The sequence below is a fragment of the Ambystoma mexicanum genome, chromosome 12, assembly GCF_040938575.1.
Source record: "Ambystoma mexicanum isolate Mex_15411 chromosome 12, UKY_AmexF1_1, whole genome shotgun sequence".
NCBI classification, from domain to species: Eukaryota; Metazoa; Chordata; class Amphibia; order Caudata; family Ambystomatidae; genus Ambystoma; species Ambystoma mexicanum.
This window is the reverse complement of record NC_090936.1, coordinates 523,513,448-523,585,536: the sequence shown is the minus strand read 5'-3', so window position 1 is coordinate 523,585,536 and position 72,089 is coordinate 523,513,448. Positions and strand designations below refer to the sequence as shown.

The 72,089-nt window shown below is 46.0% G+C and overlaps 1 protein-coding gene across 1 annotated transcript; it reads right to left on the bottom strand.

Moving 5' to 3' along the window:
- Window positions 1–25,497: 25,497 nt before the first annotated feature.
- LOC138513742 (cathepsin S-like) lies at window positions 25,498–58,378 on the bottom strand. The gene is made up of 8 exons (XM_069628824.1): window positions 58,258–58,378; window positions 55,815–55,918; window positions 52,201–52,343; window positions 49,359–49,541; window positions 45,813–45,995; window positions 39,362–39,524; window positions 30,164–30,263; window positions 25,498–26,396 (listed from the first exon to the last, which is right to left on the bottom strand). The coding sequence occupies exons 2-8, from the start codon at window positions 55,915–55,917 to the stop codon at window positions 26,273–26,275; spliced, it is 999 nt and encodes a 332-aa protein (XP_069484925.1). The 5' UTR covers window position 55,918; window positions 58,258–58,378; the 3' UTR covers window positions 25,498–26,272.
- Between the last annotated feature and the right edge of the window lie 13,711 nt (window positions 58,379–72,089).

Sequence of the window (72,089 nt, the reverse complement as noted above, 5' to 3'; positions counted from 1 at the left end):
AAGAATGTATGAGTGAAAAAAGGTTCCACTCATTCAGGATTAAAGAAAAAGATCCAGAAGTCCAGCAAAAAGTGCTGGCGGGTTTCACTAGGAGAGGTGATGAAGCATAAACATGATAAATCTCCCTAACAACAAGACTACCTAATTCTACGGTAATTAGGTCAAAAGACCTTTTTCTAAAAATCTATTAGAAAAAAGATTGATTTAGAAAGACCGCTCTGTGACCGCAAAGAGCGGTCTTTCTAAATTGATCTGTCACGCCCAAGCCACACACAAGTGCGTGCAGGTGCTGAAAGGCTCTGTGAGCTCCAGCTGAGTCATCGCAGGAGTGAGAGGTGAGTTTTTGTCTGTATTTGTGTGTGCGTGTATGTGTTTGTGTGCGTAGGTTTGGGGAGGATGCGTGTGCTGAGGCGGCAAGGGGGTGATGGGTGGGAAAATTGGAGTTTTCGGGCGGGGGTTAAACCCTTCGATTAATGAGAGAATCAGCAGTAGAGGGTGGATTGGGGAGGGAGGGCCGTAGTATGTAATATTTCTGCATTTTAGAGCCAACACAAAAACATCAAAATGTAATCAGTCTTGTTTGTGTTCTGGCTTTAAATTGTGGAAATATTACGTAGAACCAAGCAATCTAGATTCCACACATGCCATAGATGATGTTGAAAGTAAGGACTTCATAGATCTGATTACCCCTGTGCCACTTTCAAGAGCATGGACATCTAAATTGAATGTATACACTGAGATTTGAACCCTGCATTAAAGAATACACCAGAGTATGTTCTTTAAACACAATTCACCTACCACAAACAGACATAAGAAAGAACCTAAATAAGGAGCAGCGGTAAATAGCACCATCAAGAAATACAACTAATTGAAATAACGTGGGGGAAGAAACAATGAAAACTAAAAACATGCGCAAAACAGCAACAAATTCAACATTTTTACAAACTAGTTCCCCTGCTCTAATATATGACATTGGGATAAACTGTTAAGTAACAATGTGTTTACTCCTGTAAATAAACCTTCAATCATAACAATGACAAAGAGAACCAAGCGTTCAACTTAGCTATGAGTACATTTTTAAATAGTCTTAATAGCAACCCCAGGAAAGCCCTATACCTCTACTTCTGGGCTTCGGGCCATTGATAATCAATTACAGCAGCATGTTTTGACAAACATAGAACACCAAGATCATTATAAGCTGTTAGTGGCCATTTTTAAAACATTGCAACTCCATTCAAGGAATATACATGACCTACTATTAATAATTTACACATACTTTAAACAATATTCACTCTGTAAATACATAGGAGCACATCAACAATGAAAGCACAGTTGTAATCCATATAGATGTAATCCCTTTTTTTGAACTAATCTCAAATGCCTTATGTGATTAGATGTGTGTACAATGTAGTATACCAATTAAACAAAGTATTAATATACCTAATCATGGACATTACTTAGACAGGTTGCACTCTTGCATAGTTGGATGGGGTTAGGGGTAGGATGTGGTGCTACCCACTCTACATACGCTAGAAGTGGGTTAATATGGGTAGCTGCCTCTGTGATCTTCTGGCTACTACAGGTTCATATTGATCGGGAAGGTAGGTTGGTACTTAACATGGATACGTAAAACCTAAGGAAGTGTGTATCATTAATACTAATGCAGCCAACCACGATGCTTCTAGTTTCTTACAGTTTGTGTGTGATCTGCTGGATCCATTCAGGGATGTTATGGGGATATGAGTCCCAGGAGCATAGCTCAGCGGCAACGTGCTCGCCTTGGAAGCAAGACGACACGAAGCAACACAGGTTTGATCTCCAGGTCCGTGCTTAGAAACCTCTGGATATTTAAGCGCATTACAAATACGCAACAAAAAAACAAACAAATTCCTGTAACAGCGCCTCGATGCTTGCGGGCTATGTGAGCGCTTTAAAAATGCAAAAAAATAAAATAAATATGGGGAAGGGACTTTAATTGTACATTGTACCCTCTCCTGGATAGGTCGGAGGAAAAACACACATGCCGGTCTCCACCAACCCAGATTCTAGGTAAGCTATCAGTAGATTTGGACCTGGTGGATGTCTGGAGGTTGGAAAATGCAAGGAGTAGGGTTCACTCGTTCTACTCAGTCCCGCTTGCTGTGTACACATGCATAGACTATTTGTTCACTGGGATGAAATGCGCGCGCGCAAGTTCTTTAATGCAAACTATATGGGTAGATCACTATCGGATCATGCTCTGTTTTTTATTACCTGGCGGATGCCTACCCTTCTGCCCCCCCATCCCAACATGGAGATTGACGGTGGAAGCATTGACAGATGTGGTATTTCGTGACCACCTTTCAGATAAAATGTGTGACTTTGAAAAAATAAATGAGATTAGTGTGGAAGGTAACAATGCTCTATGGGAATCCTTTAAAGCGTGATGAGGGGAGACGTTATAGCTACGGCTGGGGTGGTTAGGTAGTATTTGCTAATGGAATTATCCAATATTGAGGCTGAGATAGGTCAACTTGAGAACTTGAAGAAGATTGATGGGGAAATATGGCAGCAACTGGTGGCACTTAGACAGCTAAGCCTTGGCACTTGGGAAAGGTTGGGCAAGTATGACTTTGATGGATACGCAGAGAAGCTCCATGACCAAGGGGATAATGCGGGTAGGCGGATTGCTTGGCTGTGCCAAATGGAGATTCCACGTTCTAGGATTTGCTCGATAGCGTTTGAATGTGAAGAGGTTTTGTAATCCCAAACACAGGTTAACCAGATCTTTCCAGGATATTATGAAACCGTGTATGCGGAGAGAAGGGTAGATGATAACACATAGATAGAATTAACATTATCCCGATTAGGTTACCCCATATGTCAGAGGAACATGTTGATCCTCTGGAAGCTCTCATGACTAAAGGAGAAGTAAGGGCTGTGATCTTAACTTTGCAGTCTGGTAGACCTCTGGAAGGGGATGGGCTTTTGGAAGGTTTTGTAAGGAGTATAGTGAGCAGGTTGCCCGAGGCTCTCAGAGGTGTACACATCTACAAATTGGCTTTGGAGAGCGGGGTGCTCCCCCTGGGAATTAGAGAATCCGTGATTGTTACGCTCACCTGGTATCCACAGGGACGCCACCCAGCTAGTTGGTCGTTGGTGCCCTTCCCAATGATTCCCTGGTGTGGTCTCGGTGTCGATGGGATTCCGCCTGGAAATGAAGACTATGGGCCTCATTACACGGAAGGCGGTGAGCCATGGCGCTATTAGTGCCATGGCTCATGCCGGTAAAATACCGGCACCGCCTTGGCGGAAAGGGGATTTACCGCCCCATTCCAAGGTTGGTGGGGCGGTAAATCCCCCTTCCGCCATTGCCTTTCCCCATTCCCATTTCTGCCCCATAGGGCTCTATGGGAATGGGGAAGGCGCTAATTACGGCACCGCAATTTTGCGGTGCCGTAATTAGCTCCGAGGTCCCTTAGCGGGTTGGTTTTTAACGCCTGCAAAAAGCAGGCGTTAAAGCATCTACCCGCTAAGGGACCTCATAGTAAGGCGGTAATGGTTAACGGTCACCATTACCATTAACGGTGGCCGTTAACCATTACCGCCTTCCGTGTAATGAGGCCCTATATTAGGACTGGGTGACCAAGGTAAGTTTTCTCCTACCTCCCTTGTGTTTCCAGCCCCTCCAGGTTCTCTTCTCACCTGGTTGTCAGAATCGGTGGGCTCTCCGTCCTGCTCTCTGGGCAGGGGCGCGTTGTCTTTTGTGGGCGCGGGCGGTCCAGTTACTTCACTGACTGCTGCCCTTGTAGTGTCTTTCGGGTAGGTCTTATTGCGATTGATGGCGTCATAATTCTTGCATGCCTTTTCTCTGTTTTAAATGTCTCTTTTTTTATCTCCCTAGGAGCGCAGAGTGTCCGCTTGGAGAACTGGATATGCTGGTTCTCACCGGGAGATGATGGCGCGCTATAGCGCTATGATGTGGTAAGGAGGCGCTTTGCGTAGCGCAGCGATGTCTTGTCCTCACTGACCTGTGTTTTTCTCTTTTCGTAGGTCGCAGTGAGTTCCCAGCGCAGATGGAGTTCCGGAGCTATGCCGGCCGAAAAGCAACCAACCAGGTAAGTCTTTAAGTGCTTTGTGGTTGTAATGTCTCGACTACCTCCTTTAATGATTTCTTTCTCTTTTTCTCAGGTCCTTCGATCCGGGCGGTGAACTTTACCAACAGAGCTGCCCAGGAGCTGCGAGCGGTGAAGGATGATGAATGCAGGTAAGATTCTGCTGCTAATGATGTTCTTGGTTTTTCTGCAGGTCCGAAATTCACCAGGCTCGTGAGAAAGCTGGACACGGTGAGCGTCACGTTGCTAGAAGCAAAGTAACGCGAAGCATGTTGTCTTGTTCGGGTGTGGTTTAACTAGCCACTGTAAAGTAGTCCAGGTAAAGTAGTCCCTAGGCCACCACACACAAAACACTAGACCGCATAGCTTGGTTCTAAGAACCAAGCTATGTGGATGCCTCCATGTTGGCTGAAAGCCTAAATAAAGTAGTTCCTCAAGCAGATGTCTTTCCGTACTGATGAGCCTGGCGCCACAGGTGCCAGGACTGGCCCCAAGAGGGCCTGAGAAGTGGATGCCAGGCCTTATTAGTGATCCGAGCCCTGATTCCACCTGGCCAATGGGCTTGCCAGTGGGGATCAGGGCTGAGGGTCGTGACAGTGATAGTGCCCATCCTCAAGCCTGGGAAGCCCACAGGCTCGCTGTGAGTCATACAGACCGCTTACCTTGTTGAACCAGGACAGCAAAATTCTTATCGCTATACTGATAGGTAGATGGAGGCAGGGGATCTCAAAACTCATAAACCCAATCAGTTTGGTTTCTTGCTGGGCAGGAGTACTTCTTTAAATCTGAGATGGCTACACCATGCCATCAACAGGACAAGAACACTGGATGAGCATTGTGTGCTTGTATCCTTGGATGATATTAAAGCATTTGACACAGTACGATGGGAGTGGATGTATGTGGCACTGAGGCATTTCGGTGTAGGGGAGGGTTTCCTAAGTTGGGTTTGGCTGATTTATACCTTTCTTAAGGCTAGAGTGAGAATGGGAAAAGACATTTCAGAAGCCTGGAACCTAAAGAGGGACACTAGAGAGGTCAAACGCTTCCCCAAGCAGAGAGTGGGTGGTAGATCTCTCTCTTTGGCTGGAGCCTCCCTCTGGAATGGCCTTCCTGCCCCTCTCAGTCCTGAGCAAGATCTCCTTAAATTCCGTAAGCTTCTCAAGACCTTCCTCTTCTCCTCCTTCTCCCTACCCCTTCCTTGCCAGTTCCTCCTGCCTCTATGTCTGGTTGCCTGTCTCCCTCATGAGCCTTATGGGGCCGAGGCGCTCCTTCGACCAGTCCCCCCTCTCCCCTCACCAGCACTTGCCCTCCAGCACCTTTCCCTGACTAGCCTACCGAGGCTGGTTTACCCCTCCTTCGCACTAGCTGACCCCTTTCCAGCTTTTTCATTGAGCACTTGCCCTCTGGGCCTCCCTTGCACTTGCCCATTGCACTTGTCCCCTCTCTCCTGTACTTCTCCCTCTTCCCCTCGCCTTGCACTTCCTGATATTGCACTTGCACGATCCATTGTCACAAGGCCTAGTAGGACCGTTAATTGTTATTTTTCCCTCTGTCAATCCTCCTCCCCCTTTTTGTCTTGTGACACCTGGAAACACTTTCTGATGTATTAGCGCCATACACATGTTCAATTAATAATATAAAATAAATGGCTGATACTATGACATTAAAGGTATAGCAATTCTTCCAGGAAGTGCAGATACTGCACAATTATGAAGATAGAGGGGTCCTGCTGCTGGAAAACTGCTATAAGAGCCCTTCTAAGAGGTGCTGATATTGTCTCATTTAAATGATAGAAGATTGGCTGAAAAGTGATCTTGCCTCCATGATAAATGCATTGCGTCTCTTTAGAAGATTATGGTACACTTTTATGTCTCTGAAGTGGTATTCAAAACTATACAAGTGCAATAAACTGGCAGACCAGCTGAGAACAATGGTTACCATAACCGATTGGTAAGGGGAAAACTAAAACAAGTCATTTGGGTTTTGGACACGTGATATGCAGGTTAAACATCTGCAAGAAGAAAACGTTCTCTCCAGCAGAGACAGTCAGTGACTAAGCTGTGATTTCTAACAGGCAGATACTTCTAACTGGCTGAGCTCAGGCCTTACCAGCATCATTATGGACCACATCGTATGGAAACCAGCAGATTTAGAAAATGGTAGTGCCTTGTGCTATTTATTTGGTGTTTTGTAAAGTGCTGTTACTGTCTGACACTGCTGTACTATGGTTTTATCAATCATTTCAAAACCATTCTAAAAGGGCCTTACCAGTGACCTATAAACCCAGGATGGAGGTCGCTAAAGGAGGTGAAGTGAAATAAATGGGTATAGTTGGATTCTAGTCGCTATTGCAATTCCTATTAGATAGGCATTGCAATCATCATTGCCAGTGGAAAGCACATCAATTAGGGAAATTTGAGTTCTATTCAAATAGTGAGTGTGTGTGATTAAGTTGAGAAAACAAACTCGATATCCCAATTCTTGTGTTATAAATGTATCAATCGTTTGGCAGGGTTTTAAGAAGGAAATATCACAAAAGGTACAGCATGACTGATTCACTGGTACTTTGTTGACTTAAAAGCTGTTAAGCAGAGATATCAGAGAAAAGAAAAACTGTGGTGGAAAACTAGGAATGTTTATCATTTTAGTGAAGCATGTGCAGCTCTTGCCACATATGATAAAGTGATTACGCAAGCCGAAACGATCCACCTACGTGATCCGGAAAATAAAACCATTAATAAACCTGCCAAGCTTTTTTCCATTCTCTATACATGTATCAATCCCCAATTCTTCCTTCAAAAGCAGAATCCTTCGGCTTTACATGTTAATGAATTAAATAAATTATTCTTTGACAAGATACATAGGATCTACTTAAATCTTAAATCCACCAAATCTATGAATTCTTCTTTAGAACCCCTACCTTTTTTCCACTCACAGTCTCCTTTACATTTAAAAAATATCCTATAGGAAACAGTTCTCTTTGTAATGAGCAAGCTTAAACCTACTTGCTCTAGTGTAGACATGCTCCCAGCTTTAGTCGCTCAAGTCTATGCTGCAGCTACCTCCAGTTATATTATGTATTTTGTTAATCTTTCCCTCAATGACGGGATCATTCCTCACAGCTTGAAAACCATCATCATTGCCATGCACCCGATTAAGAAACTCTCTCTCGATCCTATTCAGTTGGTATTACCGACCTACAGCCGGTTTGCATTGGCTGGCCAAGATCCTTGAAAAAGTGGTATTTTTCTAAATTATGAATTATGTGGAGACTAACCATATGCTGGGCCAATTTCAATCAGGCTTTCAATCCAGGAATGGCACAGAAACAGCTCTGGTTTCAGTCTGGGAGGATCTACTACATTATTCTGACCAAGGTTATCTTTCACTGCTGATCATGTTAGATCTGTCCTGTGCATTTGACAAGCTGAACCACACATCCTTTTCTGCTGGCTTCCAGAAATCACTAGAGATTCCGATCCTGCTTTAGAATGGTTCCAGAGCTTCCTTTCTGGAAAAACATACACAATTAAAATGGATCCCTTTACCTCTACATGCTGCCCTGTCACTTGTGGAGTGGCACAGGGATCCTCTTCCTCCCCCCTTCCTTTTAACACCTACATCTTGCTTCTCATATCCCTTATGTGGGAATGTAACATCCATTCATTATCACGCTGATGATACCCAACTGTTTCTTAAGCTATACACCTCTGACCAACTCCAGCTCTGCCTCAAGGAGGTGAAACTTTGACTGACCAACAGCAATTGTCAACTCAATCCTTCAAAAACAGAGGTCATGCTTCTGGGCCCTAAACACTTAAGTGACCTTACGCAGCATCAGTCTCCCCCTCAGCTGTTTGGTCTTCCAGCAACCGTCTAAACCTGGGAACCATCTGGGACCCAGAACTAAAATTAACCAAACAAATCAATGAGGTACTAAAATTGTCATACATTTGCCTTTGATTTCTGAGGCGCACCCTTCCATTCCTTCCTCAGTTAGATCATGCCACATTGGTGTGAACACTGGTAAATTCCCCCCTGGGTCATGCCAGTGCATAATATGCAGATCTGCAACATAAGCTTATGCACTGTCTTCAAATCATGAAAAATGCAGCTGTCTTATTTTTCATTTTCCCCTACCTCTGTTTTAATTAACTGTGGGAGTGGGCGCAGCCTACAGTGAGTTCTTATGGCAATTCAAGATGAACACACATGCCCTTAGCACCTAAGGGGTTCAGAAGGCCTCTTCATTGGCTACTCATTTCCCAGCGCATATCTTTCAACATACTTTGTTTAGTTTATAAATGTGTCCATGGTTCGACACCACAATATTGTGCATATAAAATAGTTATATTAACCTCCATGCTCCCTTGACTCGGCGCAGCTCCATCTTCCAACCATTCCCCCTTCGCGGTGCATTACGAGAACATAGGAGCGAGTTTCAGTGGTCGGACCTCTTCTTTGGAACAGTCCAACTTCGATCTTCAATCATTTGAAAACCATGTTCTTTTCTTAAATCATACATGCTCTGCTTCATGATTCTACCCCTCAATAGAGTTACATCTGCGCCCAGATACAGTTAATTCTGCTCAGTACACTCGCCCAGTGTTTTGTTCTATACACATTTAAGAAATCACATCAAATCAAGAGCTATGACCCAAATTCACCTCACTCTGCTTTTCATATTTGCATCTTACCTGCCCAGGAAGGTAACTAGGAAATTCAGACACCATGACCCTTCAGTCCTTGGGTTCTCTGCTGCGACTGCCAAAGGGTGCGAATGCTGGTATCAACGCGTTGAAGCTCTTCTGAGTAGCGTGGATGCTGTCAAGTTAATAAAGTGTGACATTGCTGCTAGGAAGTGTGAGTGCTGTCCAATTTAAGGTATAGAAACCTTTGTGAGAAGTACTTCTACTGTGCAATGGAAAGTGGAGATGTACAGGTAAGATATGATATGGCACTGGTCTAATTAATGTATGGCAGTTATGTCGTTGAATCCTTGCACTGTGCCATTCTATTCATTGATGTTGAAATAAGCAGGCTGATTAGAATGTTGTTTCATTGGCAGCCAATCCAGATACGGCAAACCATCCATCATCTGCTAGGACAAGCCAGCCTTTCTTGACTCCCATCGCTGCCGCTCATCACTGCACCATTTTGTAACCCCGGTGCCTTTCACCTCTTCTCTACCTCCCGCAATTGCTCGAGATGGAATGTCCACTCCACCGTCCCCACCTCTCTCTCAGTCCTAGAGTGTCCACTTCCCCATCACGGACTTGTTGAATCTCCTCTGTTCTGCCAGCCCCGTCTCGTTGTCATGTGATCCTCAGGCATGCGCCAAGTAACCACTTCCTTGTATTCTTTTAGGGGGTAATTAATGGAATTAATGTGCACCGAAAACAGGTGCGCAAGTGTGAAAATCGCAGCGCACGCATGCAAAAGCCGCGCATGCGCCCGTTTGGCGATTCATGGAAGTTGCTGCGCGTGGCTTACCTGTGACCTGTGCCAAATCCGCGTGTGGCGCACACGTCAATGCGACATCCCGAAGTGCGCGAGACGCCCAGTGAAGGGACACACCGGCCAGTGCACACACCTAAAAACGGTGTGGATCACACGGAATGGGGAAAAACACGTGAAAATGTGGGCATTACAGGGGAAGTACAGCAGCAAAATCCTCGCAACGCCCACACGTATTCATGGAATCGACCAGGGGAAAACCGCACGCCACAAAAGACGCGCTAAACCAGAAACACGTACGCCAGTCGAAAGCAGGCATAAGCGCCCCGCGCAGCATAAAAGTGTGCGCAAACAACAAACAAGCTCATACTACTACGATGAATGTACCGTTCCTCGCAGAAATGGTTGTGGGACACTGCAGGAGGAGAAGGGTAGCCAGGACCCGCATTTCTTTACCCAGGACTAGCCTTTTTGGGATGCCTGATGACCAGGTCTATGGCAGGTACAGGTGTCCATCCCATATCATCCTAGACCTGGTCACTGAGTGGGAGGATGACCTCACATCACCCACCCTGTGCTCCCAAGCACTGAGCCCCTTGGAAAAGGTGCTGAATGTACTGCATTTCTTGGCCACTGGGTGATTTCATCGGACAACTGCCATAGTTGGGGGCGTCTCACAGCCCACGCAGTCACGCTGCCTACACCAGAACACCCGCAGAAAGGAAGGCCGTGGTCCAGGACTTTTACGGGGTGGCACACTTCACCAATGTGCTTGGTGCCATTGATTGCACGCATGTGGCTCTACGTCCACCTGGGGCCACTGAGCACATCTATCGCAACCGCAAGCACTGGCCTTCCATCAATATGCAGGTGGTATGCGATGCCAAGGGAATAATCACCTCTGTCTACGCAAACTATCCAGGGTCCACCCATGATAGTTTCATATTCAGAATGTCACCCCTAAACCGGGACCTGGAAGCTGGGAGGCATGGCGACACATGGCTCATTGGTGAGTACAAATGCTTGTGCACATGCATGCATGTCACACACAGAGAAATGGAGAAACCCAACTAATCACAACCGTTATGACCTCCCCAGGGGACAGTGCCTACCCTCTGAGCACCAACATGATGACGCCAATACGGAACCCCACCACACCACCCGAGGTAAGATACAACGCAGCCCATATTGCAACCCAGAGCATAGTGGAGCGCACATTCGGAGTGCTGAAGTCACATTTCCGCTCCCTTGACTGCTCTGGTGGGCAGCTACTATATGCGCCCCCAGTAGTGTGCAGGATCATTGTGGCATCATGTGTCCTGCACAACGTTGCAACCCGGTGGGGCGTACCGGTGGACATGGTGGTGCCCCCACATCCCCAACCACACGCAAGGCCCCAGCGCATGGGAGGGGAAAGGGCACATGGCGAGGAAGCCCGTATCCAGCTTGTGGCTACATTTTTCACCTAAAATCCCACCCCTGCAGAGTGCACACAGGCCTGGCACATACCAGGTGACAATCGATGATGAGAAAGGGACAGTGAACTGTCACAACTTTACCAACCTGAGAATGTGTCCCTGAAAGTGTTACAATGTGTGCATCCCTAGCTATTTAAAGAAACCCAATGCTGTGTGACCAAAAGGCACACATTCATGCTGCATAATCCACTACCCCCTTGCAAATCAGAACAGCCGAATACTGTCACCTAACCCCTCCCAAAGCCCATGTCACCTGCCCAACATGCCATGGCATGCTATGTGAAAGCAACCAAATAAATGCACAACACATGACACAACTGTCACAAAGTGCACTGTCAGAAAAAGAAACAGGTCACAGACAATTCCCTCTCACATTTCAAAATGAAACTGTACACATGAACATATATTTACCTGCATAACAAATCATGAATACAGGACCCAACAGTGGCAATGTCAGACAGTGACCAATCACAATAGCCCAAGTGTCACAATCTGAGAAAGCCACTACATGGACCTCTCCCATCTTCAGTGTGTTGCTGGTAGGCAAATGTGGCAGGGTACTGCATACAGCATGAACTGCATGTGCAATAGAGAGAGGCAAGTTAACGCATGAATAAGCAACATGTAAATATGCACAATGAGCAATATTAGAAGCAATATACATATCAACCATGCAGTGGAGAAACCATCATGAATCCCCACTAGGGGTGTATACACAGTTTGGACTACAGACTGGCCACACAACTGATGGAAGCCCAATGCCTCTGTGTAAGTTACTGTCTCACGGTGCCATCCTTGCAAGCCCATGGAAAGCAGAAGCAGGAGTGACATATGTGTCTGGACCCCAAGCCTCAAACACAAACACAAACACAAGACAAGCCTGTATGGGCCCAGCTGGAACACACAGTGGATGCCTTTGAATGCCACACAAAGCAACACACTGTCACATAAATGCACAATAGACAGAAAAAGTGAAACAAAAAAATTGGCCATGGTTGACGGGGGGCGGGAGCGGTGGGAACCACCCAGGAAGGAGGAGATGCAGGGTGCACCTCAACACCCACATCCGTGGATGTTGAGAAAAAAAGAAACCCTCCATGGGCTCATGGCCTGCACAGCTAGCCGATCGTGGGAGAACTGCCGTCGCTGTCGTCACCCTCTGGTGGAATATGAGAAGGTGTGCATGGTCGGGAGACAGACCACGCAAAGCCCTGGCATGCTCCTCCATGGCAACAAGCATGCGGGTATGAAAGGCTTGGTTCTGCAGGATGATGGTCCGGAGGTCCCCATGCAGCACTTCACGTGTAGCACAGAGTTCTGCCTGCAAGGCCTCAAGTGATGCACGGACCTCCTCACGGGTTGCCTGGAGCTCAGCTGATATGTTGCATGCTAGCTGCTCCAGCTGATGTTCTGACCATCTACTCATCTCAAGTGCACCCAGAGTAGCTCTGAGGGAGATGTTATCTTCCCTCAGGGTATCCCTGTGGACCTGTGCCTCTGAAGATTTGGCTGTGCGCAGAGCCCCCAATTCAGCCCGTCGGTCCCTGTTGGTGGCTAACATGTCCTGCCTGTGTGAGCGGCACGTGGACCGCGTTGCCTGCTGCCGGAGCTCCACCTGCCTTTCGGGGGGAGAATGGAAGTGGCCACCCTTTCCACAGCCTGAGCCATCATCTCACATGATGCCCCCTGTTGTTGTGCAATTGCATAAATGGAGTTCTCCCACACAGTGTTGCCGGTGGCGCACGGCCACCGCGTTGCCGGACATGACACCTGTCGGGCCCAAAGAGACGTGCACCTTGCTGTGCTAGCGCTGCCTGTGGCTGCAGGGCTGCATTCCTCCTTTGATCTGCTGCCCCAGGAACAGGAGCAAATAGTGTGGAGTGTGACTCTGCATCCGTAACCACCACAGGCGGAGAGACCAATAATGAATGGCCGATTGAGGGGTCTACCCCCAGTGCAGGTGCGTTGGACAGAACAGCATCCCTGCCATAAACACTCACCTGCGACGGGACATGTGTGTCAATGTCTGATTCAGCACCTGAGACATGGAGATCAGCAGAGGTGTAGCCAGAGACACCCGTGGACAGGACAGTCTGTAGGAGCAATGGATTCTCGTGCGGCACCACCCCACGTCCTCCACTGGTGGTGGGTTGGGGCTCTGAGTACTCCTGCGCCATCTCCTCCTCCTCCACAGCTTCCAGTGCCTCATCACCTGCAGAGAATGAAAAAGAAGTAATGAACACACGTGAACAGCATATCCCACACACATAGGCATCACAATGTTGACATCCAATAAATTAATCAGACATGTCACACATGACACAAACTCAGCCATGCATGCAGTGGCAATGAAGTGGAAGGGGACCTGAAATCAGACACTGATTACTCTAAAATGGATAAGCAACACATGTGCTACATGTTTCATAGCACCTGCAACACACATAAGCCTGTGAGTGGCATGGGCCATGCACAAACATGACATATGCCAGCACACAGATGGCACATAGCATAGCCATGGCAGAACTGACAAGGACACCCAGATGGGAGTGAAACACTACTGTCCCCATCCATGTAAAAGGTATTTCATCAAACAGAACATGCAAAAGAGTGGGAGAAAACACACAAGTGTCACATACTGCAACAACGCCAGTGTGTTCAAGAACAGTGATGGGAGGCACATGGATACATCAATGGTAGGTCACTTTGACATGACACAAGTCAATTGGCATGTTGAAAGTTGAAACAGGGTTCAGAAGTGAGCGGGTGCAGTACATGTGTAGGTCGTCAGCAGTCAATAAAGATTAAAAAACCGTAGTTACAATGTTGTGTCATGATGGCAGTTTAAGGGCAAGTGCAGTCATCACGTGCAAAGTGTTTGCTGTGGTAAGTAGGGATACAGTGAACCCCAAAACCAAGCGCGGGGGATGGCTTCGAGGCACTACATGGGCCACTTATGGCAGTGATGACTACATAGCTTGACCTGGCACTCGATCACAGCACATCACCCAAGCAACATACACATGGCCTGGACACACATGCCTGGACACTTACCAGACATTGTCTCAAGATCTGGGAGGTCTTGCAGGCCTTGGATCTTATCCTCTGTGATGAACTCTCCAGCAATTGCCTCATGTTCTGTGAGTTCATCCTCCTCTGGTGGTGACCCACTGCCAGTCAGCAAAGTAGAGGCGTAATTAGAAGCCAGCTTGTTTTTAGCTCATTCCAACACTTCAAGCAATCATCAGCTGTGCGCTTCACAAATCCCAAGGAACTAATGTGGTCTGCGATGCACTACTAGTGGGCCCTAGGCTGAGCAGGCGTAGTTTTGCACCCTGCCGCCACCAGCATGTCGTGGCCGTGTTCCGACACATAGCCCACAAGTGCGTTCAGTTCCACATTATTGAAACTCCGCTTCCTTGACATGCCGGAGGGCCGAGCCATGTCTGGGGTTCAAGCCTGTTCCACAAGAGCACTCTTCTTCCTCTTGAGAGGTGGTACGGACCCTGAGTGGCTTACGCTGCTCCGGTCTGTAGGGGCTGAAGCGCAGGTGGACTAGCCACGGGAAGCAGGCACTGGCAAGATGACCACAGGTCTCACTGCAGGCATTGGCTGCTGGGTGCTGTTGCCAGGACCAAGCGCCACAACTGTCTTGCTGTGAGTGGCAGGGACCAACACTGTCCCGGCTGGGTGACTCACCGCTGGGGTGATGTCAGCTGCAGCTGCCCCTGCAGCCTCCACAACCTGGCTGCTTGGGGCAGCAGATGACATTGCTGCCCCAAATCCACGTGGCCTGATAACAACAACTTTCACTGCCACACGTGGCTTGGACTTCATGACATGGAAGTCAGCCTCTGAGTCATCCCCTGCCTGTTCTGTGACAAATCCGGGCTGGGCTAGCAGGTCCTGAGCTGGGATGGTGTCAGCTGAAACTCCCCGACCCACAGTGGGCGGGCATAGCTGTCCCTGAATGGTCCTGGACACACTGCCCTCTTGGGCCACCCTGCCCACGTCAACCACTGCTGCCACCTTGGCCACCCTGGCCATCCTGGCCATGTCCCCTACTGCAGACACCTCTGGGAGGTCGCACAGCTTTGCCTCCCTTATCACTTTGTGGGCTCCCAACCATGGCGCTGATGTACTTGTGCGAATGGGAGGTGCAGAAAAAAATTGTCCTATGCAATTGCAGTGAAGGAGGCAGGGTACTAGATGGAATAGGTACCCCTGTGCTCCTGCAAGGCTGTCTGTGACCCCTGGGGAAAATGACGGGTCACGCAACGCTCAGGCACCCCAAAAAGAAAAACAAACGTGCAAGCGACCCCTCAAAACACAAAAAATACATACGCGTGGAACGTGCAGGTTACTATGACCTCATGAATGGGGTACGTGACGCACGGGGGAAACCACAGTGGGAATAATACGTGCGCAACTCGCTGTCTGCCTGGGAAAAGTAGGAAAAAAACACACGAAACTCCCCGCCAAAACAAGATGTAAGCTCTGCCGCAGTAAACAAGAAGTACGCACTGCAACCGTTGTGAAGTAATCGCGTGTAAACCCACAAGAAGTCGAAGAATCACACGCCCGCTCTCCACAATAAGCACATACAGCAAAATGGCGTACAATGTGCACCTTTAACCCGTGCAGAAAGCAACACCTACGCGCATCATGTCTTATACGCTAAGGGCCTTTCCTCCAATTAAACGCACACGTGCTGTTCCACAATAAGCACATACAGCAAAATGGTGTACTATGCGCACCTTTAACCCGTGCGGAAAGCAACACCTACGCGCGTCACGTCACTTATGCGCTAAGGGACTTTCCTCGAATTACACGCTCACGTGCAGTTTTTTCATGTGCTGACTTACTCTGCATCAAGCTGGCCACGCGACAACACACGGAAGACCACGCTCCTGCCCAGAAGGCCATTTACCTGCCCCCAGACCCCCGAGAAGCCTACTATGAGCCATCTGCTGCTGCCAGCCTGCCTGCTGCCAACGTGCCCTGCTATTTGGTGTCAGGGATCCTGTTCCTGAGACCACCTCTGCTGACCCAGAAGACTCCCGACTGGTGTACCATCGCTCCACAGCCTAGCCGAAGGACCCAGTTCCCCACCCACACCTGCCTCAGGGGTTGCCAGGACAGGAACATACACAGGCCCCTCCGCGGCAACCTGTGTTACCTCCTGCCCCTGGACTGCACTACTTGCACCAGTGGAACCACCCCTACCGGCCCCATATGTGGGTCTGATGCGGCCTCCTCCTCACCCACCACCAACCTGGATGCCTCTGCACCGTGTTCTGCTGTAGCCAGTTCCTGTGTGGGCTCACCTGCCCCTACCGCTGCCGAGGAGCCCACTTCCAACCTCTGCCTCTTGGGCATCCCCTCGGCATGCCCAGCCTTGGACGCCACACCATTCCCCTCCCTCCCGGAAGATGACATGTCCTGGGAGGGTGACTGGGCCTTGCGTCCCCGCCTGGTGGAGGCATCCCCGCTGCTCTGTTCCACAGCGTCGTCTCTGCCCTCTTCCTCAGTCGCCGGTGTAGATAGGGAGAGATTGAACACAAGCATCAGGGTATTGAACAATAGTCTGCTAGACACAAAGCTATTGCACATGAGTGGCACTGTGAAACGTCACTCCCATTATCACCCTCTACAACACATGGGTCAGTGCAAGCAACACAAATGCAGAAACAGGCATGGCACATGCAACAGACATTTGCATCCATGTCCAAGGCACCGTTGGAACATCCGATGGGGGGCTGAACGTCACATGCATCATGGGACATTCTGATCACATACACACACACCACCGGACAGTCATGCATCTGCCCATGTCTACCTCCCGACACAGTGGATTCATGAACAACTAGGCGGCATCCATGAATTCACACATCGTGATGGTCATGTGTCATGCATCCATGGAGTTTCCAAGTCACACACACACCACTCACTCAGACACACGCACATGTACACCATGCACGACCATGACGGTGACATCAGCATCCATGTCTCACACCCCAAACATGGCCAAGTGCAGACACAGGCATGCAAACATTTCTGCATCTTCACATGCTGGTGCACATCATGCATTGCAACACAGACACCATTGACGTGGAAGGGGCTTCAGTGGACTCACATGCAACACTGTCATGGCCCTGCACACAGACATACATGCATGGGGCATGCTAGACATGAGGCCAAGGTGCACACTCCTGCCACACCTCAACATGCAAAACGATGGAGAACAAAACATGGACACTCCAGAGGGGCCCGTGTATGTTCCTGTCCCTGATACTGAGTCTGCATCACCATGCACCAGCAGGGATGCCCCGTCCCAGGCCGTCTGCAGGTAGGGGGGAGGCCCACGTCAACTGGCCCTCCTCTACCTGCGGACGTGGCGATCCGTGACAGGGTTGAGCCCATCCTAATCGGTGTCGTGTTGTGCACACGTGACATTCGTGATGATGTGCGTGCTTCCTGGGGGACCACACAGGTTATCACGAACAAATGTGTGCCAATGTGGGCTGGCTGGGAGGGCTCATAGTCGGGGGTTTCCTCCATGTGCAGGGCACTCTTGCGACCCTCTCTTTCTCTTTACTCACTATGCGCCAGTCGTCCTCAATGCCGTGTTCCAGCCCATATGCCACCAGGGCCCTTTGTGGACCTGCCCAAGCCACCACGGTCATGTTGGTGGACATCCCATCCCTGCCACAGTCGGGAGTCGGAGGTGCAGCAGAGGTGGTCACCCAAGCAAATGGACCCCTGGCAACGGAGGTTGTGCAGGCACCACCAAGTAGGGCACATGCACCATGGCCCCCGGCTGTTGCCATCTTCCCGGATGCAGTCATGGTGGCAGAGGCAGTTGGCATCAAGGCAGCAGCAGGCTCAACGTGGGAGGTGTCCGGCCTCAGGGCCGACTACATCACGGGGACAGGCATCGGCCGATGGGCAGGAGGACCCTGGACAAAGTGTGTCTTCCGTGTGGCAGCGGTTGGGCCAGCGGATAGGTGCAGAGCAACGGCGGGCAGAGAGGGCACGGCTCACCATGGTCAGGGCGGAGAACTCCATGCGGCGAGCCTTGAGGCGGGCAGAGCTCCTCGTGGAGACTGGCAGGGAGCTGGCGCCTCCGGGCCATAGAGTCGGAGTTCAATGATGCCCTGGCCGAGACTCTTGGGGAGGAAGGTGAGCCATAGGACTAGCCCACCACCATTGTATATAGTTTATTAGGCTTAGGTTTCCTTTTATTTTATTTTTATTTTGGAGTTGATGGACATTGCCCCACTTTTTGTACATAGTGGTATTTTTGTAGGATTTTGACTAGGTTTCATTTGGTTTTGGGATCATGGACCCTGAGAACGTTCATTGTAAATAGTTCTGGAACTGTGGACTTTATTCTTTTATGTTTTTGAAACCCATGATGGAATGTTGGATTCTCATTTTCTATTTTATGGACATGGACCACTTGGAGGTTTTTCTTATTTTTTTAATCACATATTTTTTTGGACTTTCCATTTCAGTTCAGTTCACATTCATTTATTTTTCCTTGTCATGGTTGTTTTTCCTTTGAGAGAGTTCTGTTTTTTAATACATTTTCATCTGTTCATTTATTTGTGTTGTCTGCTCTCATTAGTTTGGTGCATGTGTCAGTCGTCATTGCCTCAGTCATGTGTCGCTGCTGTGTGGCCATGTTGGGCATGTCTTTGGGTGCATGCATGTATGCTTCTGTGAATGACATGCCATGGGGCCTATACTAGGAAGTGGGGACAATGGATGGGTGTGGAGTTGCACTGTGGGGGGGCCGCGTGGGGTGGCATTTGGGTGCACATTTGCTACATGCATCTTGTGACAATGTGTTGGTTGGGTGGACATGAATCGGGGCCTGCTGGCAGGTGCCCGTCACTGGTGGGGGGACATGAGTCAGGGCCTGCTGGCAGGTGCCCGTCACTGGTGGCATGTGGGCTGCCTGCGGGGCATTGCCAGGGTTGTAGGGGTGTCCCCTGTGGTGTGGGCTGTCTGCAGGCCATGGACAGGGGTGTTGGGCTGTCTACGGGACATGGTCAGGGGTGATGGGTTGCCTGCGTGGCATGTGGAGGGGAGAAATTGCGTGAAAAGGGCACTCGCGTACCCAGAATACACATACCCTGCTCCCGCTAGTGAAATCGCGTGAAAAGCGCACTCGCGTACCCTGGAATGCACGTACCCCGCTCCTGCCAGCGAAATCGCGTGAAAAGTGCACTTGCGTACTCTGGAATACACGTACCCCGCTTGCGCCAGCCTAATCGCGTCAAAAGTGCACTTGCGTACCCGGGAATACACGTACCCCGCTCGCAACAGCCTAATCGCATGAAAAGCGCACTCGCGTTCCCCCGTAGTACACGTACCCCGCTCGCACTAGCCTAATCGTGTGAAAAGCGCGTACCCCAGAATACACATACCCCGCTCCCGCCAGTGAAATCGCATGAAAAGCGCACTCTCGTACCCCCAGATTCATGTACCCGTGTGGTGAGGAGCTACATGCACCACTTGCAGGCAGCCCACACCACAGGGGACACCCCTACAACCCTGTCCATGCCCTGCAGGCAGCCCATCACCCCTGACCATGCCCCGCAGACAGCCAAACATCCCTGACCATGCCCCGCAGGCAGACCACACCACAGGGGACCCCTCTGCAACCCTGTCCATGCCCTGCACACAGCCCATCACCCCTGACCATGCCCCGCAGGCAGCCCACACAACAGGGGGGACTTTTTCCACACGATTTGCCTGGAGCAGGCAGGGTACGCGTATTGCAGGGGGTGCGCGAGGAGATTTTCAGGTGATTTGGCTGCCCGTGCATGGTACGCGTATTTGCAGGGTTACGGTAGGCCTTTTCCACGTGATTTTGTAGACGCGAGCAGGGTACACGTATTCAAGGGGGTGCATGAGTGCATTATCACGTATTTTGGCTGCTGCGAGCAGGGTATGCGTACTCAAAGTGGTGCGCGAGTGCATTATCACACATTTTGGCTGCCGCGAGTGGGGTACGTGTATTCACGGGGGTGCATAAGTAGATTTTCATGCATTTTGGCTGCTGCGAGCAGGGTATGCGTAGTTTTTCACGCGATTACAGTGTAGGGGGCCTGTAAACTGGTCCAGGGTTAGCGCGGCCATTTTGCGCCATATTGGGGATTTCTAGGGCTTTTCCTGGCGCAGGGGGCGTTCTTGGGGGCGTAACGGGCGCTGCTGGATGTTCGCTGCGCCACGGCTGCAAATGCCTTGGGAAATCCATGAATACGCAGTGCGTGGAAATGGTCTTTAGCGCAAGCGGCTGGCGCACACTGGCGCATGCTGCTGCACGCTCCCTCTCTGCGCCAGCCACGTGCACTACTCCTGCACCGAATTCTGTGAATTACCCTGTTAATCTTTACGCTATTTGGCATCACAGAAGGCTGCTAATGTTGATAAATCCCCTCCAGGCAGACTCTCCCACCTCGTTCACTCGGGCAGTTATCTTGGGACGGCGGCCCATTATCAGGCGGTGCAGCCCTCCTAGAATGGCATTATCGCCTGTTGATATCCCTGATGAACAGCACTATACCCACATTGCCCACCAATGTGCATTATTCCTGAGCAGAGATTTAAAAAGGCAGTCCACATCACTTAACTAGTCATTCCCTGCCTTTTCCTACAAGACTACGATCAAGGGCCATGTGCTCTATCACTTGTCCTCTTTAAAAACTACACACACACCACAGACCACATCTTTGCAGTTAACAGACACGTTGTGACAGAATGCCATTTGGTAAGACTGGTTTAGCCCACACTTTTTTTGATTTTTATTGCCATATGCCTGAAGCGGTTAATTCTATTTCTTTGCCTGTCCCCTCCTTTTCTACAAGCAAGGTAGTCTAGGTATGATGCCATAAGGCAAAGGCCACTTGTTACAACAAAGGTGAATGGATCACTTCCATTAAGTTTGCTGTGGATCAGTCCCCTGTGGACTGTGGACTTACCCTGTGGAAGAGAAGGACTGCCTCCTTCTTTGATCCATCTCTGGACTTCCACAAGAACAAGGATAATTCATCTGTACCTCTGTTGGGGATGCAGTCTATACCAAAGTCCTCTGCCAGGGAGGTGATGACAGGAGATATCTAAGGGAGTGGAGAGCTCTGTCCACTAAACATCTCCAGGAAACTGTGCGGGTGACCGCTGTTGGGCCAAGGCCTCACTGTGGCTGCACTGGAACCAGGACCCTGTCACTGGAGGAACCCCTGTAGATGCCAAACAACCTCCCCAGAGTGGGAGCTGTGCAGCAGATAGACTTACCTTGTCCTGCAATGCTTGAATGTTGTACTCCCAGTAACCCAGAAGTCCAAGAGTAGCTGGAATACTGTTTTGCTACCTCAAGTTGTTTTTGAGCATCTTCAACCAAGCTCGATGTACTTCGAGCCGGCACAAGATGCACTGTGCTGATTTTGGCACTCCACAAACTTCAAGCTGCATATCTGCATCTTGGAGCCATTTCAACACTGTCTCACAGCAGTGAAGATTTCTGCCGCCTCAACTCGAGTGTCGGCTCACCACTGTGGAAGCACTCATCTTGCTGCATCATGAGCAACACATCGACCCAACAGATCCTCAAACTGACTCCATGCTGACTTGACCCACTGGATGTCATAGAAGCCATTGTGAAATTCACCAAGTCAACCCAGCAGAAGTATCGTTTCGACCCTACTCGATCACTGACTCAAACCTATTGGGGTCGATGGATTCACACCATCTCAAGCACCTACTCGATCCATGCAGAACCTCGTTTCAACGTACCTGTATCAACGCGGCGTGCTCAACACCGGCTCGACTGCAGCAAAGTTCAGAGAAGCCTGGCTCAATGCCATCAGGCATCCAAGACAAAGAAATAAGGTATTATGAAGAGGCCCTGTGTCTCTTGTCCACTTTTAGGATCAGATTGACTTTTAAGCCACCCTTCTCAGTCTTTTTCTTACAAGACACCTTCTTGAATATTGAATTATGCCTGGTACCACAACACTCATGCTCCTCTACCCAGAGTGCAATTATACAACAGCTTGCATGTTCTGTGTTTCTTTACAACGGTCGGTTTTTGCTTGTGTTTTTAATTTAGTTATTTTTCATTTTTATTGAGTAATTCAAACTCTATACATTTTTACAGAACCTTGACTGGACATTCTTTTATTTTGAAGTCATTGTGCTATTACTGTTTGGGTTGCTACTGTTTTCAGCTGACACCTCTCTGGAAGATATAGCCTGCCCCCATCCTGCACTACCAAAGAAGGTGAAGGAGCTGTACCTTTTGGACTGTGCTTATTTTACCTTGATTATTGGGATCACTGCTAGTTTAGTAGTAGTGTTGGGCTGAGTAGGCAGTATAGCCACTGCTCATCTCTGTACTCCTGCAGAGCAGTAGTAATTTTGTCACAGAAATCATTTTCAATGTTATAAAGTATTCATTAATTCCACGAATGCAAGTTACATCTCGGTGTGTTACCAACCATTTGTCCCCCTCAGCACAATTCATGCTTTGTTCATCAATTTAACATCCAGATTGTGGTGTAGGGAGACCAAAACCTGGAGCCCTCCACTTGGACATCCCCTACAGTCACCAAAAGCCGAAACATGGGCCGAGCAGGAGGAATGTGCCAAAGACTCCTGTAGATGCACAATTTGTTCAGTGCTTGTAAACTCTGATACTCTGCATTAGGGAATTTATTTGGCAAGCCAGCTATATTCCAAGACATGAGTGTTATGTCATGGAGGTGAGTGGTAATGGGTGATCGGGCATTAGGTGGCTTAGGGGACACATTCTCTATGGAATTGGAGGTAGGTTCCGCCAGTCCATCCAATCAATGACAATGATGGATGATTTAGTTGATTCTAACTTGCACGCGGTGAACTAAGAAGAACTATTTGCTTTACATTTTAAAGTACTGGGTTAAACTGGAGCATTTTCTAGCACACTTTTGCGAGTGAATATGGGTGAGGTGGGATATTTGCAGAGGTTTTTGTGTGGTGGCACATTCAGACAGTGGAATGGATGCGAGTCACCAGCGATGCGTGAAGAATTTTTCCATCACATGTTCTTGGTGCCTTTGTCCACAATGTGTGCCATTGTGGAAAGGATTTTCGTGCTTGCTGCGCCCTTGCATGTCCGTGCAGAATGCTCCGATGCATGCCATTGTTTCCCACATGGGTGCTTGCATCTGTTGGCTTTGCAGGTGAGGTGTGGCAGGACACGGTGGGGGAAGCGTGTTCATGCTGGTTGGGCTAATGTAGGCCAGTCTAGGCTTCTTCTACAGTCTTCCCGTCACTCTCTTCCTTATCTCCCACAGACGAAGGTCCGGAGTCACCTTGGCGAGGTCACAGTGAGCCTCTTTTCCAACAGGTCCGCGCACCGTGGGACCACTATGGTGGTAATTGGCACACTACATATCAGTTCAAATAACCTACATTTTATCTTGCCTCCAGACTTGATCCATCATATGTTTTTGATATGTTAGGATATGTTTACATCTTTTATTGTTGAAAGACAGCTCTTTACATAATGCTCTCTCTATTGCACATATCTGTAGATTGTGTATACAACACTGGGTTGAATCCTGGAACATCAGCTTCCCTTCCCTTCTCTTTCTACCATCTACCCCTTTTAACTTTTTTGCAAAATGTGTTTTACGAGAAGTGGACGGCTATTCTTATCAATGTTGCTAAGTGCTATGTTATGCAGTCCTATGCGAGGCTACGCTGTAGTGCCACTTGTTGGCTTATGCTAGGCTAACCTTTTGCCTTTTTAAGCTGGGAAGTGTTGATCTACTATGTTTAAACTGCTTTTTTATGCCAATGCTAATGAAAAAACAATTCCATTAAGCGTATTGTACAATGACCTGGCACTGAGAAAGCTCCTGTAGCACGAGCAGGCACAGTGCTTTCTCTGGTAATCCAAAAACCTCATCCACCCAGAACACTGCACAGTAAGGCCCCATGTTCATTATAATTTCTTATGTTCCCCTATAGCAAATGATAGCGGTCAGTCCATTCTATTATATAATGTTCACTGTGACTCTCTCCCCTCCACTGGAATCTATCCTAGTATGGCTCGGGGTGGCGAGATTCTTTGTCACATTATCCGTGGATCAAAGACGCAGACAAATAACAGACCACCCATTTGCCTGGACCTATCCCGCATGTCCCTCCACCTCCTGCATTCTTGCACACACCTACTTCCCAGCAATTACTGCCTGTCTGAGTAGGACTGTAAATACGTGTACAATTATTCCTGCCTCTTGCGTATATTCTATGTATATTTCGTGTTTCTTTATTTACCATGGGCCTCATTACGAGTCAGGCGTTAAGGGGTTAACGGCGCCGTAAACGGCGCTGACCCTTAACGCCTGATTACAAGGTCCCTTAGCGCCTTTTTGCAGGCGTTAAAATCCATGGCGCTAAGGGACCATGGTGCTAATTACGCCATCGTAATTTACGGTGGCGTAATTAGCGCCTTCCCCACTCCCATTATGCCCTATGGGGCAAAAATGGGAATGGGGAAGGGTAAAATGGGAAATGGGGATTTACCGCCCCACTCACCTTGGAATGGGGCGGAAAATACGCCATCCACCATGGTGTAAAACTAGTTTACACCATGGTGGTAAGGGTACGACCCAGGCGGTAACTTACCGCCTGGGTCGTAATGAGGCCCCATGTGTTTTGTAACTAAGCTGTAAGTTGTCATATATAAATGCGCCCGGTTACCCCTGGGTCTGGTGCGCAATACAAGTAATAAAACAAACCAAAATCCTTTTGTTATCCCCCCTTTTCAGTCAGAATGCAGCCAACTATCGTCTTTGAAATCTCTGTCAGCAGGCTCAGTGTAACCAGGTCCCTAGAGCATTCCTCATAAGGGAACTCTTGAGCACATCCCAGTGCCATCACACATCCATCACTCGATTTCAAATAATACCAACAACATGTTGAACTGATAAATGGCAAGATAATTCACTTGTCCAATATGGAGAGTTCTTGATTCTTTTCAAAACGTTTCATATTTAAACCCATTCAACTATATATTTATCCCAGCAATCATTACCATTTAACCTTATCTTATCTTTCACTTTTTGTTGTGAACCATGTCTGTCTTTTCTGTTCTCCGACTTTCTCTCTTCTTGCCATTTCCTGTTTACCTTTTCCCTGTTTCCTATTCACCCCACCCCTCACGGTCTGGCTTACACTTCGGGAGGGGTCACAGTTGGCCCATATGGACAAGGTTGTGGCGCATTGAGAACACTGTGGTGGTGATTTGCACAGTATAAAGGCCAATTAACATAGAATAACATGTAACGACCCCTCTCCCCCAGAAAAACAAACATATCTGCTACAACTAAGAATTCGATGAATGCAGACATGCTAGAAATCTCTAAGTTGACTCTTGTTCTTGAAGAAAAGACATCCAAATTAGAAGCTGTTGCTCATTAGCATAACATTATTCTTTATTTGTGGCAATTGCAGATTGTGATGCTGACAATACAAACAGGTGGGTAGAGAAACAAGTAGCTTTCCTTTTGGCGGAATCACACTGCCGAGTATAACAATCAGAATGAATCAGTATTTGCCCCATGGGTATTTAAAGATCCTCGTCATGTAGTCGGGAAGTTATGACAATCAAACATGATATTTGTTTTAATACTGAGAACCATGCCTTGTACATAAGATCAGTTAAACAAGGGGAGTGATTCTTAGCCAATCACTGCACAGGGCAAATGTGCTCTTACGTCACATTAATCATAAAGAGCGAAGAAGCCGCTTCTGACGCATTTTGCTCCATAGTTACCGACCCACATTACCCCTACAACTTTCTTTCTCGCCACAGTCATCTCTCATAAGTAATGGCTGGGATGAGGAAATGTAGGACTAGGAGTTACATTTTAAATTAAAAATGTTTCCTGCTACAGAGCATATCTTAGCAACAGGCTTTTGATACTTATCTGTGTCCATGTTGTGGTGATTAATAAGGTGATGCTGCCCCCTTAAGATGCCATTTTGCTGAAAAGGCTGTGCACTATGGGAACCTCTGCTCCTATTGTGTTTCTGCATGTGTCTTCATAACATACATAACATTAGTCATTAAAAGGATTTTTTTTTTATTGAGAATGCATAAGAATGTTAGGTATTGTGCAAAGAAAGCCAACCCACATCTGGGCATTACAAACACAGGTCCAACACAGGGGCCAATAGGAAAATTGCTTATTCTTCTATATCCTCATCGGGACCCAAGATGTCGGCGGTAGCGGCCTCCTCCCCAATTGCACAATGGTTGACATTGCGACGAACCTTCCCATAGCCGCCATCTGCCCAGTCAGTGCCCCAGCTGAAAGCAATCATGTTGAGGACATTAATGTTACAATGAAATAATGCAAGATACTATGACTAATCACAAGAAAATACCTTGTTTTCCTAAAGCACCTTCAAAGATAAATGTTTACAGCATTACAATTCACGTAGGCAGATAATTATGAATTTTCATTGACCTCTCCAGGGGCCTTTGTACCTGGGGACACATCTTTAGTAGGCATTGGGCCTCATTAGGACTCCGGCGCTAAACCATGGTGCTATTAGCACCATGGTCCATGCTGGAGTCCGCCATGGCGGAATGGGGAATTACCACCCCATTCCGAGGTTGGTGGGGCGGTAATTCCCCATACCGCCATGGCCCTTCCCCATTCCCATTTTTGCCCCATAGGGCTCAATGGGAATGGGGAAGGCGCTAATTACAGTACCACAAATTGCAGTACCGTAATTAGCACCAAGGTCCCTTTGCGGGTCCCTACTGTAACGGCTGGTAAAACCAGCCGTTAAGGTCGGGTCCCGCAAAGGGACCTCGTAATTAGGCACTAGGTGTTTAACGGCGCCGCAGCCGATTACGGCGCCGTTAAACACTTAGCGCCTGGGTCATAATGAGGCCCACTGTCTGTATTCAATCATGAAGCTCAGGTTTTAATCGAAGTATCTGTTTCTTCTGGTGATTAGTAGATTTTCCGGCGATTCACTTCACTAGAACATGTCTCCTTGCTCATTGCTTATTGAAGTGACTTTGAGCCATTGACCAATGAAACATCGACACTTGTATTGTTATCAACTAATAGAATTAGTAGTCCCTTTATAGGAATAAAACGTATCACAATCTTTTGTAAAAAAAGAGAGGTTTCCGGGTGCAAACATGTGAGCAAATCCTCTCAGATTGAGCACCATTATAGTGGGCCACTCCTACGTCACTTAGAATGCAGTTATGCTGTGATCTCTCTACTGCAAGCAGTATGGATGTGGGAATTTCTTAATGTATGCCTTATAGGTCAATAGGGCATTAATGCCGATTCAGTACTTAAAGGCAAATTGCATATGCTATGTTGAGAGGTTTTGATACTTTGCCAAAGAGGGTTAACAGCAGTGAGACTTGTCCAGAGAGTCATGTTTTCTGCCCCCTCCTAGAGGTATCCGGGAGCAGAGGGGTAAATGTGGAATAATGTAAAATGCCCATGAAAGATTTGAAAATGTAAGAAAGGGAATGAGGTTTAGTGATGGAGTTTGCATGACTGCATAGTAATCATCATTACTCTCAGTTATCTGGCTCCTCACATTATTTGTTTATTATTATTTGCATTTGTATCGCGCACTTGCAGTTCGGAGGCATCGAGGCGCTGTTACAAGAATATGTAAGAAGTTTTGAATTGCAGATTCATGAGCGACCAGGGGTCTCTTCGTTACAGTTACAGACTACATTGCTTACTATATGAAGACCAATTTCCCTCTTTTTGGAGGGACTGAGGAAGAGGGGATTGGAGGTATCAGAATTTGCACTATGCTAGTTGGCAAATGAGGAGGCCCAGAATGAGGACTCTTACATCTGATACAGTTTAATAATCTAAGATGGCAGAGACTACAATGAGAGTACCACTAGGAATGCCGCTACAGGCGCTTATGAATGCAATCAGCATCAGATCAGGTTGTGCATAGAAATCACCCCACAAGCAGCCCTCGGCCTCCTCTGTTGCAAAGACATGGCTGCCCTGGAGCAATTGGCACTGCAAAGCAGTATGTGCCAGCAGAAATAATATGGCTACTACACAGTTGGCAAATATGGAACTACGCCAGGAAAGCGGGCTCTCAATGCCACGAGCGGCAGCAACCACAAGCCTCCGCTGTGTGCAAGCCACATGATCAAGTAGTATTTTATACCAGGCAATGGGAGTTATCATTTAGATAACAAGCTTTGTCCCTTGTTAGCAGAACTTGCATTTGACTGGAAACCCCTGATATGAGTGACAAGAATTAATTTCAAACTAATGCCACTATGCCGGCCCCTTGTGTTAGATTAACTCACAAGGGATATTCATGAGGGATTTCCACCGGACTAGAGCTCTAAAAAGTTGGTAAAGTATCTATTCTGCAGATACAGTACATACAACCAGAGGCGTTGCTAGGGTACTGGGGGTGGGGGCTAAGGGTGCTATAGTCCTGGGTCTTTTGGTTGTAGCCCCGGATAGAAGCTCAGGGGTTAAGACCAAAAAGGCTAGCTAGCCCCCAGTCCCGACAGTCCCAAAATTAGCATAGCCCTGGATCTTTTCCAGACCAAGCAACATCCCTGCATACAACCACTTGTGGAATAGTGTTACGGAACAGAACCTGAACAGGTGAGAGGCAGAGATTGGAGAAGTGCCAGCTCGAGAAGGATTGGAAACTGAGGGTTCAGTTTGTTTGTGGGTGTAATAATATGATTCACAGTTATGACCTCAACCTCAGAGCGGCCTCTTCCATGGCCAAGTCATAAATGTGAAAGTAACAGACTTACACTGAGAAGTTGGAGGCATTGGGGATTACCTGTGACCCATGAAGAAAGAAAGTCAGATGCTGTAAACAACACAAGACACGGCAGGTGTGGAAACTATGCAAGGTCCAATCATCTCCTTGTTTCAGAGGACATTTCTTAAAATTGACTTCTCTGCTTCTTCATGGGCTGGATGGGAGAGTGCAGTCATGCACAAAACTATCAAAGGCCAGAGTAAAGTCTGTAAAATCCCTATGGGGGTCATTACAAGTCCCCCGGTATCCCGCTGGTAATTCTGACGGGATACCGGCAGACTACCATACCATCTCTGCCATCGATATCCCAGTACCACTGTGATATTACGGGTACCGGACATGCCGGTAAATCCCTATTCCCATGGGTCGCGTAGGACTCCATGGGATGGGATGCCGCATTCACTGGCACCGGTAATATAGGTGAAGTGATTGCAGAAATTCTTTGCTGGTAGGAGCCTGAACTACCGGCAGGTCAGGCTTACAAGTAGATCACAGCCCCTACCGGCAGACTTGTAGTTTGCCGCTCTGGAAAGGTACCGGTATGTTATTACCAGCACCTTACTTCCGGACCGCCAACCTCATGAGTATGTACGGCCGCCCACAATGTTGTGCCTAAAAGAATATGGGATAATATAATATCTGTGTCTAGAGGCAGGACCTCCTATTATTTTGTTCTGCTGGTATCCTAGAACTCTAGATTGAGAGACCTATGTCTTAGCATGTCCTGCATCCCTAACCTGATCTCTGCAGCGAGAGGTGTATGCATTAGCAGGCTTTGCATAGCTAACTAGACCGCTGCTGACGAGAAATACTCATGCCTCAGCTAGGTCTCCATCCATAACTGGATCTCTACCACAGAGAGGCCTATGCCTTGGCTGGCTCTGCATCTCTAATTAGATCTCGGCAGGAAGAGACTTATGTTTTGGCGGACTCCACAATTATATTTAGATTTCTGCATCGCTAACTGGACCTGGGCAGGGAGAGAGTTATGCATTGGCTGGCTCTGCATTTCTAACTGCCAATGACCTTTCAGGTCTTTCAGTGGGGGGGCCTCCATTCAAGGCTGCAGCAGACATACAAGTCACGTTTTCTGTTTCCGGTTGTTCAATTTCTAAATCCTCCTCTTATGTCTGTGGTGTAGCAGTTCCTGCATCAGCTGCAGAGAGGCCAGAATCAAACCCCACTCATATTTATCAATCAGCTAAATATTAGACCTGGCAGAAACAAAACACCAAGTAGTGCACAGGGCAAAGAGACTCTGATTACATAGAAGCCCACCTGTTTTTTATTATCCAGTAGTCTTCGTCGTCTTCAGTTCCATAACCGACAATGATGATTGCATGGTTTGCTTGCTCTGCACACTCTCCATCAAAGATCCCTGGGGACAAAGCCAGATACAGTGGCATATGCTTTAAACTCAGACATGAAAATAACTTCCAGTTCTAAAAATACCATTACATCACTGCTTGATTTTTAAACTGCACTTTGCATATTTATGCAGCACTGGAAAGAGACTCGTCACCAGCTATGTGTGTGAATGCTTGGCTCGCTGGCGGCTCCAGGGGTGGCGTATAGTGGATTGCATGCAATTCATCCCAGAAGAGAATATTTATGTGCATGCTATAATATTTGGGTAAATGTGTGCGAAGCCTCGGGCCAATAGGAAAAATGCAAAGAGATGGTAGAGGGAACAGGAAGGTGCGGGACTATCAAGTTAACGGAGGATGTTAGTGGGTGGGAGAAAAAGCTACAAGGGTGAGGCGTTGGGTGAAGTGGGAAAGCAGTGGATGGAAGTAAGTGGACAGGGAATGGCTTCGGGGGAAGATGAATGATGGAAAGAAGAAGTTGGGGAATGTATAGAAGGAATTGTCCTTCCATGAGGAAACTACCGTAATGTTGAATGAGTTGACAGGTGGATTGAGGAAAGAAAAGACAGGGGGATAAAGAGTCGAATGGAGGAGAATAAGGTCTGTTGGTAGACTGCTGATCTTTACTAATGAATAGATACATCTGTGGATGGAGAGTGGAAGTTGGCTGGTGAACAGCGGAAGCTGGTGTTAAGATTAGAGCAATAGAATTCGGGTGGAATAGATGGCGGGTTTATGCAGCAACATTTCTTACTTGATAATGGACAGGAGGTTTTAATGAGTGCATGGAAGAAGATAGCACGTAGTTCAGGTTGGCCTGATAGTGGACAGGTGGGTGCTAGAAAAGTTGGCGGATGGACTAGGAAGGCAACAGTCAGGCATGCAAAGCCAATAGTGGATGGCAATTAGTGGGCAGTGTCAGCATTTCAGGGGTAACAACTGAACAAAGCTCAAGTTCAAAGTGAATGAATTAGACAAACAAATTAGAAGGTTATCTGTTGCAGGTAACAATAGATCAATATACTCAGTTGCACGTGCTATTTGACATACAGAATTACATTGTATACTATCATATACATGTGGATCTAACTTTGAAGACTTGACATCATGATTTCTGACCGTACCAGAAAATATAATTTCTTAATTTCTGAGCTGATGTAAGACTGGAAATGATATGTAGGTTTTAACTATACAGCATAAAATGGAACCGGTTTCCTATGTTAGTGATGCACTGAAAAGTATGTTTTGGTCTGATGTTCACTCCAGGTTTTGGTGTTGTTTACGTTCTAATACATGCCATAGGTGTGGGGTACTGGCTGATGGGAGAGGTTTATATAGTGCGGGTTTGGTGGAGGATGGAGGCCCGGGAGCTAAGGACTTCAGACAGGCTACCTTTGTCAATATTTATGTTTGCTTAGTTTAGGACTACACATGTGTGCTGGATTCCACAAATGATTTTCCATACCCCAGAGATGAGAATATACACTTTGTGAATTTGGCATTAAGATTGCCCACACCTGAAATCCACCAACTTCTTCAATTCCACCCCAACCTGCATGTGCCTGCCCAGCTTGAGATCTCCAATTCAAAGTTGACCTTCCCTCATATATCCACTTTATTGCAAATTCCAGAACAGGCACAGACACTCAATTTATTGGCCTCTGAACTCCGAGGATCCAAGGTCACTCACTCAATCAAGACTTTAACATTGGGAGCAAGGTCCATAACACGGCATTTCAGGATTAATCATCCAGCTGGGTGGCCTAAGATGCTGTCATTCAAGATCCTCCAGGCAGCATGCAGCGGTGTTGAGGAGACTCTGCTGCTGGATGGTGCTTGGATCAGAATTCACATATTGAAGAAAAGGGAACTTGTAATGGCTTCCTTTAAAAATCTCAGATAACTATAATCTAGTTTTGATGCCACAAAAGATAAAAGGTCTCATTATCGAGTCACCTACATTGGTAAAACAAGACCTCAAAACAGGTATTAAAGTATAATGCCTCTTTTAACACCCATGTTAGCAAGTTAGGGAATTTTGTAGGTGCATTTAATAACCCAGAAGAGAACCCTTAGGTACTTGGAAGAAGACCAGATTGTGTGCAGATCCAACAGCAGAGCCCCTTGTTGATTACTAAAAGAAAGGGAGCCTGCATAAATTTCAGTCCCGGTTGAAGAGGGGCTAAGATAGAGTCTCAAGTATTACAGTGGAACCGGGAGATCCACAGTTGCAGAGAAGTCAGGCCTGGGAGTTCTGGGGGGCTTGCATAGGTGTAATGAGGCACAAGGGGGAATGGGGATTGAAATTCCCTTGCTTTCAGGGAAATCCAACCTACACCGCGGAGCAACAGACTAGTGGTTGCTGACTAACGCATGCTAGGAAGGGAAACTAGATATCAGAAGATTGCAGGAATAAGGGCCAAAGTGCATCATTAATGCTGAAGATGGCCTGATCTGGTGGAACCATCCCCATCCTGGAGTAGAGAGGGGAGCTACTCCCCACTGGAAAACAATCCAGACTTGTATGACCATGGTATTTTAATGTGACAGACCCTCCTACCCCCCACTTGTCTTCTGCATGCAATCTCAAGCAGTTCGTGGTACTCCTAATGTTAGGGACGGTATACAGTTCTTTTGCCGCAGGATTATTTGTCGCGGGACTTTTCAGCGCCGTTTTTTTATCGAAAAAAAATCATAGTTTTTTTTTTTTGGTGGGGGGTCTAAAAATGTAATAAATATTTGTGGGTGAATGGGAATAATTAAAAAAATAAAGGGGGTTTTGGGTGGGTAACCCCCCCAAAAAACAAATACAAAAAATAAAAAAATAAAAACAACGATGAAAAATCCTGCGAGGAAAAATCCAGCGGCAAAATAACGTAGAACCGCTAGGGACACGCGGTGGCTTGGGACCTACTACCCCAGATCTAACATTATGAGGAATAACCCTATTAAGAAGGCCTTCTCAGAATCTCACTGACAAACTAACATGGCACAAAGAAACCAAAATATGGCAGACCCCATGGATCTGGAGAGTTCTACGCTCATCATGGAACCTTTTATGGATACCTTCTTCTCTTTTTCGGAAGAACTCCAAAGAACACTTAAGGGGGAGGTTGCTGCGTTTAAGCTGGAGATATCTGCCACTATTTCTAAGAACAAGAATGACATTGCTAATCTCGGTGAAAGGATAGACAGTAATACAAAGCAATCAGTCCAAAGTCCAAGGCTCTCTAAGGGATTTCAAGATTTAGGAGAAGTGAACCAATCCCTCCAGTTAAAATATGAAGAAATAAAGAACAAGTTAAGACGAGATATGCTTAGAATTACGTTTCAGAAAGTTTCTAGCACTCTCAGGGTGTGTGTTAAAGACCTATTTAGACTGATTTGGTGTTGCAATGCACCCACAGAAATCCTGATTTATCGAATACACAGAGTAGGGCCAATGAGTGGAGGCAAACACATATTCCCTTAAGATATACATCTCAGAGTACATAGCTGCACACTAAAATAGAGAATCCTGAATGAAGCCCACAAGAGGAGGACAATCCGGTACTTAGAAAGAACAGTCCAAGTATTTCAAACGTCACATTGGACCCTGATGAGGAGAAGGTCAATGAAACAAATAATCATCTTAGTATCACCAATAATGGTATTTATACATTTCCAATGCCTCCCTTTGTTTTGGATGTGCCTGGGGAGGTGCGCCTTTAAAACACTTCACTAGCCCTGTCAAAGGGCACTTGGCGTATATTTCTGCCAAGCAACAGCACGAGGAGAGCAGCAATCCTCCTTGTCAGCATGCAGAGGGTGACAGGGTTTCATGACTCTGTTCTACAGATCCAAAGATATTTAGAAGGCAGGTAAAGGCCTGGAACCAGATAGACCTTGCAAAGCGTGCCCGTTTATAGAATCTTGTGGGCAACTGTTAAAATGGACGACTAAATACTTTAAATTAATATATAGTCATATAACATAAGGGGTTTAAATTCACTTAATGGGATGGAACAATTATCTAGAGAAATGCACAAAGAAAACATAGCAATTGCAGCACTTGAAGAAACAAACTTGCTACAAAAAGATATAAAGAAGCTGAAGCACTGCAAACATAAAATACTTTCATTACACACCTACTTGCACTCTTTTTTTGAAAATCATTTCTCTTTTATGCTCAAAGTGTAATTTAACGACAAAGAGAGTTTCTATGTGATGGTCAGGGGGAGAATGAATGGTAATCCATGCACCTTTGTATCTTTCTACATTAGAAATACAAAACAAGTGAAGTTTATGACCAAACTGCTTGAGGTCATGAACAATTTTGCAAGAGGAGAGATATGTATGGCAGTGGAAATTAATTTGGGACTAGATAGAAATATTGACGAAATACAGTTTGGGATGAGAAGTTCGAAAGAAATATATCGGAATCATGCCTGACTGGTACATGGATATGTACAACCCCTCAAATCTAAGACAATACACATTTCTCCTCCATTCACCACTCATATTCACACACTGATTATATATTCCTGTCAGTAGATTTACTGAGGAAAAAAGGGGGCGGGGTGGCTACAAGGGCAGAGGTATTTTTAGTCCATTGCCTTTTGGCACATCAACTCGGAAGGTGGGGGTGCAATCAGAACACATATTTGGAGGTTAAATAATAGTGTTTTGAAGGACTCAATACACTTGAAGTATTAGAAGTCTACCTAAAAGGTTTTCTGCACACAACGTCTCCTAAGAAAATGTCACCTGGTATTTTCTGGGACAGATTTAAGGCTGTGGTTAATGGCTCACTGATTGATTTTTTTATTGACAATGTATATGGTGCCTATACAGCAGAACGTGTTTCCAGGTGCCACAAGACAAAGGAGGGGGGAGCAGAGGATGAAAAACAGCGATAACGGTCGTACTAGGCCTTGTGACATTCGGACCGTGCAAGTGAAGTGTCAAGAAGTGCAGGGGAATGGGGAGATCAGAATGGGGGAGGATATTGGGGAGAGGGTGGCAAGGGAAAAGTGCTGGAGGGAGGGGGCCCAGTGATGGGCCAGTGCAACGGGTGGGGAAGGGGGATCAACTGTGAGTAGCGGGGTGGACCAGCTTAGAAGGCTAGTCAGGGAAGGGTGCTCCAGTGCAAGTGCTGGTAGGAAGAACTGAGGAAGACTGGTCGAGGGAGGCCTGGTCCTAGTATGACTCATAAGGGAGCACAGGCAACCAGTCTCAGTAGCAGATTAGCAGAGGAGGGGGAGAGAGAAGGATGAGGAGAAAAGGAAGGCCTTGAGAAGCTTCCGGAACTTAAGGAGATCTGGCTCAAGTCGGAGAGGCGCAGGGAGGCCGTTCCAGACGGAGCCTCCTGCCGAAGAGAGAGATCTAGCTCCCACTCTCTGCTTGGAGAAACGTCTGATCTGCAGAGATAGGGCGGTATCTAGGGAGAGAGAGTTGGATCTAGAGAGGTCCCAGGCCCCAAAACGCCTTGTGGATGATGCAAAGGGTCTTGAATTTGATCCTTGCAACCACTGGGAGCCAGTGGAGAGATTTTAGGGCTGGAGAGATGCAGTCCCTGGACTTGAGGCCAAGAATAAGTGCAGTCCTATTCTGGATTAGTTGAAGAGGGCGAAGGGAGGAGAGAGGCAGATTAAGGAAGAGGCTGTTATAGTAATCAAGCCTTGAAAGCACCAGAGCTCTGGAGACATTGAATTTCTTGGGGAAGCTGATTAAAGGGAGAATCCCTCTAAGGAGGTGAAGTGGATGGTGGGCCCTCTTGGCAAGGTCCGCAATGTGAGGTGAGAAGGAGAGAGAGGAGACGAAGATGACACCCAAGATTTTAGCCTCACAAGAAGGTGAGCAGAGGGGGCCCAAGGAAGGTGGCCAGGGTGTAGATGGGAAGGAGGGGGTAGGAGTCCCAATGAGAAGGATCACAGTCTTACTGAAATTAAGGCAGAGATCATTAGCAGTGCACCATGCCTGAATAGCAGTCAGACAGTCTGGAATGAGAGTGGAAGGAGAGGAAACAAAGAGGAGTGAAGCTTAAAGCAGAGCTGTGTCATCAGCGTAACACTGAAAATGAGGTCAGAAGGTGGAGATGAGGTGGGCCAGAGGGGCAAGGTAGATATTGAAAGGCCACGGCGAGAGGATAGAGCCCTGAGGAATGCCGCAGGTCGAGAGTGAGATAGAGGAGAGAAAAGGGCCCAGTTGTACTTGGAAGGCCGATTTGAGAGGAAAGAGGTCAGACAGTCTAGTGCCCGGTCTGTGATGCCCAGAGTATCACAGATCCGATTTATGAGGATGGAATGGTTGACAGTGTCAGAGGCAGAGGACAGATTGAGGAGGATAAGAGTGGAAGAAGTGTTTTAGTAGAGATTTCACTTAAGAGTTTGAGGATAATCTCAATTTGGATCATCTCTGAAGATAATTTAGAGAAGGAAGTTAAAGAATTTCAAGATCAACACAAAATACACCCATTGATGCATCACACTAGGAAACTCATGGCAGTAAAGGGAGCAATGCAAATTTTCAAAATTTAAATAGCTGAATTGATGGTATTAAAAGCTCAACAGAGATTTTATGAACATTTGAAGAAAGCTGACAGTTTACTTCCCAACATCCATTGGGCACATACAAGCCATCATTGATGGAAATGGCAAAAAAGAACATGTTAGACAAACACAAACTAGACGTTTTCAGGACTTTTTATTAATTCTTAAATGAGTCAGAAAGTCATGATGTTGCCCAATTAACTGACTACCTAGACCTCATTGTGCTGCCTGCATTGCCTGTTGCCCAAAGAGATTTAATAGAGGAACCTATTATTCCAAGGGAAGTTCTTCATTTCATTAAAATGTTGAAGGATGGCAAAGCCTAGGCCTGGATGGTTTTACAATAACTTTATTTGAAAAGTTGGAACACATTTTTGCATTCTCAATTGCAGAAATTTTCAACGCATTTAGGGATGGTATTGAGCTGGGAATTTCGATGATAGAGGCCCATATAGTCGGATTTCTAAAAGCCAGGAAAGATCCCAAAAAATATTAATTATATAGACCTATTTCATTAAAACATGTTTACTAAAAGATCTAAATATGAATTCTGACCAATAGTTAGAAACCTGCAATGCATTATCTAATAGATCCCAATCAATCGCCCCAAAAAAAACATTTGGCAACATTGATCGTGGACTACATCTAATTGAAAAATCCAGTGGAAAGTCTAATCCTTTTCTGTGACTTGCCCTTGATGCAGAGAAGGCATTTAACAGGGTAGACTAAACTTATCTTAAAAGGTTCTTCATATGTTTGCTCCAAGCCCCAAGTTCATAAACAATCTCTGCTCTAACTACATGAATCCCACTTAAAAATGTACAGTTAATGCTTGACTATCTGACTGATTCTCTTTTCAGCAGGGGTGTCCGAGGTGCCCTTTTTTTGCGGTGACTATGGAGCCATTTGCGAAAGAAAAAGGTAGGATCAGGAGATTTCATAGATAGAACTGGGAAAAATCGAAGATACCATTTCATTATTCGTGGACAATGTAACCATTTCACTTTCTAAGGAAGAGAGGTCTCTAAAAGTAGTTTTGAAGGAGATTCTGGACTTTGACGCTGCCTCTAGGATCAAGGTGAATTTTTCCAAATATGAAAACTTAAATGTATCAATCCCTGAGACAAGAAACAGAATCAATCCTTAGAAAACATAGCTCCTTTCAGGTGGTATTAGACTTCGATAAAATACTTGGGGTGAATTGGACGACTGACTAAAACTCAATGGCACAATGTAAATTCAGCCAATAGTTGACACAATTACACATTATGTAGCTAAGCGGAAACATCTTTACATATCATGGTAAGCAGGATTTCTGTTATTAAAATGCATGTCTTACCATGACTTCGATACCTTTTTCCAGATGATCCCAATCCCTGTTTATAAGAGAGTTCTTACAAGTCTACAGACTGAATGGATGCATTTTATATGGCTGGGGGACCTAGAAGACATTTTGAAAAGTCATGTTCACTCCTAAGGCCAGAGGAGGCCTAGCCTGCCCTAACTTAATTACATGTTATGAAGCTTCACAATTCAAACATCTGAATGAATGGATGCAGGAGCAGAACATTGTGGAGAAGTACATCTGGGCACAGCCTTTGAACATTTTATTTTCCTTTCCTTTGCTGCTGAAAGTTTCCCCTTGCGGCTGTTCACTCTGACCTGACCTCCTGTTCCTTTTTTCATAATCTGCACCCAGATGCAGTTTGCTCTGATTGGTTTGTGTGTTATCAGATGCTATCACACCACCATCACACCTGAAAACAGTTACTTTACCACTGCTCAATTTCTGTGACAACCCAGCAAAGAAATCAAAAGTATACTTCTTTTCCATCAACATTTACCCAACTAATTTAAAACAGGCTTTTCACACCAGCACTTACTGATGCCACATCTCACAAGGGCCATGGAAAACTTGGGGACCTATTAAAGATTAAGGGTCTTATTACGAGGTGGCCGGTAAGGGGTTAACAGTGCCGGTAAAGGTACCGGAGCCGTTAACCCCATACTGCCCTATTACGAGGGCCGCTCGCGGGACCTGCTCTGGACGTCTGGTTTTACCAGACGTCCTTAGAGGGTCCCGCAAGCAGCCAAGCATGCTAACAACGGGCCTGTCATTAATGGGCCCGTTGTTAGCATGCTCCCCATTCCCATTGAGCCATATGGCGCTGAAATGGGAATGGGGATGGTCCGGGTCCAGGTTACCTGAATGGGGAAATACTGGGCCCTCCAAGGTCGGAATGACCTGGTGTTTCCCCATACAGGGACCACAGACCCGAGTTTGGAGCAGCCATTCCCTTATTAAGGGCATGGCTACCGCCAAACTCGTAATGAGGCCCTAAGTCTTTTGAACAGTGTAAGCTGGACTTTCAACTGACAGAAAAGACAGATTTCTGTACAGCCAACTATGCCACTAGGTTTTGCACCAGATGAATAATTCTGGAGTAATCACATACTTTACAGAGCTCATAAATTGCTTACTACAATACGGATTCAAGCAAAGGTCTAATCTCTAGAGTTGATAAGGTTTTGATGATGGATAACACAATTATAAAATGCTGTAGAGCTTCATACATTACCTTCTCCATTGTACAACTGGAACTCATCAGTCACAGCGAATCCCACAGTAAGTGGTCCATCCAAAGCCACGGCAGCCGCCATGTTCGATTCTTCTGGTAGGACGTAAAACTTTGACATTTTCATTTTGATTGTTTCTTTTCGTTTGTAGGCACACATCTGAGACTGCAGGGAGGACAAAATCACTGGTTGAGCAATCACCATGTCATACCTTTTGTTAATGGACAGGCAAACAAGACCAGATAATTCCATTTACATCATCAGCTTCCTTCCCAGTTGTTAATAACACAATACAACCATTAAAATGGGGTTGAAGTCCGAGGCTTTTAGCTAAACCCATTATGCATGCTTTGCACATGCGCAGACACAGACAACGTTTTTCATAGTGTTTTAAGGCAATGAATTGCATTGGTACAATTGATGGTGTCCACTAGTCATAATGTAAATGTAATGTAAATCCAGCTATTGTACAAGATCTTAAACATTTAGAAGTGGACTATTCCTTGTTGGCAGAAGTAAGAACTAAATATCTGGGGCGTTTATTTCAGTCTGAGCTCTTGTTTTCCCCAGAGGATCTATGGTACTGAGTTAGTGCAGCACATGAATTGTTTTTAATCGCGGAAGATAATTTATTGAGCAGTTTGTAATTCATGTATCTTGATATTTGAAATAATAGTATTTTGATATTGACGTTTGTCCTTTATTCTTGATTAGAAGTGATTTGATATATGAATGACATATATGTTTCTTTTTTATGAAAGACCATAGATTTGGTCATAACACAAGACAAATAAAAAATAAATAAAAAAAGAATCTGAATCTTTGGATTGCAGTGTAGCCCGTTAAAAGTTTTGAAATCACACTGGCAATAACACAGTATGAAAAACTATTAGCCTGTGACCCATATTCAACATAGTGTTTCATGCACAAGTTACTATTGGAGAATTTGAACTCTTGATTTGTTTCCTGACTCAATGAAGTTGTGTCTGCATGGTCTGCAGTGACTTCAAGGTATAGAGAGTATGCGGGTATTCTCAGCCTTTGAGGGCCTGCCATTCTATTTGGGGACAGCACCTCTCATTGGCTGATGTGCCTTCACTATTGTGGCCAGACCAATCCCCAGTTGACATCTTCATGACCATGTTGTACAGACTACAATGAGTCAAATCACTGATCTACCCAGAATATAAAAACTGTGTTACATACGTGAAATAGTTAGAACCCTTTCTTAGAACTGGGCACATTGCCAATACAGCACAGGATAATTCAACCCTGTACCTCGGATAATGTCAGAGTATGTATAAGCTTATTATTTCCAACTTTTTGGCCGTATACAAAAATTGATGCAAAAACTGATTTAATTCATAGATTTCCTATGACCCTAGCCATGTCTCAGAATTCTCTGATTGATTTACTTATTGTAAACAGAAATCAGTCTCAGCTAGGTTACATTTTTTTATTTAAAGGTAAAATGTATTCTAGCAGCTTCATAAGCATGGCAAACATGGCATAAGTGATGCCAAATATTCCAAGGAGCAAGAGCACGTCATTGGGACACTCCTATGCAGAACACTGTACAGATGGTTTGGCACAAGAAGATATGGGGATTTGCTTAGATTCTGGCTTTTTTGGTCAACTTTGCAAAGACAGAGTTACAGCCTAGGTCTCCATTTTGCAAGTCATTAACTTAGCCCCCAAGTCATATCTCTTTAAGTGGGGATTGTTTCTTGCTTATGAGTCCAACTCTCTGCTGACGTGTTCAGTCGGCAGAATTACCTTTCTTCATAAGGCAATCTTGAGTACCATATATAGTAGTCCACCTGTCATTTGACTGGAGGTTTTTGCAACATCTCTTTTACAATTGGGGGTGAAGCTGAAATGAAATAATGCTCCTATGTCCCACTCCATTCCATGAATACAGAAAACGAGTATGTTTTAATAATGGAGTACTTTTCTTGTAAGGTCTTCCAAGCTTCCACCCAACCGGCTCAGCCAAAAATCACCATCACCACCATGCTTCCTGGAACTGATTGAAGCTCATTAGCTCATCAGCTATGTAACGAGGTATCTAAAAGGTGCAATTTATGCTGCAAATGCAATCAGACGATAAGGTGTCTCAACATTACATGCACATTGAACAGAAATCTTTGGTGACAAGTTCAATAAAGAAGTACAGGGAACACATGAAATTTACTTTATCTTGACAAAATCCATCATCAATGAAAACAATTTTAAAGTTACTTGCATTGACTATTGCTATTGGGAAGACATTATCAAGCTTTGCACACATTTCTGTCCTCACTTCCGGATAAATTGGCCCCATTATCCGCTACCGGAATGCTAACTCATTAAACTTTGTGCAGAAATGGTAGAAGAAACATTCAGAGAGGGGCATGACCCATTTGAAACCTCAGCTCTGTATGCGTTGTATTTCCACCAATGTAACAAATCAGTTACACTTACACACCAGGATTCCTTGTGCCCAAAATCACTTCAATACATATTTCTATGATAGTAGCCCCACCTAAGAATCTCTTCCATACACTAGGTCACCTTTTGACTTGACATTTCATTGAGGAAAGGTATGACACTAGTATGGGAAATTCTCTTGCCTTCATTTTTTTTTCATTGTTAGTGTTTAACTGCTTGACCTGAGATATAGAATGTGGTCTCTCAATGTGGTAGATCTTGTTCCAGGCTGGGTATTGGAGTGTCTCTTAGTGCATATTGCCCCCTTTATTCACACTATCACTAACCAGTTCCTGACTGGCAAAGCTTTGCCAGAGAACCTAAAAACTCAACTGGTTTAGCCATTGCTGGAAAAATCTGCCTGCATTATATTAACGCTTGTCAAATATAAGCCTGTTTTGAAATTCCTCCCATTTTCCCATTTATCGAAGCAATAGTCTTATTCTGACACACAGGGCCTCATTACGAGTTTGGCGGCAGCCATGGAGCAATTCGAGCTGCCGTCAAACTGGGCTCCTTTACCGGGTTCCCAGAATGGGGAATTACCGGGCCATTCCGAGTATGGAGGGCCCGGTAATTCCTCCCTCTGAGAACCCGGGCCCGGACCTTCCCCATTCCCATCTGAGCCCCCATAGGGCTCAATGGGAATGGGAGAGGGAGCTAGCAACGGGCCGATTATGACCGGCCCGTTGTTAGCTCCCTCTTCCCATCGCGGGACCCGGTAACGACGCCTGGTTTTACCAGGCATCCTTACTGGGTCCTGGGAGGTGACCTCGTAATTTCGCGGGACGGGTTTAACGGGTCCGGCTCCATTAGCGGAGCCAGTTAACCCGTTCCGTGAATCTCGGAATGAGGCCCACTATCTCTTTGATCCCATAAAATCTAGTGTTTGCCCACAATCTGGTAGTAGTTCTGTACTTTATTATCGATATTGAATCAATAATATTTGTGACAAATATAAATCTTTGTAAATGTGAGATGTGTTTTAATATCATTCTCTTGGACTCATTTTAAATTTCTTTTAAAACAAGTCCTTTGTTCACTGATTATGTTTACATTGGGAGACCCTTCCGTACCTGAAACCCACCACCCACCCATCATTCTGGTTATTGGGGCCCCCCGTGCAGGGCTCAGTTACACTGCCCCTTCCTGCACTTCTCCCTGTGAGTAAGGCCTACTATTCGGTAACTTCGTGCTCATGCCCTGCCTGCCCCGCTGCCCTTTTCTTTGCCTCTTTCCCTTCTTTTAAAGGATTAAAGGAAGGAATAAGTGGCCAAAAGGAGAGGTTGTAGAGTCAAAGTTGAACAAAGCAGGGAGTTTTGCTGCCGATGGTGGAAATTCTTGTGCGCTTACCCTAAAAAACTGGGTTGTGGGGAGATATTTGACATCAAAAATTCCTCAACAAAATCACAATTCATTTTACCTGTTGATTTTATTTAATGTTTTTAGAATGTTTTATCTTAGAATATATTGCATCACTTTGTACAGTGTCACCAAATCAGGCTAATGTCATATTGTTTTACTATATTTATCTGCATTGTTTCCTCCCATCAAACACTATTCTTTTTACTCGCCTCACAGGGTTAGGAGGTATCTCCCAAGCCTCCTTGCCATGGTTCCTCCCTTTCTTCCATAACAGGCTCCATTGGGGCAAAATGGGTAAAAATCGCTTTGAATCCATGATGATGTGCTGTGGAATCACACAACGAAACCTACTGTCACCCATCTTGTTTACAATTTCTCTGATCCTCTTGTTATATCTCATCAGGTCCACTGTGTCCAGATACCACTGATATGGGAATTACATTCCCATATATCCTTCTGTAGATGGACTTTCAGATCAGTGCTGAGTAATCACTGACTGCCCCAATTCTCAGTGAAAACTGGAAGGGATTAGTCTGGCCTCAATTGAACCTAGGCAGGACTCAGGATGTTCCACTGTGTTTCAGGAAAGCCTGTCTTCAAGTAGCTGCCCACTACCTGTCCCAGATTGTTTGAGAACATGATTGAGCCTACAGATGTATAGGAACAGTGTATGGGTTCTGATGGATGCAGATGTTGCAATTATACATCCATTAAATTTCACAGTGAAAGGGGTCTTTTTTCAAAATGCTGTGTATTAAACAACATGAGCGTTATATTCCCAGTGGAGATTAATCTGCTGAGTTGAAAGCATAGAGCCTATCCATATGTTGGTATCTTTGCCAGTCTCGCAAGCTTCTTGCAGGTCATACAGAATGTAGAAATTTGTATTTTCTGAACATTGTAGAAATGAAACACTTATGCAGATATCAATGGACTGTAGAATAGCTCCTTGTGATGAGAGTCGCTGGCCTGGGCTGCCAGTAGAATTGGTGTGGAAAGGGCTACATTAACATTTTAATCTGACCCTGAAACTCTGCACCACCGGCTTTGGGTGGCAATCTGGTGTTCTAGAGCCTCGGAGTTAGGAGAAACTCTACCTAATTTTAGACCAGCTCTATGATGTTTTAACACTGGGCACATTTTATGGGGGAACACTTTTCAGTCTCATTGAATCTGCTCGGGTGGGTTCCATGTGGTTTAGCTCTGTTTTTTTTGCATGCACAAATGTTTTATTTTTGAATGTTTACCATATATAAATTCAGCGCAGCAGCAACCTGTGGCGAAGCCCTGGCCCCTGAACCCCCCAAGAACACCCCACCCCTAACCTTAAAAATAATTATCCCCATTACCAAACTGTACTTTAAAAAAAGTATACATTGCAGGAGAATTTCTTGGCAATTAATATTCTGCACTGAATATTGTATGTGGTGAATATTCTACAGTTAAGTAACTCCCTCGACCTTGAGTGCCACAAATGTTTCCACCGTGGCGGGGGTCTCCACATAGATCCATTCTCTCGGAGGAGACCTGTCTGACAAGATGTCAAATGGACTGTGCGTTTAAGCGGCCAGGTGAGTAGGAAAAGGGACCATTCAGCCATTTTCCCACAAACTGGGTCAGAGTGGGATTGCTTTCTGTAATACCACTCTACACATGCTTTATAACCTGGGGGGGGAGGGCAGAATTTCCTTCTGCCAAGGCAGACAGTAAATCCGTTGTGATGACACCCAGGAATTAGCTACATATTTCTGTTAAAGTTCTACTCAACATGGGATGCCGTGTATATTAGGTTCATGATCAAGCCCCATACTCCCACATAGGCTCTTCAGATCAGCGGGGAATTCATTACCATGTTTTACACCCTGAGCTGGAGCAGTTCTACAATCCAAGATGCTAGTCTTTAGAGCGAGTGTCTGTATACGCCAAGATCAGAAGCGATCATGTGAATTTCTATATCCAGCTGTTTCCAGCCTCACTGATTTCTGCCCTTCATAATTGCCAAAGGCCCTTGTGTCCTGACTCTGCTTATCACCTGGGGACGATTAGTTAATTACCAAGGTGCATTACAAAGGTTCACCCTGACTCACTAGCACAACACTTGCAGAGACTCACAGTCTGAGGGGTTGGCCCCCTTTACTCTGGAGAACCCCGGAACTAGCCTGATGGGAACCCCTGCCACGGATGGTGGAAACTCTGCTGCAAGATGTTGAAGCATTGCAAAAACTGCATAACTCTAGAAAATCCTCACACATTTTCCACATCACTGATTTACTGTTTTGCGTGGCTATTGTATGAAACTATTCATTTTTGCTATGTGACTTAAAACTAATAAATACGCAGCAGTGTTCTGGTCACTCTTTACTACTTCGGATGGTCTGTGCTCTTTCCCCATCACTACATCCCAGGGTAACTAGAAAGATGCCCCACAATGTCCTCTAGTAAGGAAAGGGCCCAGCACTTGATTCTTGCCATGTAGGGTCTCCCACTCGAGCAATGTGGATCTCTTAGACAAAGGTTACATGCATGACTCTGTGTCTTGTTCATTCATGCATTAGATCTCAATGCTTGTTCTGAACTCATGGTCTCCTTGGTGAAATAGAATAGCTTAGAACGCCTTACGTGCTCGACATATTCATAGTCTTCGGCCTTCATGATGCCGTGTTCACTGACATATTCTAGGGCCTTTCTCGGGAAGCCTCCGCAGCATCCTTCATCGTTCTGATCGCAGTCCACAAGTTGCTGCTCGCTCATGTTCAGGAGTTGTTTGTGCTTAATGCAATAACGAGACTCCAGTGTTCCCACCTGTGTGAAGGAGACGACAGTGATGCTTAATTACCAAAAGGAAATAGAACCATAAAAGAGGACAACCACTGATCAATGACAATTGTGTAAAATAGAAATAATAAGTACCAAGAGCAGCAGTGTTTGCCCTTCTCATGGAAGCTAGAAGGGGGACAAGTTTGCAATAAAAAGACTACTCGAGATGAGGCCTACACATTACCTTTCTCAAAAATGTAGGTGTCAGTGTAGGACTAGGAATAATGGCATCCTCTTAATGCTGCTCATCCTACAACTCTTCTTAGCCTTTGGCACTGTTGCCATGGCAATCTCATCAACCATCTCCCAGTAGCCATTGGAGCCTCTGACTCCTTACTTTAATGTTGGGGATCCTTCATAGGGCTCAGAAAGAAACAACTGAAATGGGACCCCTTCTACTCGCTTTCGGTCTAGGTTCCCAGTGCCGTTCCCATGATGCTCCTTATCCCATTTTGAGAAAATCATGACAACCCAAAGCTGACCGTTTCATCCTTATTCTGGCCACAACAAATATACCTCAAATCAACAGTAAAGAAGAAAATGTTAACATAACATCCAACGGAATGAGCACCCGCGAGGAGTGGATGTTGACACGTGGCCTCAAACCATTTCAAAAAAGGTATCTTTCTTGGAGGACAATGATGTTCTTTCCTCCCTCGCTCATCCACCCTCTTTGCCCACTCCACCACTATTAAAAAACATAATTAGCAGCATTGGCGTCTTTGTAGACCACAACCCCAGCATGAACTCCCAAATCAACCCCTATAAAAAAAAATCCAACTTGCACCCCAAGTTGATCCTTTTGATCCACTAAGTATTCCCCAAATCAATCCCAGGAGAAGAAGGAAATGATGCTTCCCTGCCCAGACCAGCAAACTTTGAAACAAATGTCACTCTTTCCCAAAGATTACAGTCTAATACACCCTTCTAAATCCCACCAAACATATTAAAACATTCCTTTTCAATTCAAACTCCTGACACCTGTAATTGACAGATATGACCGAAACAAGCCAAATTCTACACAGAAGAAGTATTCGGTTTGACACGTGTCCGCTGCACACAAATCAGAATCACAGAATAAGGTGGAGTTGTCAACTTGACAAGATCTTTCAGCAAGATGTTTACGTGAAGGTTGTTAAAGGAGTCAGGGAAACAGACCTTTTCGGAGTCAAGGAAAGTCAGGGAAACAGACTTTTCCCCTTACCCTCCTAATTTAACAGAGGTTCCAGAACAACTCCAAATCCTGTCCAGGCTAGTGTGGCATACCATTTCAATGTATGCATCAGTTAAGGGCAGCTTAGACCAAACTGCATAATCAACCGCCAACAATGGACAGGTTAACATATATCTGGGACTTTATCTCGCAAATGATGTCCTTCATCCTCCTTAGAGAAAACGTTATAGACTGATTACTGGAACCTAGCCTGCCAGATGAATCTTATACCAAAACTGAGCAACAAAAACAATCATTGGCAAAGCCACAGGTTTTTGCCTTTGTATGGCGACCTTCTTTGGCTGTGTTAGCGCCACCTATCATGTCCCTAGCAGAAAGATGGTGGTCTTTTTTCCAAAGATTACCATCAAAGTCAGGAAGCTAGTCCAATGTAGGTGTCATGAAAAATAAAATCCTTGTTCGGATTTAAACTACTCCTTTCCATGCATTGGTCCACCACCGTTCTCCCACGTGGACTTCCGCTTCCTACTCCCCATCCCATCTAACAGTAACCCTTGTGTGTTTTGGGCTATTTGGAATTTTTGGTTTAAAGGGATTTCTGCCAATTTTGCCTTCTTCATATTTAGCACAAAAACACATATTCCGGGACCTTTTTCTCAGGATTGTAATTTACTGCCCAGGTATTTTTTATAATAATTCATAATACACAGAGGTTTCTAAGCGTGGATCCTGTGTTGCTCAGCGTTGTCTTGCTTCCAAGGAGAGTGCATTGCCCCTGAGCCATCCCCCCGAGACTGTGGGACGATGGGTATGGCCCCATAGTTGCTGCTACCTCCTCCCGCAACACTCCTCACACCCATGGCGAGCTCCTATTATCTTGAAAGATGACGCTGAGAGGAAGAGTCCAGCGTTGCTACTCCATGCTCCTGCAATGATAGGGATCCAGTGAATTCTTTCCTGTGAATGGCTACTTTCAAAGCCAGCTGCAGGAGTAGAGTGCTGTGAGCCAGCACTCTTCTCATGCGCTGAGGAACTGGCGGCTGGCGATCAGTGCAGCGCTGCTCCACCCTAATGTTCCCATCCACCTCCTCGTTCCCGTTACCATGGACCGTACAAGCAGATAGACAGGGAGGCAATGAAGCTGCAGATTGTCTTTCTGCTGATTCCTCCCCTGCTCCACCTCCACACTCCTGCTATTCAATGTAGCGATAATAGAGAGGTAGGTGAGGCAGAGGGATCTCTTCGTTCTCCACTGCCCACGTTCGGTGAAGGCGAGGGCAGCGAGTGAAATCCCTCCACGGGCAGCATCGCATTGAAATAGTAGAGATATTATGTTCTCATCTCTTTCAAAACCATGAAAAGAGAAGTCTACATGCCTGTTCCGTTCCAATGCAATAATATGACTGATAGGAAGTCTAACAAGTGCTGAGAGACATGAACTCGGCATGCCACGGAAGGGCAGAAAAAATAAAAATGGGTGCACAGTTCAATACATGCTAGAGTTTAGACCTGTGGGTAGCGACTTCAGAACCATTCAAACGAGACAAAATAAATAATGGTGAAAAAACATTCACTATAATTTGCATACAAAAACATTTCCAATGTCTATACTTGGGAACTCTCAAGATTTTGAATTTGGGTTATTACTGTTTCTTCGGGTTACCCCCCTTGCATCCCAATTATAATATGTTTCATAATAACCAGAATATGTTTCATAATAACTACACGTATGAATGCCATAGTTCTTTGGTTTCGAGAACTTGTATATTTTGTGGTGCCGGTTCACATGTTTCAGTAGATACATATAGCCTTGTCCTTGGTAAAATGATACTTATCAGCTGCTGAGGCAGAACTTCTTTCAAAGCAAATAAAAGCGATGGTCAAACAAAAAACATTGGGACTGTCCTCTTTGTCCATGTGACAGCGATGCTCTGTTCAGTAAGGGAGGTCAGATGGACAGTACCCAACTATGGAGGGGCCGGGACAGTTTGTTTTTCGTGGTTTGGCTAGAGAAGTTCCCAGCGGCGGCCGTGGTAGTCCACCTGAGGGCTAAATCAATCCCTGAACACGGGAGCCTTGAGGGTTTTAAGAGAAATACATCCCTGGCAGTACGACATCAGTAGAGGGAGAGTGCAGCTCAAGAGTTACACACAACCTGTTACTTAAATACTTACAGTGGCAAATGCCCAGCAAGATCCACAAATGCCTTGATTTTTGGGTGTTGTGACGCAGTTTTCTTTTCTCCAGTCAACATCTTTCGGAATGTTGACGTTAGTTTGGAGATTTCGGACTTCAATGGGTTTCTCTTCTGACGATGGGCGTTTCAGACATCCTATTGACTTTCGTTCAATTGAAGTCTGTATAGAAAGGCATATATATAAAAAAACATCTTAACGTATAGAATCGTTCTCATGTGATGTTTCACTTATAGCCCCAAGAAATTACAAAAACATACCAATCTTAAATAAAGGGATGCAAATATGAAGAGTGAGATACATATCACGATATTCTCCAGATTTAACATGCCCTAGCCACGTTTCCCCTCTCAAATATTCTTTTTAAAATGACATTTCTAAACTTGGGCCACATATGGCATGAAAGACATGCCTGATCATGTGGTCCTGTCTTGAACACACATCTCTACCTTAACTACATTACACTGAAATACACAAAAGTCAAGTTAATGTGATTGTCATTAAATAAAAAAGTAATCTATATGAATCACGTCGATATTAATCTATATTTGTGTTTCCTATTTAGGAGGATAAGGAGAGGAGCTTTGGCGGGAAACGCTGCACATAAGCCCATGTGAGATGCACATTTGGACACAATAGCCATTTGCTGTTGCGATATGGTCGGAGGACACGAGTGGACCACACTGACAGACAATAAATACTATATGAAAAACATTAGAAGTATTTTCAAATGCCACAAGATCAGCAATTAGCAGTTTTCAGATCTATGTACAGGTGGTAGGACCGGATGGCAATCGTGGAGGGTGTAATGCCAGTAGACAGCGGCGGTGCTGTTCGACTGAAGGCATGTGCTTCTTCAGGACAGTACTGAAGCATAATGCAGTGGGGATGGACTTGATGTCAGGGGATGGGCAGTTCCAGTGTGGGGGAAGTGTGTAGGGTGAAGGAGTCAAAGTTCTCAGAGGGAGGCCTGTGAACAGTGAATATCTTCATGTATTGTTATGTAAAGACTGAGAGATTGAAAGTCTGGTCTGTACATGAATTTGACACAGCTAGAAAAACAGGTTAGCAACATACACACCTATTCCAATTGTGTGTATGTTTTTTTCTAAACAAAGGGAGGGCCTGAATGCCTATATACAAACAGACACTTTATACAGGCAAACATACATCCTCGAATGTAACTTAAGGTTATGTTTATCGAAATCCTCACAATTTGGCAAGACACAATATGTCAGAGTTATCAAAGCATTGGCATCTCCAAAGACACGTCAGATCCTTTTCATCAAAATAACGATAGTGCAGTCCTCCTACAATACTGGTAGGAAACCCCAGGTATGAAGTGAAGCTTTTTGTAACTATACATTTTCTGATTTTGTACACACTTGGGAAGATCCCACACAGCGTGTCTCAACTTCTGATTCCCCACTCCTCCGCTAGTTTTTTATGATGTGTACCTGTACACACACAGATGCTGTGCATCCTCCGAGGAACACACAGGTTTCCAGAGTATGCTGTTGTGCATTATTTTATTATTTTGGTGTGAGGTGTGAGTGTGTGTGTGTGGAGCATATAACACTGATCACCCTCCTCATGCACAAGAACACTTGTCTCTCCAGTCAGTCTGCTAGGGTATTTGTGTTGATCTTTTGGGGGGCAGGTCTGTCGGTGTATGGAAGTGAAACTTACATGGAAACAGAGAACTCTGTCTGGCCATCGCACTTGAATGAAGATGACTCTGTCTTAAATTGGGACGGTTGCGGTAATCATCCAGATACAGTACAAATACGCAGAATAATCATCATTGACTAATCCGTAACTGAACCCACAAAGATAACACACTTAATATGCAATGTCATTGTCTTGTTCGCTATTTGTTACAAGTGTACACAAGGTTGTTCAACCTCTTCCCAAGATAGCATAAGGTTTGGAAGTCGAAACATAAGGATACCTACAGCCAGAAGCAGGCCTACACTTTCCTAATCCATTGAGTTAGTATTCCCACGTGTGTGCGCAAGCTTGAATGCCAACATGCAAAGACTGGATGTGAATTTGCAGCATGGTGTGCAAGTAGCGCATGCTTTGCTTGTGGGGCCAGTCTGACTTCTTGGAGTTTGCGTACAATTTAAGAAAGTAAGATTGGCAGATCCCAAAATGTAAAGGTAGCTGCAATTCACACAATTCTGGGGGTTCATTTACGATGTGTTCTAGATTCGGGTATTGTTTCAAAAGAACCAAACAATAGTCCCCTCCAGCTTAGATCACAACATATAAAACGTATTTGGCCCTAAACTGGGATTTTCCTCTAAGCCATTATAGCCATAGCTCTTAATGTGGTGGGTGTTCGATGGTTGGCTACTGCTAAACCTCCCTTGTGTACAGCAATTCATATCCTCAACTGCGTGGATACTTCAGATCATTGATATGATATGATATGATATTTTATTGATATCGCGCTAGCACACAAGTGTTTCGCACACATTGGTATTTCATGTAGAGCTTCACCTCTTTTCTAGCCACACCATATAGAAAGACATTGAGGAATGGAAACAACCCCCCACGTGCCCACGACATGCCTGTTGGGAGTTCATATATTGGAACCATGCTAGCCACGTGAGCCTTTGTGGCACATTGCATTGTATTGCATTGAGAATACTCAATTCTCAAGGGGATACAATGAGATATAAATCAAGGGAAGCAGTGGTTGTATGTTGGCGGAGATGACTCCATACACTCATTTCAACATATGCTGAAGCCACTTGTTCAGCGTCACCGGCTCTTTGACAATTTAAAGGACGGGCCAAAAGTTGTGAATTCTCACCTTATCGGCAAAGTGGTTCATTTCTAACCGGAAGTTCTTTTTGCCTTGGTCTGCCAGGAGGTTGTGATTCTGCACTTTGTGCCAAGTGGCCTCCCACGCGTTCCTTCGTAACTCCTCCTCCTCCTCAGTTATGTAGTTCCTTTCTGATCAGAACAAGAAAAACAAATATGGACATTATTGCCTAGGACACTTGTTGAATACCCATCTTGTCTAAACCTTTCCAAGAGATCCCTTTCCGAGTAATATCTGCAATTTTTACCGGCATGCATGGTGTTTAAAAAAAAACAGTCAGCAATTTATGTATGTTATATTATGCAAACTTTTAAAGTGCACTGTCACCAGAAGTATCTTGGCGCTAAGAAGGAGAGAGGGAGGAATACCAGTAAAAGGCCAATGAAAGCTTAGAATAGCAGGATCTTCACAGATTTTCTGAAAGCTAAATGGTTAGATATAGCCCTAATCTTTGGTGGCAAGTTGTTCCACATTTGAGCCGCAGCCACCGGAAAAGCCCGACCTCCAATCCGTTCATGACGGTAAGGGGGAACCACCAACAGATGGGATGCTGAGCGCAGCGGGTAAGAGGGGAAGTAACGGATAAACTTAGACTGAAGATATTCTGCCCCCAGTCAATGAAGCACTCGGTAGACAATGAAGAGTAACTTAAACTCAACTCTCTGACTAACAGGGAGCCAGTGTAGAGCATGCAGTACCGGGGTGATATGTGCACCATAGGGAGAGCCGGTCGCAATACGTGCGGCCAGATTTTGAAGGTACTGAAGCCGCTGTAGTGCCAGGCAAACCTGTATGAAGAAACTGGATCATCACTGACAGGCTGCTCTTGTAAGACATGTGCGCCATCGTTCTCAATTCTAGTTCTGTTAGAGCACCCTGTGGCCTAACTCCTTTATCATCTCCAGTGCTTGATGTCCCATTGGAGAATGCAGTCCTGTGACAAGGGGGCCTACATTTAGAGGGCATCCATTGCCATAGGAGTAGGCACAGACTGCGAGGTATTCCATGGCTGCTGGGGCCAAAACCTGAAGACCTTCTGCCACCGTGGGCCTGATGACCAGAAGCTACCAAGCCATGGGTCAAGGGTCCTATCTAATGTCTGCAACAGGCAGGAGACTGCAGATGGTGGAGTCCCTCTGTGAGCCAGGACATGTGGCAGACTGCATGGGTCATACGTGGGGTGGAAGGTCCTCTGCACAGTGCCAGGGGTTTTGTGGGGATGAGGGTGGCATTGTATGAGCTTGAGTTCAGGCGCCATTACTAACAGGAAAGAATTTGTTTACAGTGTAAATTTTATAGGGTAATACTTCGAACAATTATTTTATTCCTGGCTGGGGGAATGTAGACTATGCTAGCGGTCGTAGCAAGCGCTTACATATGACCGAACAGACTATGATATGTAGAAACAGGAAGTAAGGTTTGTTGTCCCGTATTGAAAAAAAGATTGGTGAAGATGTTTGTTTGATTTGTCAAATATTCCAATGCATCATCCACTAGAAACTGACACAGATGACATCAAGTTGAGGAAAGCAGGTCATGGTAGAGCTTGCGTTGTATATAAGTTAAGAAAAGAAAACATTAACTAAGAAAAGAAGACAGTGATGAAGGATACAAAGATGGTCTGGAGGAAAGAAAGACGAAACGATAAAGTAAGAAAAAAGAAAGAATGGAAGGATGAAAGGAAGGAGGGAGCAAAGATGACATGAGATACAAAGAAGGAATGAAGAAAATAAGTTGAAAGAATGAAGGCATGCTGATGGAATGGGATATAAAGGGTTAAGGAAGGTAAGCCAAGAGGAAGAATGGAAGAATACATGGATGGAAAAAAGAAAAGTAAAAAAAAGGAAGAAGGAAAGAAGGCACGAGAAAAAAGATAGAACAATGCGAAGGAAGGATAGCGAGAAGGAAAGAAAGAAAGGAGTAAAGACAAAGGTGACTAGATGTATAACACATCATTGCAAAATAGCACTAAACCTGTTCTGCTTGTCAACCCTAATCGTTACAGCGGCCGTTACAAGTACGGAAATCCTATGACTGCACCGACTGTAAGGGCAGCGGCGTCGTGATGCTGGGAGGAACAGTACAAACGATATTTTATTTTAGTCTCTGTTAAGACCAATGCAAATTGGGTTTTTGCCTTCAAGTGTCATGAAGGCTTCTCAGGGCCTGTTCAACCTGTTCTAGCAAGTCTGTATGACAGTAGTAAGCTCGGGATAAGGGGTCCATATTTATCAGGTGTTGCCTGCTTTGGGCCTGGACAGCGGCACACCGAACGCCCCTCCCCGCCCCCAACCCCACCCCCCCACCCCCCCGCCTCTTAAGGTAAAAGCTGCTGTTGAGAGCATGTTACCTGAATATAACAGCGGAGAGCAATGGTGTATTGACTGGGTATAATTTAAACTGGCAATGATGTGCTAAAATGGCATAATGTGATGTGAATTGGCCCTAACGTAAAGTGGCAGTGATGTGTCACGTGGGTGTAATGGAAATAATGTGCTAGATAAGCATATGGGCTCTGCATACTGACTATGTGATAATTAGGCAAAATGGAAACTGGACATCATTCTATAAATGGGTTTAATGGAAACCGGAGATAATGCACTAAGCGGGCATATTGGAGGGTTACAGTGATGTTTCCACTGTAACCAGGTGGCTATAGTGGAAACTGTCAACATAAGCATAATGTAAATGACCATGCTATGCTAAACGAGAATGCTGGTTAGCTGCCATGATCTGCGTAATGGTGCAAAGGAAATTGTCCATGGTGTGCCAAGTGGCCATCAAATTGCTGTGCTGCTTGGCCATTGTATAAACCTGAGGAAATGTACTAAATGAGCATAATGTTAAGTGGAATGGATGTAAGAGCCGGGCATAATGGAAACTGCAATTATGAACACGGGAAATGATGTCTAGGGAGGATAGCTCAGGGGCAACGGGGTCGTCTTGGAAGCAAGACGATGCAGGCGCAGAGCAACACAGGTTCGAATCCCGGGTCCCGCTTAGAAACCTCTGGGTATTAAGCCGGTATAAATAACCAACTACAATCTGCTAACAGGAATAGTACATGCCGAGAAATGAGCAATACGACAGTGATCTGTTTCAGATATGCATTTATACAAGCATTAAGAAAGAAAAGGAATCCTAATTTGGCGACACATGTTGTGCCTTGCAGTGACCTTGGCACTTGCGGGATGGTGCAGATAAAGATGCCTGCTTCATAATACTCTGGAGAGTGAGGGGGTGCACATGGGGTGGCCGTCGCCACATCCAATGAGGCACAGTGTGAGAGATCCCCCTGAGGAAGGTCCCTACTGGAGAGGGGGCGCACCTGGACACAGGATAGGAAGACCAGGACCTTCTTAATGCACACTTTCCCGAATCCCAAGCACGTGTGTTGAGCTGGGTCATACATGGCAAACCACTAAAGGTTAAGGGAAATGTTAACAGCTTTTGCTGGCCAATGGCGCTCCCCATCACCTGTCAATTCGGAGGAGTCCAATCTCAATGAACTCCTGGAACCAGCGGGCACCATTAGAGCAGCTGTGATGCCCAACAAATCACACATGGATGGAGTTCACGCACCCACAAAGCGTCCTCCTTACCATGCCTGGACTTCCACATCTGCCATTCTCGGTCCAGGTGTCTGGAGGCGATGGACAAGGCTAGCGACGATGTCAGAAGGATGACGCCTGGCAGCAGCTGCATCCTGCAAAAAAAAAACCCACGGGGCAACGTCACATGCGGATATCTTTGGCAACTGTCACCTCTGAGATCGGGTTTAGCTTCTGAAGGCTCCACAAGCTCCCCTCTACCACTCGATGTTCTGAAATTGACCCCCCATTGTGTACACTCGGTCTCCATCAGTAATTCCCCCTCTGCCCCCCACTAAGCAGTTGCACCCACCCATTGATGTATAGGCACTTACTGGGCGCTTACATTTCTATGTTGTCACCCACAGCAGGAAAGACTTACTTACCTCCAGAAACTACTTTACTGTAGAACTCAAGGCTCCTCCCTGGTCCATGCGCTTTCAAACTATTTGACCCCTTTTGCTGGGGTCAGACATTTTATGAAGGCAGGAGACACAAGGCGGAAACTTGACGTGGAGCCATCGCTGCCCTGGTCCCCGTGCCAGTGAAAGTGGGCAGCGCCAGTGGGTGGGCGCGGCTGACCTCTCAGTAGAGGCTCCGTGTTGGCCATTGAGTACTGGGGGGTCACACGGATTTTCCGCAATGTTTATTTATTTATTGATGTAGCTAAATGTGTGGGAAATCATTCTGCTCCTTTTATTACGCAAATAGAAAACAAATGACAACATCCATTCGCTCCATGTTTGTCTGAATGATGACATCTTTTTTTAATATGTGTATTCCATATTTGTTGTTGCAGAAACAGGAAACATTACTTGACTTACTGCATTGTTACTTCTGCGCACTTTTATAGGGCGATTTTTTAGGGCGACACTTCATATTACTGGGCACAGAGGACTCACTGGGCGGAAGGGCGGCATGCTTTATTTGTAAACACGGTAATGACGGTAAGCTAGCTCAGTGAGGCGAATGCCTGCGGAAGAGATCTGGCTGGAAGCGGCAGGCAGCATGACATAGTCTCAGAGGGGCCAACTCACGCCATCATATTTCCATTGAGTTGGGCAATAAGACATTGCATCGCTCCGCAGCCAAGAGACGAGTCCGTCTTTTGATTACGTGCTAGAAGTTGGTTATATCTAATATATAGTGAATATTTTTGCATGCCAGAACCACCAGAATGAGGCCAACAACCAGCCAAGAGGAGGTGCCCACAGAACATTGCACGAGGGGGTGCCATACTTTCATAATGACTCAAGGACTCAAGGCAAGGAAAGTAAAAAGAAGACACCATTAATATGACGGCAAGAAGTTGGGGTGTAAGTTCCTTGATCCCAATCGAGTATAATAGGGGAAAAAATCCACAGCCACAGTCAAACACATTCTGCATTTACAATTAATTAATTTTTCTGACATCCTATCAGAGAAAACTGGAAACAGTGGTGGGGTTTTACTTTAATCTGAATGTGTCTCCCATCTTTTATGGCTAGTTGGGGTACTTTATTCTCCATACTGTTCACTAACACGGCCTCTCTTATGGCCTCCCTTTTACAGCATATGCTCACTGCCTCGACTTTGTTTCCTTCTGAAAGTTCATTGAAGCTTTGTACAGTCTGCTTATCCTCACCCCAAAGACTTGATTTGATGTAGGATTTATAACGCGCATATCCTGAAGGAACCAAGCGGCGAACCACATCTAGCCGCAGACTGTATCAATAGTATGAAACACAGTTACAGCTACTCAATTGCAGTTTACTTAAAAAGATATGTTTTTAGTTGTTTCCTAAACATCATCAGCGACTCCATTTTTCGTAGATGGAGTGGAAGACTGTTCCAGGCAGCGGGCCAGCCACTGGGAAACATCGATCCCCCAAGGGACAGACTTAGATGGAGGGACTACTAAGACATCTTGGTTCATAGATCACAGTGATCTTGTGGGGTTATAGTTTTGATCTTCGAAATTAAGTATGGCGGTACTAGGCCACAAATACATCTGAAAACAAGACACAAAAACTTAAATCGAATCCGCTGGATAACTGGACTTGCCTTCATCCTAATTATCAGTAAATACTAGTTTGAAATAGAGGACTCTGAAAATCTAGTAATCTCTCTAAGGGACATTTGGTATTCTGTTCAAGGAGTTGCCTTTCACACTTTGTACTGTCGCAGGAAGCAGACATTTGGGCGTCAGACCTGAACCTTAACAAGTTATCACAGTTGGGTTTGGATGTCATTTTCAATTACAAGTGAATAGCAATATCACAACTAGACATTAAATAAATATGTACATATCTGTATATGGCTATTGAAAGCTCCTATGTATTATGATACTATCATTACTCAACTTCCATGTCATCGCTTTACATCAGACATACAGCATTTTAAAAACCATAGATTTAAATAGAAACATGCATTTGTTAGAATTATCATTTTTCAGCTGAACAGGCTGATAACGTACCTGGATGGTAGGATTAGGTTTTCTCGTGATCCCAATGTGCTGGCTCTAGAGGCCTTCTTGAAGACGATGCAGCCTTCTCTCGCTGGAGCCCCTTTATTGACCCACTGGAGACTGATAAGGGCCTCCATTTCCTGCCTTGTTTCCGCAGTTGAAAGCCTGTTTGGGGGCGTGATTGAAACGTCACACAACGGTGATGGCAAGGGTAGATGAGGTCTTATCATAACCGTTTCCTCAATCAGATCTCTGTGCACTATTCACATGTTTGTAACCTCCGGGCCCATTGATAAACTGCACCAACCGTTAACCGACCAACCGACCCTTGGATAACTGTGGTGTGGACACCAAATACCCAAAGGCAATTGTAACGCGTGCCTCTCCGTTAATCGCATTAAGCCCACATTCTCGCCTACATTCTTGCATTAGGCCTAAATTCAGTCCAAGAGCACGTCAAGACCATAACACCAAGCTTCAATTGCCTTTTATGGAGAGAAAGTTGCAAAATTGAACGTCTACAACGTTGGGAGCCATTCCATTTTTTTTGTAAAATCTAAATTCTTCCATGCCTAAAACTGTAAGAGTAAATGAGAAAAAATTTAAGTCAGACTTTGGGTAAGGTATCTGGCAGATTCTGTAAAGCATAGGTGGCATGGCAAGGGCAGGAAACAGAAAGCAGAGCAGCCAATCAGATGTATCAGGCTCCCAGTCTCGGCATAGGGCGTGCAGGGAGGGACTCAAGAAATAAATGTCCTTCCGCCATTTTAGGAATACCTTTGAAGTACCACAGCTGAAGTGATACAGTGCAATCTATGGACGTTTTCGTAGTTCTGTTTTTCGAACGTTTTTTGATTTTTTGGCACACAAAAACCTAAAGGGATTTCCTGAAGCAGTGGAGGGCTCCTTGGGAGTAGCTTTCCTGGATATAGCAACAGAAGAATAAGACCGGTTTGGGAAAGGGCATCAAAATGGGTCACGATCTGAACCAGGAGTACAGAGCCTGCACATCACCACCTGTGTTCAAATCTGAGGGAGGGAAGGAGATGGGCAGCGTGGTAGAGGAATGCCACAAGATGAACAACGTGTTAGTAGTTAGTAGAAAAGTGAGTCTAATTAGAACAAGACACCAAACAAATGAGTCCAGAGACAGGAGTCTCAGCAGCAATAAAGAACAAGCATTGGCAATGCCAACAGTTTGGGCTTTTTTGTAGGCACAAGAAAGGAACTTGCAAGGCACTGTCACAGTGGCATTAATTGGCCATTGATGGTAGCAGGTGTAAAATGGTGCGAGTACCTGGGCATCCGATAGCAGTGCCTGGCATAGGCCTGATACCTATACACAAGCCAAAACTGTTGGCTTTGCCAATGCTTGTTTTTACCAGCACTTCCAAGGACATGCATAGTGGTTATAAATTGAGTGCCTGAAGCACGATCTTCCTAAGAGTTTTTTATTAGTTTGGGCTTTTAGGTGGCTTACACCAGTAACATGTTTACAGCTCCAATTAAGACATTGGGCCTCATTATAAGTTTGCCGGTCTGGGAACTATGGTAACGGTAAGCTTGCCAGTACCGTAGTTCCCGGACCGGCAAACTGCGAGTTGTGCTCGTGGGTGCCTTTCTGCCCGCCAGGTCTGACCTGGCGGGCAGAGCGGCACCTGCGAGCACAGCATGTTGGATGCACCGGCACCGTTCTGAATGCTGCTGGTGCATCCGACCTCCCTATTCCCATTGAGCCCTATGGGGCTCAACTGGGAATGGGGAGCATTCCATTCCAGCGCCCGCGAATGGGCAATGACCCGGTAATTGACCATTCACGGGTGCTGGAATTTTTCTGGAGATTTTACCGGCAAGGCTACCGCCAAACTTATAATGAGGCCCATTAACTCTTAGAAGACTGCTTTGGAAAAACCCTGGCAGGCACTTGGAGTGCACAGTTTGATGGTAAGGCTTGTTTAAAGCGATGTCAAAAAATTCGTTGAGTAGCTGTTTTGAGTGGGAGGGGAAGGAACTGGGTGGGAATGGCCATAGGGATTAGCATGGCCATGGGCAGTCAATGGGCGGGAAAATAAGTAAACAACACCTTCAAGCTTTGTGTCCCTCCTCATAAGCCATCTCTCCCTATCTGTTCTCCAATGTAATAGTTTTGGCTTTTAGGTGTCGCTGCCAGCTAATAGCCCAAGCTAAACATGCGATTGCACAGAAGGCTGTCTAAAACACAGACACTCCTGAGGAGAAGTAGATGTTAAAAGGATGGTGACTGAATACAGGGAGACCTGGGGCTGGCCGCAGGGGAAATAGTGGGAATTAAGCGATCACAAAACTGGATACCTAATTGTGAGCTCTGGGGCTAGCGCATCGAGGCAACAGGGAGTTAAAAGGGGTCTTGATGGGGCTCACCGGAAAGTAACTGGTGTGTTTACATGTCTGCTTTTAAGCACTCAGAAACGTCTTGGAACAGTCGCATTGGGAATTACATGTACAATAATATGATCTATAGATCTAAACTTGATTTCACGTGAATCATATAATGACAATCGTGATTACAAAATCCTAAACAGAGTCTTTTTGTTAACACGCTGCTATCCGAAGATCACATCGGCTATGTCGTTATGTCAGTGGTTCTAATAAAGTGCTCATACTTCATCTGTGGAATCATTGAAGTGACTGGGAAGCATAAAACCTCTAGAGGTAGTGTAGGGTTTCCAGTGCACAATTTGGAAAATAATAATTAATATTATAATTCCAGTATTTATCGTGATCGCAGATGTAGCTTCAGGAAGCAATGGAGCGCTTTACAGGTCATGGGGTGAAACACATGGACATTTAGCCAGAGAACCAGCGCACCTTGTCAGTCCTCTGCCTCGCCTGACCACCCAACATATCACCACATCTCCCACTCGCACACTAAAACTGGGAGCACAGAGACTCCAACACATTTTCTCACGCACCAGAGTTCACACAGCGTCCCTGCCTGTGCCAACACACTACAGAAAGAGGAGACAGAGAGCTGGCATGAAGTTGCTCAAGAAGAGTCTCTCCTGGAACCACACGCTGCAGCCTATCAGCAGCAACAAACTCACTATTCCCAATCAATCAACCTCTTACAAGTTGAATCTGCCGCACAAACCAAAGCTTCCCCCTACTTCCAAGTCCAGTCACACAGCTCAACCAAACAGACTGCCCACTACCCACAAGCCAGCTGCAGTCAACGCATGTGTGCTCTCAAAGGAAACCGCCACCAAGCCCAATCATCTCAACAACTCAACCACCCAGGCATCCCAACCATCAAACAACCCTTTCAGCATCAGCACCAACCGGATCAAACAGCACACCACTATGGCTACCTCTCTTAACTGTGGACTCATCAATGTCAGATCGATTCAAGCCTAGCACTGGACATCCATTCCATGACCTTATCATATCTAACAACCTGGACCTTCTGGCTGTCTAAGAGACCTGGCCCCAGGCCACCTTAGGCCCAGCACTGTCCATTGCCATGCCCCAAGGTTTCACCATTCTCAGACGTGACAGACTCAGCTCCAGAGGGGACGTTGTAGCACTGATAGCCAGAAATCACTTCCAATCGGGCAGACTAACACCACCCTGAATGCGAATTGTGACATATTCTTGGCAAAGTTATCCCTCTCCCCTAACTCAATCATTGCGATACATATTGTCTATCGCCCACCCGGCCCCTTACTCTCCTTTGAAGAAGACCTTTTGCACACCCGCAACACCAACGTCAAACCTACGTCCAAATCCATCCTCCTTGGAGATCTCAATCTCGGCCTCCATGATCCTGAAGACTCACTCCAACGCAACCTCAGTAGCCAACTCTCTCAGCGCCCGGTTTCACACACTGCATCACATCCCCCACTCATTCGAAAGGCCTCACGCCAGATTGGATCGTGGACCTCAGTTGTCAAATCACTATCATCACCAACCAACCATGCCCCTGGTCAGACCACAACATCATTTCATTCAATATCGCCATCAAACCCCCTGCTCCACAGTCCACCCAAACCTTGCCACCTACTATCGCACGTAGCACACGCAATCTAACCAAAGCACGCATACTGCCTCTGTTCAACCCCCTGCTATCAGCTCAGTTACCGCTCACGGATCCCAACCTCTTAGCTGAGCTATACTCGGAAACCTTGCTGCAAGTGGTTAACACCATTGTCCTATTAGCACCTTGTAAATCTAAGCCAACTGTACATCCCAACTCCTGGTTCACTCCCAACCTTGCTGCCCTTCACACAAAAAAGCGCACTGCAGAAGCCACATGGAAAATATCACCAACAGACACTCAATAACAGCAATTTGCCACCTCTGCCAAGATGTACAAGCTTGCCATTCTACAGGCCAAATCTACATCCTACAACAAAAGATTAACCAATGTCAAATACAACACACAAGAAATCTTCACCATTCTTAGAAACTTAGAATCACCTCTCTCTCCACCTCCCAGCATCATAAAGGATGAGGACTGGTGCAACACACATCCAGAAAGCCCAGCTAGACATGATAGACACACTTCACAAAAGATTGACACCAAACGTACATCTATGAGTACCACCCAACAATGCTCCATCCTCAACCAGCCCAGCACCACAGATCCCGACTACCCACCCTTACACTTCAACACAGTCTCCCAAGCAGAGGTTGCCTCCATTCTGAAAGGCCAGAAACCATCCAGGTGCAAAAGCGATACCTGCCCAGCAGCAAGGTCAAGGAATGCACCAACACCTTAATCCCCTTTGTGACCTCCTTTGTTAATGCCTCTTTCTCCTCCTGCACAGTTCCCACCTTCTTAAAGGAAGCATGGGCACTTCCTCTTCTAAAAAAGCCTACTCTAGACCCAGCTATAGTCTCCGACTATTGCCCTTTCACAACGGTCCCTTTCCTTCTCAAGATCCTAGACAGAGCTGCCTGCATTTAAATACAACACTATTTAGAATTGAACCATATTTTGAGGGTTCGGCAATCAGGCTTCCACCCAGGAAATGGCACAGAAACTGCCCTGCTAGATTTTAAAAAAACAGCTCAATGAGATTATGGACACTGGTAAACCTGCCCGTCTCCTACTACAAGACTTCTCTGCGGCCTTTGACTTGGTCGACCATAGAATACTTTACAAACACCTCTCATCAGCAGCCAACATTTCAACACAAGCTTCCAGTTGGATTGCCTCCTTCCTGGAAGACAAAACAATCAAAGTCTTTACAGACAATGCTAGCACCCTGCTGGTGCCTATTTCCTGGGCTGTTTCTTGCATCTCTCCCACTTTGTACAATATATTCACTGAATCGCTGTTCATCCTACTCGACTCAGTGGGCACCTCCTACACCAACTACGTGGACAACACCCACATTTCCCTCCCCCTTTCTGGTGACTATAACATAGACTCGACTGCCCTTACATCATTCTACAAAACCATCCAGGCCTGGATGGCAGTGCACCAACTGTGCTTGAACGATAAAAAAAGTCTGAAACCCTTCTGGTTGGCTCGCTGGGTGTGCTAAAAAACCTACACCATTCCTACTCTGCATTCTCTATCGACAGCAACCCCTTCACAACCTCCACATCTGTAAAAACACTGGGAGTTTACCTTGACTCCTCCCTCAACTTCACTCTCCATGTCATCGCCATCGCTTCTTCTGCAGCCTACACCTCTAAACTCATTAACGCTTGCCTTCCTTTTGTCTACTCTGACAGTTGCATCACTATTAAACATTCACTCATTGGGCCTCATTCTGAGGTTGGTTAACAGCGCCGGTAAAGGTGCCGGAGCCATGAACCCCTTACTGCCCTATTATGAGTCTGCTTGCGGGTCCCGCTAGCAGACCAGGGAGCTAGCAACGGGCCCGTTATTAACGGGCCCGTTGTTAGCTCCCTTCCCATTCTCATTGAGCCCTACGGGGGCTCGAATGGGAATGGGGATGTACCGGGTCCAGGTTCCTCGAATCAGGAATTACCGGGTCCTCCAAGGTTGGAATGTCCCGGTAATTCCTCATTTAAGGAACCCAGACCCGGTAACCGGTAAGGGGGTAACCATGTGCAAATTGCGGATGGTCATAATGACCCCCATTGTCTCCAGGTTGGATTATTGCAATGCCCTTTTCATAGGTATTTCAAAACATAACCTTCAAAAATTGCAAGTAATCCAAAACAGTGCGCTAAGAGCAGCCCGCAACCTCCCGAAGAAAGAACATGTTTATGTTTATTCATTTGTATGTGTGCCGGACCCAAAGGTATCAGGGCGCAGGCGAAACAAGGTTATTCTCAGCTTAGTTACAGTGCTGTACAGTAATTACAAGTGTCTACATGGGTCAATACAGTTACCGAAGGCAGAAACAAAGGCAAAATACATTAGCACGCAATTTACAAGATGTACATAACGGGTAGGGGTGAGGTTAGTGGCCATTTTCCTTTATCCACTGAATGTAGTTACGCCTAAAGTGGGGGTAGGTTTGCTGTGTCCTTAAGGTAGGTGGCAGGGAGTTCCAATGTTGGGCTGCTTTCACCTGGAAGCTATTACCACCAGTTTTGTTTCGCTTACATCTGGGGACTGTGAGTAGGTTGGCGTTGGCAGTTCTGGTAGATCGGTTGGGGGTGTATCTCTTAACTCTGTTGACAAGGTAGCTAGGGGCTCCATTATTGAGGCATTTGTGCATCAGCGAGGCTATCTTGAGCATGATTTTGTCGGTGGTGGTGAGCCAGTTGTGGGCTCTCCTGATGTTAGAGATGTGTTCTTTTTTGGGGATACTCAGCGCTGCTCTGAGAGCATTGTTTTGCAAACTCTGGATTTTGTGTAACACGTTTATTGGCTCCTACATACAGGGCATTACAATAATCCAGTTTTGATAAGATTAGGGCTCTTGCTAGGGTCGTACAGCTTTGGGTTGAGAGGAAGGGTTTAGCTGCTCTTATTAATTTACAAGTGTGAGCTGTGGAGGAGGCCATGGAGCTAACCTGTTTACCGAAGGATAAGGTGGAGTCTAGATAGAACCCTAAAGTTTTGTCTTCCTTGGCTGCATTAATGGTATTGCCATCTATACTGAAGCTGGCATATTTGTGATCAAGTTTGTTTAGGTTGGAGGTGGAACCAAGGATGATGAGCTCGGTTTTGTCATCATTCAGGCATAGACCATGGGAGGCCATCCATGCCTGAATGATGAGGTACACCCTGTTCACCAAGGCCAAATCCTTGTCGTAATCTCCTGTCAGCGGGATGAGGATCTGGGTATCATCAGCATAGTTGGTGTAGGTGATGCCCAGGCCATCAAGATCATCGGACAGGGGCTTCGTGAACACATTGTACAAGGTAGGAGAGACGCATGATCCCTGGGGAACCCCGCATGTGATGGGGATCGGGTCAGCGGAGGTTGAGGTAGGGAAGACACGCATAGACCTGTTTTTAAGGAAAGATTCAATCCAGCTGATGGCTTCTTGCGAGAAATGAGCTGCCAAGTCTAGGTGGTAACAGAGAATTTTGTGGTCTACTAAATCAAATGCTGTTGAGATGTCAAGTAGAATTGTCACAACCCTCAGCCCTGATCCCCACTGGCAAGCCCATTGGCCAGGTGGAATCAGGGCTCGGATCACTAATAAGGTCTGGCATCCACTTCTCAGGCCTTCTTGGGGCCAGTCCTGGCGCCTTTGGCGCCAGGCTCATCAGTAAGGAAAGACATCTGCTTGAGGAACTACTTTATTTAGGCTTTCAGCCAACATGGAGGAATCCACATAGCTTGGTTCCTAGAACCAAGCTATGCGGTCTAGTGTTTTGGGTGTGGTGGCCTAGGGACTACTTTACCTGGACTACTTTACAGTGGCTATTTAAACCACACCCGAACAAGACAACACGCTTCGCGTTACTTTGCTTCTAGCAACGTGACGCTCACAGTGTCCAGCTTTCTCACGAGCCTGGTGAATTCTGGACCTGCAGAAAAACCAAGAACATCGTTAGCAGCAGAATCTTACCTGCATTCATCTTCCTTCACTGCTCGCAGCTCCTGGGCAGCTCTGTTGGTGGAGTTCACCGCCCGGATCGAAGGACCTGAGAAAAGGAGAAAGACATCATTAAAGGAGGTAGTGGAGACATTACAACCACAAAGCCCTTAAAGACTTACCTGGTTGGTTGCTTTTCGGCCGGCATAGCTCTGGAACTCCCATCTGCGCTGGGAACTCACCACGACCTACGAAAAGAGAAAAGCACAGGTCAGTGAGGACAAGACATCGCTGTGCTTACCAAAGCACCTCCTTACCGCATCATAGCACTATTGCACTCCATCATCTCCCGGTGAGAACCAGCATATCCAGTTCTCCAAGCAGACACTCTGCGCTCCTAGGGAGATAAAAAAGCGACATTTAGAACAGAGAAAAGGCATGCAATAATTACGATGCCATCAATCGCAATAAGACCTACCTGAAAGACACTACAAGGGCAGCAGTCAGTGAAGTAACTGGACCGCCCGCGCCCACAAAAGACAACGCGCCCCTGCCCAGAGTGCAGGACGGAGAGCCCACCGATTCTGACAACCAGGTGATAAGAGAACCTGGAGGGGCTGGAAACACAAGGGAGGTGGGGGAAAACTTACCTTGGGAGCCCAGTCCTAATATAATCTTCATTTCCAGGCGGAATCCCATCGACACCGAGACCACACCAGGGAATCATTTGGAAGGGCACCAACAACCAACTGGCTGGGTGGCGTCCCCCTTGATACCAGGTGAGTGTAACAAGAAGTAGTAGAGCAGTTTTCTCATTGTATCTGAGGGTGTCAATTTGAACTTTAAGAGCAATGAGTGCCGTCTCTGTCCCATGTTTGGGTCTAAAGCCTGACTGCCAAATTCTCAGGAGGTGGTTAGTTTCTAGGTATTGTTGTATTTGCAGATAGGCTGTCTTATCAAGTATTTTAAGCAGGAAGGGGATGGTGGTGATGGGTCTGTAGTTCATGGATATTAATGGGTCTAGTGAGGGTTGGTTGAGTAGGGGGAGGACCCATGCCTCTTTGAGATTGCTAGGGATGGTGCCTGAGGAAAAGGAGGCATTGATGAGCTTAGTAATGAAAGGTGAGAGGTCTCTTGCTGCATCTTTGATGATTTGTGAAGGGCAGGGGTCGCCCGGCCAATTTGAGGGTTTGAGGCTGAGGATGATTTTTTCTACCTCTAACGTGGAGACTTTGGAGAAGCTGAAGCGGGAGGGGGGTTAGGTGTAGGGTTGTGGGGAGGGGGAGGAGAGGACGTGTTAGCTACAAGGGTAGTGCAGATTAAAGATTCTTTCTTGTTGATTTTGATTTGTAGGCCAGCGACTTTGTCAGATAGGGCATTTTGGACACTAGTGCACCATTGTTTGTTTTTCACACATGTGTCAATGACACAGATGGGTGTTTCCAACTCTTTGGTGATGGTGAACAATTCTTTTGTACTAGAGTTGGCTTGTGATATTCTCAGGTTTTGTTTGGCAGTTATGATTTATTTTTTGTAGAGTGCAGTTATTTTGTTGAGGTTCAGCTTATTATTATCCGAGGGTGATTGTCTCCATGCCTGTTCCCTTTTTCGTTTCTCTAATCTGAGAGATTTGAGATAGGGAGAGAACCATGTGTTCGGGTGTTTTTTAGGTTTGCTTTTTCTAGGTTTTAACGGTGTGATGGAGTCTATAGCTGATCCCATGATTTTGTTGTATCCCTCTACAAGGGAGTGAGGATTGGAGATTGCAGAAAGTGAGTTCAGGGATGGGAGGATGAGGGGGATGAGTTTTTCAGCTGTTATGTTTTTGTTATTTCTCGTTGGGATGGCTGGGGCTAGTGAGTTATTGGAGTTGGGGCTTGAGGTCTCGAGGGAGAAAGTGAGGATATCGTGGTCAGACCACGGTTGGGGTGAGATGGCGGTGATGGAAGCGCAGCAATTACAGTCCGCAACACAGTCAAGGGTTCTCCCTTTATTATGTGTGGGGAGTGTCGCTGTTTGTGTAAATCCTAATTCTGATAGGGTGTTGTCGATAAGGATGGCCTGTGGGACTTTGGGGTCTTTAAAGCCTAAGTTAAGGTCTCCTAGGAGGAGGCTCTGGGACATATTCTTTAGGTTGTTAGTGAGGGTGGTTGTAAGGTCCTCCTCGAAAGAGACTAGCGGGCCGGGGGGTCTGTAGAGAAGGTGAATGGTAATGGTTTGGGAGTTAGCCATGGGCAATTTAGCTATTAGTGATTCACAAGAAGTGAGGTTGTCCGAAGTGGCAAGTCTCATGTTAAGGTGGGTTTTGGCAATTATGGCGATGCCACCGCCTCTGGATTCTGTTCTGTCTGCTCTGAGGATTGTGTAGTCATCTGGGATGGCTAGCATGAGGGCTGGGCCAGCAGCTGCGTGGAGCCAGGACTCTGCTAGTATGAGGTCTGCTATGTCTGTGGCATGGGCGACTAAGGATTGTGCATTTATTAGGGTGCCTCTAATGGGGGAGGCGATGGTTGTGGCATGGGTTGGTGTGATATCTCTGAATCAAGGAAAAGCGTACACTGGCTCCCTATCAGAGATCGGATTACCTTCAAGACTCTGGCAATCCCTCACAAGTGCCTCTCGAACGCTGCACGCCTATACCTTTTACAGAAGATTGCCAAATCCCACTCCCAAAGTCCAGAACAGCCTACACTAACTGTCTTCTCCAGCCTAAATTCAGGCTGGCCAGCGTTGGCGGTACTAGCCTCCCAGTAATCTCTGCTAAACTCTGGAATGCCCTCCCCTTGACCTTGGGAGCTGAACAATCATATTGGGTCTTCCGTAAACAGCTGAAAACCTGTCTCTGTCTGGAACATGGCATTTAAGCCTCATTACAAACCTACCTACCTGATGCAACATCCTTACCTGCGAAGTACTTAACCTTGTGCATTTATGTGTAACCAGTGCAACCTTTAATCTTGTGTATTCCTGTAGAACTTGCCCATGTAACAGCACCTTGATGCCTCTGGGTTTAGTGCACTATACAAATGTATAAATAAATAAATAAATACACTTCAAGGGAAGTAGATTGAAAGGGATTAAACAAAGAGGGGGGCAAACAACAGGCTAGAGTGAGCAATGTGGCAGTAAGTGATCTACGTGTTACGCTGGAGGAAACAGGGAGAGCAAATAGCCCAGTCTTACGTTAGGTGCAGGCAGAGGGGTATGAACCTAAGTGTTAAGGTGTGATTTCTGCTGTTTCCATTCCAGTTGGGTCACCGCACACCTTGTTAGGAAAAACTCGGAAGCACACACCAAGCACCACACACAAAGACACAGTGGGCCTCATTACGAACCTGGCAGTCTGGGAACTACGGTACCGGAAATGCTACCGGTACCGTAGTTCCCGGACCACCATAGTACGAGTTGTGCCCATGGGTGCCTGACAGGCCGCCAGGTCTGACCTGTCGGGCTGTGCAGCACCCACGAGCACAACTCGTGGATGCACCGGCACCATTCTGAACGGTGCCGGTGCCTCCATGCTCCCCAACCCCATTCAGCCCTGTGAGCCCTAGAGTCTGGAGTCTGGTGTTTGCAGAAGATCAGATGATTTGCTACTTCACAGATTTGTGCAGATGGAATTCCTAAGACATGTCCATCTGAATGGAAACTGCTTCTTATCCTATGAAATGAAATCTACAAACCTCCTGTAATGTAATTTAATGTAAGTAAGTCCATTTTCAGTTGTACTGCACCCACCACTACCGTTGTGTTCTCCTGGTACTTTGGTATGTTTGAATAAATGTGTAACTGAACCCATGTCTAGCATGTCCAGAGTGTGCGCTAGAAGCAGCAGTGGTACCAGAGTGCTAGAAGAGGAAGGGGTGCAAGGTACAGTAGAAAGATGGGGGTGGGATTGATGATAGTGTAATGGTGGGTACATGTATTCCTAGTTTGTGATGTTGAAAGATAATAAGGTGAACAATGCCGGAATAACTAGAGCTATTTCACAGTTCATTAACCTTTGTTAACTAGTACCCACAGTGGTATTTAAGGTTGAGTGACGGGGTCAAGAGCATTCCCGTGGAGGGTAGCAGCCAGAAGAGTTAAGACGCGACTGCCTTCACAGCTGATGCCCCATCAGACACCCATTAATGAATAAAATGAAAAGGGAGAATCAGATTCACCATGATGCTGCCAGATACACATTTGGGCTTGAGGAGGCTAAATCCATCTAAAACAGCTATTTGAAGGATTGACAGTGTGAGAAGGAGAATAGGAGAAGAAAACAACAGGATAGTCCACATTGTAGGATATTAGGACGGTCATACTGCATGTCAAAGTGAATTAGCCCTGGCGATTCTCAAGATTGTGCTCTTTAATTTAACGTGGTCTTGTACATCTTGACGTCTACCATTACAGCTTCCTCTTGGCACTAGGTCCTGTGATACAGAGGGAACAGTTGGAGTTTGTGGGGGGAAGAGAGAGGGGTAAAATGTACAATATGTTGTGTTGATGTGTGCAGATCGGCAGCAACTCTTTTCTCTGCGCTAGTAGGATTCTGAGCAAACTGGGGTTCGAGCAAATGTAGTCTGTGTTGTGTGCTGGATTAGAGAGCAGTGCTGTCTAACTATCAACCTATTTCTCTCCTTCCTTTTCTTATGAAGCTTTTGGAGTCACCGGTGTCCCCTCTCCTTTTTTCTTTTCTGGAATATTCTTGTTTCTTGAACACGTTTCAGTCGGGATTTCCACCAGTGAGGTGCACAGAGAGTGTATTAGTCTTAGTACTGGATGATCTGGCCATGATGGTGGACAGTCGGCGAAAGGTGGCATTAATTATGTTAGATCTCTCCGCCGCATTTGATATGGTGGACCACACCATTCTACTTTCCCGCATGGCCGTGGCTGGTCTTTCCAGCCCCGTCCTGGCCTGGTTCTCCTCTTTCTGTCTGATAGGAGTCAATTTCTCTCTCTTCCCCCTTTCCGCTCCTCGTCTCACCTGCTTTCATGTGCTGCCCCTCAGAGCTCGGCTTTGTCGCCTATGTTGTTTAACATCTATGTACAGCCTCTTGTTGGTCCTCTTGCGCAGCTTCCAGTGCTACGTGAATGCTGACAACACTCAGATTCTGGTCCGATTAGACTCGGACCAGCCTGAAGTGTCGTCGTGCCTCTGTGCATGCCTGGGGGACGTGAAGGGGTACACGACTAAGACTCTGGTGGTGGTTTCTCTTCCTGCTCCTACGCTTTGGGTATCTTCCTTCTGGTCTGCTGTACTGGGAAATCTGCCCTCGCTGTTAAAATGGATTTCTGAACTCTGACCTGGAGGGGCAGAGGTTAAGAAGGCCAGCGTAGTTTCTTGGAACAGGGTAACCTCTGGACAAGCCAGACCAATCAGGGTAGCGATGGCGGCGGTCAAGACTAAGTCTCAAGAGGGGTGAGGGTGACTGAAAGATCTCAATGAGCACACAAAACAAGGGCACTTACAAATTACTCTGGACAGGTGTTATAAAAAATATAGACACATTTATTACAAGGCCTTTGTAACATCGACCATAACAAAGAATCACAATAATACTAAAGTAAACCAACACATCACAATCAATACAATATATATACAAGATCGAGGGGTCTAAGGAGTTAGGAGCACGGAATATGTAGACCACCTAGATGGGGAGGTAACAGGCAGTGCAAGTAATCGTTAGACCCAGTTCAACATCAGAAATACGCCTAACTAGGAGGCAGTCCAAGTCCTACAAAGAGAGGAGCCTTATGCTCAATAGTACATGCACGCGCTTGTGCCAATGGACAAAATAGGGTCTCTTCAAGGGTCTCTGACAGTTCAGGAAGGTGAATGAAGCGATGAAGAACAAGTCCCTAATACTCAAGCAAGACCTCCACTTGTGGGCGGA

Bases quoted from the DNA above. Each gene is read 5' to 3' on its own strand.
- LOC138513742 (XM_069628824.1), bottom strand. From the start codon at position 55,917: ATGCAGCTGCTGCCAGGCGTCATCCTTCTGACATCGTCGCTAGCCTTG. The intron at 45,996-49,358 runs GTAAGTATTTAA...TCCTTCACACAG, and splicing joins CTTGCTGGGCATTTGCCACT to GTGGGAACACTGGAGTCTCG. The intron at 30,264-39,361 runs GTAATGTATGAA...CTTTGTCCCCAG, and splicing joins CCAGTTGTACAATGGAGAAG to GGATCTTTGATGGAGAGTGT.